Here is a 72,089-nt window from a genome sequence, read left to right on the forward strand (position 1 = left end):
AGTTATCTGTTGATCGTTCATAGTTTTATTTACCTGTTTTGAGGACTTACTTTTTTGTCAGAAGCAGTAATACTTGTCGAGCACAGATCTCTGGCCTTAATCTGAGTCCAACAACAAGGTAAATTCGGAACTTTGTGTACTTTGATTAAATCATTTACTTTTGTGGTGACCCCAGAAGCATTGGGACTTGAAGACCAGCACTCGTTCCCAAAATGGGTCAGAACAAATGTATGTTTCGATATTTCAGTGGGACCCTATCTCATTCAAACAAAAGCAAAACAAGATGTAATCTATCAAACCAGTGCTCAGATTGAGATCGGATTCTCCCATATTAACATCAACCTAGATGAAAACATACATACAGCTGAGATCCCAAAATTGTGCATGTTCTTCAGTTACTTTAAATCTGGAGACTTAAAGAAGTCGCATTCATGCACAGGAGACATTGAGAACTCACCTCCAGGTGGTTCTCAATTGCTTCATTTATTAATTCATCAAATAACTGTTGTGACAGTATGTTTCACCTTGCTCTTCAATTGTTCGCTGAATTTGGACTGAGTCACCATATAAATAAATGCGTTGGTGCAACAATTTAAACTGAGCAGCATAACTGCAACTTCTGCAAAGGTATGCATAGAATCATTGTAATATTCAGGGCTAATTCCGGTAATGACATAATATAAGAAATCTATTACATGCATAAGCCACAGGAGAATGAAGCTGCCAGATATGGTGAAGAGTAGAATCATAGACTTTCTTCTATTCTCCATCTCTGGGTCACTGCAGTTCTGTCCCTTGCTCTGATTCCTCAGTGCTTTCCGGACTTGACTTGTCACTATAATGTACTTGACTGTCAGGGCATTGAGCAACAGAATTAAAGCATATGGGATTAATGGGGTTAAGACCTTATCAAACCAGTCAAATGCCATCCATGCAGGATCAGTGAAGTAGCTTGGCTTTAAACTGCAGAACCAGGGAATATTGTCAATTATCACTTCATGTTCAATTAATAAGTAGAGGGGAATGCTTTTTAAGCAGAGAAGAATGCAGGTAGTTGTCTGAATGAGGGCTGCAATTCTTCCAGTGCAATATTTTGTTTTCAGCTTCTGACAACAAATGGCCACAAATCGATCGAAGGAGAAAGTGACGGTCAGCCAGACAGAACATTCTGAGGATGCAGAAATCAGGACAAAATTAATACTGCACACAGGGGTGATGTTGAGGAATGATTCTGGGGAATAATGTGAATTAATTCTCCTTAGTATAAATGCAGTGATAACGACCAGTAAATCTGCTGCTGCCATGGCTATCAGGTAGCGAGTGGTGCAGGTGGACAGTCCACACTTTCTTCGTGACAAGATCACAATTGCCAGTAGATTAACTGCCAGGAAGACAAAGGAAAACAAACTGTAAATTATTGATCAACCATTCTCTATGTTGAACCTAGGGAGTGAGGACAAATTTCTATTCCAAAAAACAGTAGCTTTGGAAGGATAGAGAATAGATATTTTCGGAAAATAAATGCAAGCATGACTTGAACTTGCCTAAATCAATGTTTAGAGTTTGGAAAAGGGCAGACAAATAACTATGCCTAAAAATTGGATGACAATTTATCATTTGGATAACATATAAAAATCTATGAGTTTACCTGAACTATATCATTTATTCTGTCTGTCATTGTTTTCCATGTTTCATCACAAATCCCAGACAAAGATACCAGGGATTATCAACTGGAAATGACTCCTGAAGCACCCTAGAAGCAGACACTCAGAAACTGGATCATGTATCAAATCGAATAATCTATTTTTGGACATTGTGGGGTTGTAGGGGAACAATTGGGTGTTAGACAGGAGATATATGCAGCTCATTGCTCAGGAGTGTAGGTTAAGAAATGATACAAAGGACAAATGACAGACACTTAAATCATTTAATCAAGTTAAAAGATAAAGATGATCTACAAATTCAAATGATTAAACTAAACAAAATAAAACATTCAATAAACAGACATAAAAATGTAGCAGTGTAGTAGAAATAGTTAATGGTGGATCGGCAGTTAATGACAGAGAGGTGACAAACATAATAAATAATTGTTTGTTTGATCTTATTCTGTACCAGACTACTGAAGAAACATGGTCATGTTAAACAAAAAAAAAGCAAAATGAGCAATGAGGTAAGGATATTTTGAATAAAAATATCATGTTTGAGAATGTGCACCAGAGTGGATGAATGAGTATAATGAGGGAAAACGGAAGTAGGGGACAAGTGGCAGAATGAATTTTCGTCTAGCATGGAGACAGAAAACAGAGCGTCTAGTCAAGAATAATTATTCCAAAGGTGAGAAGCTGTGTTTGTGAGGATCGGGGATGGCATCACATCTTTTCACAAATCGCATTAATTGTAGGGTAGAGGAGTCCAAAAATAAGAGGGCATAGGTTTAACGTGAGCAGATAAAGATGTAAAAGGGACCTAAGAGGCAACGTTTCCACACAGAGGGTGTATGTGTATGGAATGAGCTGCCAGAGGAATTGGTAGAGGCTGGTACAATTACAACATTTAAAAGGTATCTGGATAGACACATGGATAAGGAGTGAAAACTGGCAAATGGCACTAAGTTTAATTTAAGATATCCAGCCAGCATGGATGAGTTAAACCAAATGGCCTGTTTCCACCCCATACAACTCTATGTCTTTATGACTCCAGTGATTTTGAGGCTGGAATCAAGAATCAGGTTGCAAATTTGCAGCTATCAAACAGCTAAGGAGAAGTTAGGGATAAACAAATGAAGGAGGACAGATTCAATCACCGTAACAGTGAACTTGATGAGAAAGAAATTAAGGGCCACTGGATGAAGAAAAGATATTGTCATTGTCTGCTTGGAACAAATTGCCACCTTTCCTGTGTTGTCTACCTGATGTTATCACTATTTACATTGAAAGCATTTTTAACAGCAAAATGCTCACTCTTTGTCATTGATTATGTCTGAAAACAACGGAGGCAAACTTCTTGAGAAAATATTGCAGAATGACATTTTATAACAAAAGGAAAAAGAAATCCTTTTCCACTCCAGGGACTTACCCACATTCAGTATTATGCTACAGTGACCAACACTTCCTATACCTTCTCCCTCAGAGTCGCCTGTACTGATCACTGACTCTGCAGTACATTGTGCATCGCTAATGGAAATAACTGGTTCAAAATCAATAAGACTGAGAGTTACAAACATGCTTATTGTCTTTCTAAGCAATTTAACAAAACTACAAATCTATTTCATGAAATTTGACAGATAAATTAACATATCACTGATCAGGATCTGGGTATAGATCACTGTTGGATGAATGGCATAATTATCTAATAAGACTAAAATGAAAGAATGATTTCTTATGAATTATTTACACATTTCAACACTCAAAAAAATTCAGAAACTGTAATTAAAAATGATAAAAAAAGCTATTATTTTTCATTCCAGGAACCGACCCACATTCAGTATAATGTAAACACTTACCAGGAATGCCAATGACTGCAAGAATTGTATAATATGCTTTCTTGATAGTGAGAAGCGTTTCCATATTTTTCTCTGTGAAGTGGTCTGCCCCTTGGTGCTGCTGACAATCTCTGTAAATTCGACTCTGAGGCAATATACTCACAGAGCCTCATATTTGTACTTCGTGGCATTTCCACTAGGGAATTGACATTGCACAATTGTTCAATGTAGCTTCTTTAGAGACAAGGTGAACCTAACTGCGGTAAACAATTTAACTCATTATTATGAGGGAATATATATATCATTGAGATTGAATAGGACATTCGGAAAAAAAAGAGCAATTTTCATCCCATTAATTTGCTAACTCAAATTGCAAACTGCAGTCTGACAGCAATAGTTTTAATCAGCACTTCACACTGCACAAGAGGCCAGAATTCATGAAAACCTGATAATTTAGAAAGATCTGGGACTCAAGATGGTGGGTGTACGAGGTTTTAAATTCTAGATGAAAATACGTCTGAAGAGCTAAGCTGAAGTTTAACCATAAGAGGACAGGGTGGAAGAAACAAAGAAAGAAACAAAATTGAGAGACCACAGAGAGAGAGAGAAAAATACTTGGGGGAATATTAGATCTATCCAAACCTCCCAGAAGAACAAGAGACCTGCTTGTGACCTTAACTAACCACAGTTATAAAATCGAGTGACAGATGAAATGAAAATAACAGAAATCTTTCACAGGATATGAACATAACTAGCCAGGCCAAGATTTATTGCCCATCCCTCAAAGCCCAGAGGTACTTGAGGGCCAGCCAAATTACTGTGGCTCTAGAATCACATGGAGGCCAGATTGGTGAAAACAACCAACTTCCGAAATGTACTAACTTTTTAGATCTAAAGGATATTTATGAACCAGCAAGGTTTGCCCAAAAACCAACAATGGTTTCATGGTTAGTGATAATGGGAACTGCAGATGCTGGAGAATCCAAGATGACAAACTGTGTGGCTGGATGGACACAGCAGGCCAAGCAGCATCTCAGGAGCACAAAAGCTGACGTTTCGGGCCTAGACCGTTCATGAAGGGCCTAGGCCCAAAACGTCAGCTTTTGTGCTCCTGAGGTGCTGCTTGGCCTGCTGTGTTCATCTAGCTCCACACTTTGATATCTTATAATGGTTTCATGATTATTGTTCAACTGTTTTAAAAAATTGAATTTAAATTCCACCATCTGCTCTATCAGCATTTGTGCCCAGGCCCTCACAGAATTATCAGGGTCTTTTGACTAATAGTGTAGTGATAATGCCACTAGGCAAGGACTCTGAGACACAACAGCAGCTGAATGCAAGGGCAACAACATAACAATGCAAGACAAAGCATCAAAGAGCAGATAAAAATATTTTCTGTATTGTTAAGGCCGTATTGTATTTAACTGCTTAATTAACTCTTTTTAATGTGGAGAAATGTTTGATGTAGCTATACAGATGATAGTATACATGGACTTAGGCCTCCAACAGTTATTTAATAAAACACCACACACCAGATCTGGGTGAAATATTGCAGTGCAGGGAATAAGAACAGTGGAAACATAGGTATAACAATGACAGAGATAATAATCAGAGCAGTGATGAATGTTTGGTTTTCGGACTGTGGAAGGTTTATATTAAGATTTTACAGATATTGTTGTCAGGAACCTTTGTTCTTTTAGCCTTTATTGGCCAGTGCATCGAGTGAAGGAATTGTCATGTTGCAGCTGTACAGGCCATTAGTGAAGCCGTTCTTGGAATACTGCTATGCGAAAGGTGTGGTTAAATTTGAAAAGGTGCAGGAAACAAATACAACAATCTTTCTGGGATTGGACGGTTTAAGCTGTACGGTGAGACTGAATAGACTGGAACTATTTTCCCGAGAGCATTGGAGGCTGTTCTGAGAGAGGTTTATGAATTCATCAGGGGCACAGATATGGTAAATAGCCAGGGCCTTTTTCCCAGGGTAGAGTTGTCCAAAACCAGAGGATATAGGTTTAAGTTTAGATAGGAAAAATATAAAAGGGACATAATCAGCAACTTTTTCACGCAAATGGTAGTGTGTATATGGAATCAGCTGCCAAATGAAGTTGTAGATGCTTGTATCATGACAACATTTAAAAGACATCTGTGCAGGTACATGAAAAGAGGAAGTTTAAAGGGATATTGGCCAAATGGTGCCAAATGGGATGATATTAATTTACGATGTCTGGTCAGCATGGACGAGTTGGAATGAAGGGTCTATTTGCATGTTTCTCACGTCTATGACTCGACAAGTTAATGACAAAGACTCTTGTGTCTCGAGCAGAATTTCAAAATTGTGGATGCTGCAATATATTTATATTGGTTTTATACTACAATATTTATCCCTCTATCAATATATCAATGAAACTTGGGTGTGTTGTGAACTGTGAGGAGAATACTGTTGCATTCATCTTTAAAATGACATTGACAAATTGGTGGAATAGACAGTCAAGTGTTAGATGAAATATAATGCAAGAAAATATGAAGTGAGTAATTTTGGTAGAACGAACATGGAGACACCAAATGAAATTAAAAGGGATGAGTTTATTCCTCAGCCATACAGGGTGCTGCTGTGATTATATCTCAAGTACTGTGCACAGCATTGGTCATCTTCTTTAAAGAATGTTTCATTAGACTAATGCCTGGAATAAGAAGAATGTCTGATGAGGGAAGGTTAGCTAGATTTCGAGCCACTGGAGAGAAGAAGAGCAAGAGGTAATTTGATTGAAATTTATTGTCCTGAATTGTGTTTCAACTTGCAAAGAAATTGATTTTCAGACTCTAAAATATAACCCTTTACATCGTGGAGACTGCTGCATATTCCTTTGTCTCTTTAATGTTTTTATCTAGCTTTCCCTCTTCCTCTTAAATGCATCCTATTTTAAATACCAATTTGCGAATTCAAAGAGACAACATCCTTGCTTCTGTGATGATTCCAATGCATTATATAAACATAGTTGATGTGAAGCTGTCTCACAACTAATGTAGACCAAAATATGTTTTATAAGAATGTGGGATTGATCAGAGAATCAGATGACCTTATTTGTTGCTCTGAGATGGTTGGCAGATCAGAAGAATTAGCGACAACTGTCAGTATTCCCTTAGATGGTTGTCTTCTTGATTCTGAGTCACAAGGGCACTACTGAGGGACTGCTGCAGAGTCAAATACTGATGTTCCATGAAGTTTCAAACTGACACCCTATCTCGTTGGTTATGTGAAGGTACAATATCCTATGACACTGTTTCAAAGGAAAGCCACTGAATGTGGCTGTGTACGTGGCCAATATCTATCCCTCTATCATTATCTCAGAACAGTTGGACTGATTGTTATCTCATTTTGCAAACAAATGTGTGAGTGTGCTATATGCATATCGGTGTTATTTTTCCCAATTTACAACAGCGAGTGCACTTCAAAAGTACTTTATTGGCAGTAATGACTTTTAAGATATTAAGTGATTGTGCGATTGTGAAAATGTTTGTGAACAAGCTTTTCTTTAAAAAAAGAACAAAAAGTGGAGTTGGAGAGACTGAGCAATGAAAATAATAGCAAAGAGACAAAAACAACAATTTAAAATGTGTAAATGTAGCCTTGGATTGAAGTTTCTATTGCATTAACAAAACAGAGACACACCATGAATAAGTATGGAAAGTGGTTCATTATTTTCAGCTTTCTTTTCTTTTAGAGTGTTGGTGTGGGTTTGTTTGCAGGAAAATTAGTTAGTGGAAGGAACAAAAAGGAAGAGAATGTTGTGCGGGAATTTCCTTTTTTTTGATGCTGCAGCACTTGACATTTCATTGAATTAAACACTGAAATAAGATTTTGCATCCTCTGGTTGGAAACTACCATCTGACCCAGACAGGGACATGTATCTGCAATGTGATCAGAGCCAGGGAGCTAAATGGCACTTGAGCTTCAGTGGCAAGAATGAACCACACCTACCAGACTGTATTGCTAGCAGTGCCAATCTCTAATGGACTTGTGTGGAGCATGCTATATTAAGGAAGTCAAAAAATGCTTTGTTTTTGGCTGATTGTGGGTTAGAATCCCCACAGTGTGGAAGCAGGCCACGAGACCCATCACGTCCACCCTGACTCTCTCAGTGCTAGTCCAACCAGACCATGAACCTCTCCCTGTAACCCAGCATTTTGCATGCCTCACCCACTCAGTCTGCATATCCCTGGACACCATGGCCGATTTTGCATGGCCAATTCACCTAACCTGCACATCGTTGAACTGTGGGAGGAAAGTGGAGCACCCAGAGGAAGCCCTGGAAGACATGCAGAGAATGTATAAACTCCACACAGACAGTCACCCGAGATTGGAATCAAACCCAAGTTCCTGATGTTATGAGGCAGCAGTGCTCACTGCCAAGCCACTGTGTCACCTATTGGAGCTACATTGTTATTTGGAGCAACTCTCCTCATAATGCCAAGTGTAATCTCTTACAGATTTTTTTTAACAAAACTTGCCCTTATTTGTGTCTGTCACATCAGACTCTCTCCCCATTTTAATACGCACCATTGCTGGAATAGCTCCACTTCTTATATGCTAAAAGACCAGCATATCTGGTACCTGTGCTACCTTGGAAAGACCACTGTGCAGCTGGTAAGCATTAACAATATGAAGCTACTCTGCTTGGTCAAAGACAAATCTGAACATGTCGGAGTTGGGGAAAATAATGTCACAATTCTCCAGCAGGGACTTGGAAGTCCTGGTGGAGGGAATAGTGCTAAAGATGGGTATCAGCTTCCTGAAGAGCTGGTAGAGAAGGCTGCACCACCAGACCCTCAATTCTTGGTCCATGTTTGGCATCAGTGCTGTCTCACAAGTGTGGTGTAACAGACAATAGTACTTTAAAAAGCCTTCTCTATTCCCCCATGTAAATGACACATTATTCTCACTGCTGCTTCACATATTACAAAGCAATAAAGAAGTCTGTGCTGCGCAGAACTCCAGCAGTAATTTCAGTTGAGGGGCAGAAATAAAGTTAAATAACAAAGCACCAAAAGGCCTAGTTCCACTTGCATGGCTCCGATGTTAGATTTGCAAAAGCCAACATTTCCTCTCTGGCTAAAGACTTGAATGTACTGTCTAGTATTCATGGATACATTTCCATGACAAATAGGAAAAACAAAATCCCAGCATTGCACAATGATGCCACCCGAAGGCTGCAGGAGCAGCAACTCATATTCCGCTTGGGAACCCTGCAGCCCAATGGTATAAATGTGGACTTCACCAGCTTCAAAATCTCCCCTTCCCGCACAGCATCCCAAAGCCAGCCCAGTTCGTGCCCTCCCCCCACTGCACCACACAACCAGCCCAGCTCTTCCCCTCCACTCACTGCATCCCAAAACCAGTCCAACCTGTCTCTGCCTCCCTAACCTGTTCTTCCTCTCACCCATCCCTTCCTCCCACCCCAAGCCGCACCTCCATCTCCTACCTACCAACCTCATCCCACCTCCTTGGCCTGCCCGTCTTCCCTGGGCTGACCTATCCCCTCCCTACCTCCCCACCTATACTCTCCTCTCCACCTATCTTCTTTTCTCTCCATCTTCAGTCCGCCTCCCCCTCTCTCCCTATTTATTCCAGAACCCTCACCCCATCCCCCTCTCTGATGAAGGGTCTAGGCTCGAAATGTCAGCTTTTGCGCTCCTGAGATGCTGCTGGGCCTGCTGTGTTCATCCAGCCTCACATTTTATTATCTTGGATTCTCCAGCATCTGCAGTTCCCATTATCATTGTTATACCCTGTCTATTCGAGTTAAAACCCACTTTTAACAGGTGCTTATTAATTTGTCGGTACAATAATGAGCATTTGCAAGTGTGATATGACATTTTAATTGGACTTTCTAAACCTTCACTTCTAATGCATGCACATGTTCCTATCAATGTTTTATGCCGTCTATGTTTCATATGCGTTGTCTTTCTATTTCATTTTCAGCACTTGATCTGCTATTAAATTACCTTACACTCCTCTCATTCCTTGCATTGTATCTGTCCAAATCTGTCCAACGACGAATCAGCTTCTCTGTTCTGCCAAGTCACGGATATTTGATCAAGGTCCATCACTCAGGAAACGTCAATGAGAAAATTTGAAATAATTTTCTGAAAATTGCATCCAACTGTGTTATGTTACACTGAAACAATGGGGGGAATTGAATGTTTTGTGAGCATTGCATTAAAATGGAAATATTTGGTAAGGAGGAATATGGGAGTGGAAATAAGAAATGGGATGAAATACCTGAGAGACAGGTATGGAAAAGGTAAGAGTGGATTCGTGTGGAAAACGAGTGCGCAATGGTGAGTGGGCAATGTGGGAATAGGAGGGAGCATCAGGAAATTGTCAAAGTAAATGAGGAATGGAAAAACACAGATAGATGTTTGGATTATAAAGTAGTAGAATAGGGAACAAGGCAGTGGCAGTATGGAATGAGTGAGTCATTGAAAAAGGAGGAAAAAGAAACAGGAAGATATGAGGGAGAGTTGGAGGGGAGGGGAGGGGTTAAGTTCGGCAGAGAAGGACTATTTATTCATGATCTTTCAAAGGCAATCTACATTGGGTCCTATTATTCCCTCCATGTTATCTCCTCCATCTGCAACTCCATATCTCTCCATAATCATCCTGGCATACACCTCTCCCTATTCTCTACCTCTACATGTCCTAAAACTTAACTATTTCTATCAGGGACAGTCACAGTAATATTTATGTTCTCAATTGTCTCTCACGAGACAAGAAAGAATCCTTATCATCTGTGCCAACTCCTCCAGATTGAAAATGTCTCCAATATTCTGCAACCTGTTTCAGCCATTGAACTTTTCACTGTTTCAGTAATTTCTCACAGTCCACCCAAACCTGTATCATTCAGCCTGCTCTGTGCGAATTGCCACATTTCAGGCATTACACTGGCAGCTACACTGAAGACAAAGATTACATTTTCAGAGCAGGGCAGCATTTGATTTACTGAGGGATCTAGAAGCAAAGGCAGCAGCAATAGTTAATTGGGTCATTGAAGAGGCAGACCAGGCTCTTGTCTGCATCAGTTATGGCAGAGATTTTTGGGAGAAGGAGGGTTTTGTGGGATTTTACAGGTTATTGGTTTTCATCAGCTGAACCACAGTGTACAGTTCTGGTGACCACACAATGGAAAGGATGTGGTTTCACTGAATGGGGGGCAGAAGATATTGCCTGGATTGGAGTATTTCACCTATAACAGAGCCTTAACTTTTGTGCTCCTGAGATGCTGCTTGGCCTGCTCTGTTCATCCAGCCTCACATTTTATTACCCTTAATTAGCTGGTGTTGCTTTCTTTGGAGCAGAGAAGACTAAGTGGGTATCTGATTAACAAAGATAATGTTATGTAGGACATGGACAAGGTGGATGGAAAACATCAGTTCTCACTAGTTGAAGGGCCAATACAAAGACGGCATAATTTCAAAGTGAGAGGCAGGAGATGTAGAGGGGATTTAGGAAAGAAAAATCACGCAGATGTTACGGGTGTCTAGAACACACTGCTTGGAGGGGTATTTGAGGTTGGAAACCTTCAAAAATCAATTAGCGGAGCAGTTGAAATCTCTCTGTCAATCACTAGAAGGTGGAAACAGAGCATTTTTGCTAGAACAGACTTCGTTGAGCCAAAGTACTTTTACAGAACTGTACGATCCCATAATTCAATGTATCTGTACTTCAGTGCAACAACTTGGTGTAAATTATGCAGTATTTTTGAAACATTGTAGATCCATTCAGTTAAAAAAAACATGGATTTATTCAAGTCAAATTTAGTTTCATTAATTTGATTAAATTGATTGATTTGTTCATTTATTTTTATTATGAGCAAGCGAGGAGATAATACAAGGATACTGCAGTTTAGTGTACACCCTCTTCTGAAAACCCACATGTTAAAAAAAATCACTAAATGTGAAATGCTTAAAATAGAAATCATCAAAATCCCATTTGCTGATAACAATAGACAAAATTCATGACATTGGAGGCAGTGTTGGTGCAAATATAGAATTCAAAACAGTACATTGATAGATTCATTGATCTGCAGCAAATCAATTCAAGATCAATAAACATGAATCCATTCATTGCTAAAGAGGGAAAAGTTTTAAAGAGCACACATGAAATGAGGTATTGATAACATGACATTCATAACCATACTGTTTACCCAATCATTCTTTGCCTCTCCAAATGTACGGAAGTCCGATCTTTCAGAATCACGTATAGTTGTAGAATGCAATCAACTTTTATATACACTCGCAAACCACGTCAGACATCAATGTATTTGGTGAAATGTCACATAATTGTGAAACAAATTTATTGCATCACTGAAGAAAATCTGGGTATATCTGGAAACAGAGATGAAATTTACAAACTCAGAGAATTTTTCATTCATCTCAACAGACTCAGACAAAAATCAACTGTTAAAACTGATGATGAAATTCAAACCACAGTAAAGGTTCTGAACTCAAACTTATTACAAAGAACAATGAGGATTACGTAACGTGAATCGTGCAGATACACTATCATCACCACATTAACTGCCAGCAAGGCCTTCATCCCTTGCAACATGACTTACAGGAAATAAACAATGTTCTTCAATTGCTTATTGCAATAGAAAACAGCATTTTGTGGCACTGACAGGAAATGGACTCTACAATTGAAGAAAGTATCTCGCTCACACCATCTCAAGGGCAACCAGGGATGGTAACAACTACTAGAATGGACATTCTGTTGAAAATGAAAACATTGCCCGCACATCTAATGTTATTTGGGAGTAACTGTATGTCAGAGGGTAATAATTTTTGATCATGGTTGAATCACTCAGTGAAACATTTTGAGACAAAGAAGGCAGAGTCTTTGGTTGTCCTAACATGCGTATGCGCATTCAAAATTGGAAACATGATCCTGGGAATTTATGTTTCCCTCAACATTTACTCTTGACCATGGATTCCCATTTGCTTGAAAGTAAGTTGCCAAGATTTGATGACTTTGAATAGCATTGACTTTACGGAAAGGCAATGAGTTAATGTTGTTCACTGAACACTAAACTCAAGCTACTATATTCATATTAAATTGAGAGCCATACGACATGCTGATAAAGAGTAGAAATTGATTTGAGGACCTAATTTTGCATGTTGACATCAGCTTTGCAATTTAACTATTAGTGTTCAGTCATTTTGGAGAACTGACTGCTGTTAAAACAGTGTCAATTCATTCAACTGTGTTGTTTAGTTTCAAAATATTAATTGGCATTTTAACAATTGAAACAGAACTGTGAGAAACATTAACAGAAGGCGCACATGCTAGAACACATTTGCATTATATTATGTGGAAGAAAAGCTTTGAAATGTATGTTTTACAGCAGACACCCATTATTAAGCAATATAATGTTGAAAACTACTTCTTAAATAGGCATATTTTATGATGCTTATAATTTAGACAACTTTGACTCCCAGGTTATTCATAAATCTCATCAAATAATCAATCCACACCTCTTTTATGACAGACATTACACATTTAATGGATATTATTGAAAGGTACATCCGAACTATATGTAATCATTGTCTGTTTGAATCATAATATGGATACATGATTTACATACATTTAGGGATTATCTCATGAAAATCTTCATCAACCAAAAGGATTAATACCATTCTGCTTGTTGTATCTTTTTAATCTGAATACACCAATGTTTTTGTGCTGACAAGGTAGGAAATGTTTGCAAGTTTCCCTTTCAATATCAACTCAGTCTGTTCAATAGCTGAAGAGATTCATTTGTCTCTATACAGTTTGCTGCCATTTTGCTCTCATGTGCAGTTGTTCATTGCTGAATTGTAGAAAGCAAACTATTAAATTAAAGACTTCAGGTGAGTTGAAGCTAAACATCATCTTGCTGCTCATTGAAGTTCCAGCTTGCTGAAGGCCAACTGGAGCCCAAGCTCTTACAAACTTCAAAACCAGAAACAGTGAGGATTCAGTTTTTAATAGAAATGCAGACCACCTATTCCAAAAAATAATTATGAATTAATGGCTAAGCCTATGTCAGATGCAATGAAGATATTGATGAGTGACACGGTTTTGAGTTTCATTGATCAACTATGTCTAGATGAATTGGGTTAAATGGACTCAGTAACATGAGTTCTGGCAGCCTCTGTGAAGAGTTCTGAGTCTATATTGTGAAAGGTTACTTCGGTTCAACCATCAATAGTTTCAGAAAACAACATACTACAAACTGTAAAGTAGCTGGCAAAATGTTTCCACAATGTTTGTTGTCAATCTGTGCAAGTTACATTAACACATTATGACTGAATGTCTGTAATTTCTCAAATATCTGCTCCTGTCCAGAATTGATTGGTAGGGTAGTTTCACCTCCTTTATTCCTTAAGGTTCACAAATCAAGAAGCAAATTGACTTAAACTATGAAAAGATAGATCACATTAGCAAGGACTACAAGAAGAATAGGTGTCCTTCTGTCATCAGTCCCTCATATGATTGGCAAGCAAACTGAAAAACAAGAAGATTTGACCTCATTGGACATGGGAGGTGTTTTTGGACCAGGCATCAGATTGAAGATTGTGGTGAAATATCTTGCATAATGGCATTCCAACCACATCCCTCAGGCAAAATCCCAGACAAGACTGGGCTTTACTCTCATAGAGATGAACACATATGCATGTAGAAAGTTACAGTGCTTTGGAGAAATAGCAGCAAAATGGAATTAACTGTCTAATTCTTCAGTGAGCCTGATTCAGAACTAATGGACGAAGTGGTGCCCTCTGCCCTGTAACATTCGAAGATTTCTCCTTGCTTTTATTTTTTGCATACCACATGGTTCCAGATTTCAGTGCTAATTCGTGAGGCTAAAACTCTGATACACTGCCCATGTAATAAAACTTTGCTACATCGAATATGTTCCTTCATTTCAGCTAGAAACAGATGACTGAGTAGTGCAAGCACATGAGAATGAAATGACTGCTGCTAAATCCAAATGATTTGACAGATTGCGTGATCTCAACAAACTTTCTCTTAGCACAATTGGCAGAAATTCCACAAGCCCATGAATGCCAGGAAGTTATACTGGGGTTGAACTTACACCACGAATTTTTCAAGCAGTGGCAAGTACAGCGGCTTGGCTGCTCACACCTTGGAAGTGGGCAGCCATTTCAGACATTTATGGGTTATTTTACCAAGTTGCTGATATTTTTTACAGTTTCAAAATTGGAACTTGCCCCTTGCCAGGGCATTGGCAGCGAGAAAATGGTCTCCCTGCTTCTTCATGAGGGGACTGACACCTTCAGAGCAGAAGTTTCCATGGCTTGATGAAGGAACTGCAGAGTCAGTATCCATCCAGATCTAAATCATCAGAGGCTGCCAAATTCACCCTGACAAGAATTGAAAGAGCAATCAAATCTGCAATTTTATCAAGGTAGTTTAATATGGAAGTGCAGCAACAACAACCTGCCAACTCAATAATGGCCAGTTCTGTCTCTCTCATTCTCTGTCTGTCAATTAATTACAGAGTAGCCATTGACCACTACATGAATTTATTAATCGGCCCATCCCTCTGGCTGCCCAGCAATGCCTCATGCTGACATTGCACTGAACTGACACCTTGCTCATAGGAGTTGGCAGTGGAGCAAATCTATCGATGGGTACCCTCCTAAATTTTTTTGACTTTCCATCTGAGTGTTTTGCGATGTCTTAGGAACCAGCCCATTATTCATTTGTGTGTTGTGGTCACTCAGAATATTCCCCTGACTTTGACCCCTCTGCCATTCTAGGAAGATCTCACTATATAATTGACAGCATAAGGAGCAGTCTAATGGCTCAACAAGACTTTAAACTGTATCGCTGAGGAGCAGTGAACGCCCATCTGTAATATTCTGCATGTCCCTTCAGCATTTTCTTCTCATCCTTCCTCCCTCATGAATTCAGTTGTTCGCTCTTAAATGCATCTATACCCATTGCCTCAATGATAGATATTCCACAAGTGCACCAAGATATTTACTCTGAATTCATTCTCGGAGGCTTCGGTCACTGCCTTTCATCTCCGACACACCACTATGATTTTCCTAGCAAGTCGACATTTTTTTTCAAGTGAAAGCACTCATGGTGGAATACAGCTGTCACAACTTAGTTCACTTTCCCCTCAGGAGATTTTTAAAGCAAGTTTTCAGCATGTGTGAGACTTAGCCATTGTTTATGTTTAAAGCAGCCATCTTTCCTTCAGGATATTTAACCTTCTGTATTCTGCATTCATTTCTTATCTCGAATATCTTGCAAATTTTGTTTCAAGACTATTCTGTCTTTAAACCGCATTCGGGAACAAAATAGACTGTTGCTCACTTTTTTTTCACGAAAACCCCATTGATACAATAATGTCACGAAAGTTGCACTTTCAGAAATACATTTTGGGATAAACAGGTCAGGGAAATGCATGAAATAGTGCACATTCATTTCATTAGTTTCAAACTAAGTTATGAATTAATAATCCTTTAGTCAGATTTTGCAGGCAGGCTTGCAGGCAAGGAAAGTCAAAAGAATTCTGTGGCTTTATTAACAAAGATTACCTAGGTTCAACCGCCAATGGTTTTAGAAAACAACATACTATATACTGAAAAGTAGTTGGCAAATTTTTTCCACAATGTTTGGTGTAAATCTGTGCAAGTTATGTTATCACATTATGACTGGATCTCTGTCAATTCTCAAATATCTGCTACTGCCCAAAAGGGATGGTAAGGGATATAAAAAAGAAGACAGATGGATCATATGAAGTCAAAGGACTTAAATGGACTCGAAGAACAAGAATTCTGGCAGCCTCTATGAAGAGACAAACATAAAGCTCAGCAGGTCTGGGAGCATCTGTGAAGGGCCAAAAAAACAGACTCAACGTTTCGTGTACGGTGACCCTTCTTAGGTTTATTTCCTTCACAGATGTTACCAGACTTGCTGAGCTTTTCCTGCAACTTTACTTTTGTTCCTGATTTACAGCATCTGCAGTTCTTTTGATTTTTTTAATTGACAAACATAAAGTAGTAAGTATGGTGTGACTCCTTCCAGTCCTGAAGAAGCATCGTATCAAACCCAAAATGTTAGCAATGTTTTGTCTCTGCCAGTACTGTTGGAGCGGCTGAGTTTCTCCAACATTCTCTGATTTTGTTTCAGATCTACAGAATACGCAGTATCTCATTTTTATCAATGCGAGACAGCATCAAAGCCCCTCTTGCAGTATTGAAAATAACATTATTCTCATGCTGTATTGCTTCTTTCATCAATGACCTTAAATCTCCTGTTTCTCATTTGGCAGTTCTTTTGAGACTCCTCAGGGATTTGCATACCATGATCAAATCTCCTGTCAATCTTTACTTCTCCTTGAAAAATAATCTGAAACTTTCTAATCTATCAATTTAACTGAAATTCCTCATCTTGGAAACAGTTGCACACACCTTTCCTGCACCATTGCTCAGCCCCTAAATTATGGTCCAAGCATTTGACACCATGCTCCACTTATGAGTGAAATAATGTGCCATACAAGTCAATGCACCGTCTTGCTTTTCTACTTTCTGCCATTTTACATGAAACATAAAAATTTGCAGGCTTCATTTACCACTTTCTTAACTTTTACTGAATTTGTTGGATATGCAGCAAAGTCCAATTGGTCCTGCAAATTTGATAAACCTACACGTTGTATCTTATTCTGTTTTCCAAAAAGCATGACAAACTTTGCACTTGTCCTCATGAAATTTCAATAACAACTTTTATTCCCATTTCTCCAACATATTTCTGTGTCTGACATGCTCCACACTGTGTACTTCAAGGTTCAAAATTCTTCCTGCTACCCTTTTGAATTCCATGAGTCATATCTTTCATCATGAGTCAGTTGCAGCGCTCTTTACAACATGCCCTTTGAAGCCCTTGTAGCTCACACAAAGCACATCACCCTCATTAATGTCGCATCTTGATCTTAAAACAGTCTTCAGCAATATGATTAAACAGTCTGACCAGTTTTCGCCGGTGGATTTATCTTCACACATGTTTACAAGCAAGGATTCAAAATTTGCAGAGACAGTAGGAGCTGCAGATGCTGGAGAATCTGAGATAACGAAGTGTCGGGCTGGATGAACGCAGCAGGCCAAGCAGCATTAGAGGAGCAGGAAAGCTGATGTTTCAGGCCTGGTCACAATTTGCAATTTTCCAATCACTATGCAATACCTGTGATTCGAAGTAATACTGTAATATTATGGTGAGTCCCTCAACCATTATCGCATGTTGTCAAATGGCTTTACAGGCAGGCTGGCCAATACAATGTCCTTATTGATACCAGATATGTCGACTACTGCAATACCTTCACTTCCATCAATAACTGGGTCACATCTCCTTCCTCAGTAAAGGGAAATTATCATTTGTGTACAAACTACAGCACAAGCAGCTTTTACAAGACTCTTGTTTTGTTCCCAATCATTTATTTTTCCTCTTCCCAACTATGATTTTACTATTTATGTGTTGATAGAATTCTCCATCTCCAACTCAGTCTTGGGAACGCGTCCTTTCCTTCCCATCCCACTCGTTGATGTATTTCTGTTAGTTTCACCTTTTGACCACGAGATGGCACAGGTCTAAAGTGAGAAGATGTAAAAGCGCCCAGAGAAACAATTTTTATTTCACCCAGAGGATGGTGTGTCTGAAACTGGCTGTCAGACGTATTCGTGGATATGACTACAACTTCATCATTTCAGAAGCAGTTGGAATGGATACTTCAGAAGGCAGTGGACCAGATGCAAGCAAATGGGGCTACTTTCGAAATGAAATCTGGCTAGCTGTGGAAAGTTGTGCCGAAGAGCTGTTTCCATGCTGCAGAGCTCTATTAAAGCAGTCTGTAACTTAAAATTAAGATTTTAAATATGCAACAATGCGTATGGATTGCCCATGCGCGAAGAGAAGACATTCATCGCTTAAGTTCCAGCAGTTTTATGTTGAAGTGAAAAGAGCTGAGTGTTACAGCTGGTATTGAAACCGTCTCAATTGCAGTAAAAAGTTGTGAGAAAGGAGCAGCAAATAATTTTTAACATTTTCAAAAAAAAATTTAAATGGTTTAATAAGTAAGACTGGAAAGAAGTACGCTATTATTTCAAGCGATAGCAAACTTATTTTTGGAAGCATGTGCACACCCATTGTAATGTCAAGTCACCGAGAAAGTGAAATTTTTCTGTGAAGTCAGAGTTAACAGAAAATGAACTGGAAGACTGGTACTTAATTCTGAGTGATTGGAGTGAATTTCCTCAACAACTATCCACACTTGTTCTGACAGGTATCACGCATTTGGCCATCAAGTGTACCCAGATGTGTGGTATTTCTGCCAAATAAACTGTGTCTTGTGTCAGACGGTGTATCCAAGCAGTTCTTTTCCGGTTTGGGTAAATAGAATTAGGAGTAGCCTCGAACACAGCAATTTGCTTAAAAATAAATACTTATTAACTGAGAATAATGATTATAATGGCAAAAATAAAGGATAACACTGGTATAATAAATTGGAAAGGGGAAAAGAAAGCAACAATACTCAAGGCCCTCTATAAAAAAACAAGGCTCGTGCTCTGCTGACTGTCGGGGCGCCCTCACTCGATGGCTGGCCGAGAGGCTTCGATTCGTTCTCAGCGCATTTCACGATTCCGAGGCGAAGCGAAGTCCGGCAGCAACAGCTTGGAACGATAATTTCTCTCTTATGCAGTGTGGCAAACAGCCAGCATAAGTAAAGCAGATACAGCAAGACGGATCTGCTGCCTGGTACAGACCACACAAGAGGGGGAAAGACAACGAAAAAAAAACTGCAAATGCTGTAAATCGGGAACAAAACCAGAAGTTGTGAGAAAACTCAGCAGGTCTGGCAGCATCAACAAAGAAAGAAAATCTTTTGAATTAACGTTTCGAGTCGGGCGACCCTTCCTCCGAACGGGGAGAGAAAACACGTGCAGGTGTGATCTTTGGCTGGTACAGGAATATTTGCAGGACTCATTCAGGGTCATGCAGCTTTTTAAGTATTATTATAAACGTTCCCAGCATATCCCCCCATCCTGTCCAATCTATGCTGAATGCATCATTAACATCTGGCCCTTCGGCCCATCCTATGTTCGATATTTGAAGAGACCGCTGTTCTGAAAACGAGCACATCAGCTGACTGAATGGTGCAAACATTCGTATTTCTCTCATTAAAGTCGGAACGAATATGTTGTTGTGTAATAACTAAAACAACATCACATGAGGGGATTAAAATAAAAATTCAGTGACGAGATGTAAAACTGCATTTCTCTTGGCCACAGTGGTTGCAGATTGAGTAACTGCGACATCAATGAATTAGAGATGTTTCTTTTCCTTTTGAGGTATTAGCGGCTTCAGCACCGGCAGCGGATTGAATGGTCACATTCTGCACCCGGTCAGTGTCAGCGGGGGCCGCTTCAGCGTGCTTCCTCTTTGGTGTTGTGGCCTCAGAGACAGCTTTGGTGGCTGTGGAGAGAGATGCATCCCGCAGCTTCTCAGGAAATCAAAAAGCTGTGTATGGGGCAAACAATGGAAATTTGACCTAAAGTTATATAATTTGTTTCCTTCTATAATTTTTGAAATTAAAATGGTGATTTGTACATATTTTACGGCATTTTCATAAATTCATGTGACAATAATTTACTTTTATTATTATCCTGACTGAAGACAGTAAGAAAGGCAGGACAAGATCACTTATAGAAATAATAGCTGAACATTAAGACTCACTAGAACACCGGCAGCAGCAATGAGAGGATTGTAAATCTTTGCTGAATCGGCAGAGAAACGATAAAACATCAACTGATCCATATTGATGAAGTGATCCAATCCTTTTAAGGATGGAAGTTATCCTTCATCTTTATCACATTGCGTGATACAGCATACGATACAATATATGTCGCTGAAAAAATTAAAACTTTCCAGAGATCCAACTCAGTTCTGTGGATTCTGATAAATTATCCTCAGTCAATGAAATATGACCAGGAGGAATTGTGCACTTGAAAGGCCTGAAATGATCCCAAAGTACACATGCCCTGAAACCAAGATAATCCTGTTTGATTGTATTCCACTCTGTGAGGTGATGATTTATTCCTTGCGGTTAACTCTGTTTTAGGAATCTCCTGGTTTGACTGAAATGACAGTCGCTGGCACTTCTGATAAAACTGAGGAATATCGGTCATGTGTAAGGGTACTCAGAGCCGATGGATTAACTGCAATTGGTGATGAAACAATGGGTCTGTAACATTGCAGAAAGTCATTTAGTAGACGCCCTGTGTTTTTATGGAGAGGCTGTGTAGACTGGGGGTTTTTCTCCTTGTAGCAATGGAGGCGAAGGCGAAGAGATTTATGAAATCACGAGGCGCATGGATTGGGTGATTACTCAAGGCTTTTTTTTCCGAGGGTGGAGGAATCCAAACTCGTGGGCATAGGTTTAAGGTAAGAGGGGAAAGAATTAAAAGAGATTCTGAGACGTAACCTTGTCACACAGAGGGTGTTGCGTGTCTGGAAAGAGCTGCCGAATGAAATGGTAGAGGCAGGTACAATTACAACATTCAAAAGGCATCTGGATGGGGATGTGAAAAGGAAGGGTTCAGAGAGATATGAGCCAAATGCTGGCAAAAGGGACGACATCAGATTGAGATGCCTTGAGTTAGACTAAAGGGTCTGTTTCAGTACTGCATGACTCTTCGACTCTATATGAACTGTTAATGCTCAGTCCCGTGACAACATTCAGTCAGTTTTCTCATCCAGGAACATGTTCCCAGGATCCCTCTTCGTTTTGCAGTGTCAATGGGTAATGATGCTTTCAGTTCTGGTTTTCAAAAGAAATACATGTTCACACTTAACTGGTAGAATTAACTGCATGATCAGCCTGGAACGTCAATGGTACCGCAAGTCTTGTTCCTATCCATTTAACATGACGTTAACTTTAATCTTTCTTGATTATGAGCCAATTTAAGGCTCAGGAACTCAATTCAGTTTGCCGTGACAAAAAGGAAATAACTTAGAGGTTCTCATGATAACTACTATGGTAAAATTCAGAGTTTACAGAATACTTCAACAAGATGGAACAAAGTCCATTCAAAACCCTTTATTCTAAATTTCACAATTCTCACTCATTTCAATCTTGAGCCTCATATACCCTTCGCCAAACAGGCTTCCATTATTTTAGAGGACGTTTTGCTTACCTTTGAAAAATAGAATGAGAAAGTCAAATTCAAATTCAACATTTTAAAGACTATTGTATTCTCTGTGCTTCACATTCCAGTTCCTTCGTCTCATGCACTGATTTGTTAAAGGAAAAATCACGTGACTCTTCGAACACTCGATCCAATGATTTAAAAATCAAATTAAGTAACTTCATTGTGTTACATATCTAGATTCATCTGTTTCTTTTTTAAAGCAACGTTTTACACATGCAGTCAATGCACCTGATTATGGAGGACGCCCGGACAGATAAAGTTAGCTACTGCAAACTGACTTCATGCAATTTGAACACGTTACGACGCGACAGCAGAGAACACCGAGTTGTTCTATACTTGCAAATATTGCATTGACCTTCCGGATTGAGAGAATTGAGTTCAATCCATTTGTTTTCAATGCTGAGATGTAACAGAAAACAGCACAGCACAGTTGAACAAATATGCGGCGACCACTTTTAACAAAGGACAAATTCACCTAAATAAATACAGAAGTTGCCGGAGAAGTTCAGCAGATCTGGAAGCACCTGTGAAGAGAAGTCAATGTTAATGTTTCGGGTCGGTGACCCATCCTCAAAACCGAACCTGAAGCGTTCTTTTGGACTTCTCTCCACAGATGCTGCCAGGCCTGCTGAGGTTTTCCAGCTATTTCTGTCTTTTTATTCACAGCATCCGCTGACTTACAGCGTCCGCCGTTCCTTCAGTTTTGATTAAACTCTCCGAGTAGGCAATGCAGTTTCTTCATCACCATGTTAATCTTCGATCGCACGAATTTTCATGTATCATCTTTTAAACTTCAGGATTGACCCATTATTATGTTTTAGTTCGGTACTTCAATTATATATGAATCATTTCGGAACATTTTTGAAACTCATTTCCAATTCTGGTTTCTCCTCTAATCATCTGATCAGCTGAAAGTACTTCTATCCACATTCTCTCTACATGTAACTTCAGCATCATTCTATCCTTGGGATCCAATGTTGAGCAATTTTTGAACCCAGCAATCTTGTTTTGTTTTGTTCTATTGCTACTGAAAATGCGAAAGGGAGACCCTGGTAACTCTATATCAGTGGCCTGAGGGACACGATGTTTGTATCACCGTGCACGCGGGACAGCGGACTGGACTCTGCGAACCTGTGTCACACGTCCTGGTCAGAGAAAATTGATCAATCATTTCCGGCATGATTGATGTCCAGGTTGGGCCGGAGTGCAGTAGTGGAGTGACTGGAAGCAGACAGTGTCCATGATATGAGTATATATAAGATGCTATAAAGACCAATTTATCAATATTGAAGTATCTGATGGTGAAAAGATATACCACATTGAAATCTACACTGGTCCTGACTGAGAATAGATAGACTATACTCTGTCAGTATCATTGGGCCTAAGTGAGAACAGACAAAGCACATTATGTCTGTGTCATTGTCTCTGGAGCAGAGCAGGCTACTTTGTTGTTTCTGCATGGAAGAGGTGGGAAAGCGCACCCAATATCTGCATTATTGAAACTCCAAAATCCTATGGGGTGACAGAGAGTTTGCTGAGAAGAATGACTGCATTTCTTGTACACAATGGTTAAGATATTAAATTAAAATTGATTTCTGATGCCTTGAGTTCATCAATGGCTCTCATCGGAAAATATATCTTGCAATTTGAGAAAAGGGATATTTGACCACACTCTTCAACTGCTCTCTGAATTTAGTTTGGATTATGGCATAAATGCACGTATTTGTGCAGCAACTCAGGAGCTGAAGCATGTTTCCTAATCTGCCAACAAAATGAGGTGCAATTGCAGACACTTAACCTGAATACCATAAATGAGCCCACACTGAAGATACAATATGTACTGCCCACAAAAATATGAAATTTCCTGAAATTGAAAATAATAAAATAATAGATTTCATTCGGTTCTCAATCTCTGTGTCTCTGTAGCTCACTGTTTTGCTCTGAGCCCGGAGTCTACTGCGTGCTTTATTGGAGACCAAAATGTGCCTGACAGTAAAACCATTGAGCAGAAGAATCACAATAAATGGGAGACATGGAGTTACAGTGCTTTGAAGCAACTCGATTATAATCCGCTGCCATATATCAAAAACATCAAATGTTGTTTGACAAAACCAAGGTAAGTTCACAAGTAAATACCGGCCTGTGAATGAAAAGTACCACACCGTGTTTTTTTAAAAAGTTCAACACAGTCACAGTTCCAAGAACCACAGCCACAGTTTTCTCTGTGCAATACTTAGTTTTCAGTCTCTGGTAGCAAATGGCCATAAATCGATCAAACGTGAAAGTGACAGTGAACCACACTGAACAGTCTGTGGCTGCAGAAACAAAACATGCGTGGATATTGCACACAGGTAAGGATTTCAAAAAATTAAAGCGTTTCCAATAAACAATAGGAATCTGCCTCAAGATCAGGTCGGTGATAAGCACGATTAGATCTGCTGCTGCCATGGCCACCAGATAATGACTTACACTTTGGAGAGGCCACACTTTCCCCGTGATAAGATCCCAATCGTCACTGCGTTAACTGAAAGGAAGAGAAAAAAATCAGGTATATTAATCACCTGCTCGATATAATGCTATAAGGCTCTCTGATTAATTATAATATCCATGGAAATATATTAATAAATCTGTCATATTGTTAACTGCTGTAAACGGGACCTGAATTAAGTAAATTCTCAATTATATCGAAGTGTTTATTTATGGGGATAAAACAAAATGGCTGAAAAGCATATTATAGATTCAATAAAATGATTGCAGTTCTGACAAATGTTTCCCTGTATTTGCAAAATAAAGAATATCATTTTCATATATAATATAGTGCAGAAGAGGTAGACTGCAATCTGATGATGCAACATTAAGCTCAATGCTGCCAGCTTAGAGTCGAAGTTAAAATTCATAAAATTCATAAAAAACATAAAATTGCATCAAGAGAAAATATTCTCCTTGAAGTCAGATGGAAGAAGAAAATGGACAAATTTCCTGCAGTTCGAAAAGATGCATTATTGAATCAGCAAAATCTTTTTCATGCATCAAATGTTACGTTCGACTTGCACCGGCTCAGTGGTGGAGGCAGGAGCAGTGCGAACAGGATTAAGGAGAAAGCAGACTTTTATCCAAAATGGATGAATATTCTGCAATGCACAGACAGTAAAGGTAATGATACCAATTTTACTAAATTAACTCATCATAACCTTATGTAAATAATGTCACTGATGGAAAACAGATTTCAAGTCTTTTTTTTCAATGACGTGAGACATCTGAAGTTCTTCTTCCTGTTGACACGCAGCTATGGGTATGTACATGAAGGAGTGCACACAATAAAATACCGAAAAATTACCTACTTCAACAAAATACCATCTTGTATTTTTTTTACAATACGGAGATAAAGTGAACAGCAAATTAGTGCTTCCACGATCTTACGGACTCCCTGACCTGTAAAATATTTTGGCGTCATATTACATCAAATCATTGATTGGAAAGGAGTACACGGAAAGTCGAAAGTAAATACTTTTCAAGGTAAATCACTTTTATTATGATACCACATTATAGACAGTACGAAAAATCGGTGTGATATCAAGATGCTATCGAATGAGCTGACTTCAGAAACATTAGAGTGCGGCTCTCGACACACTCTGCACACGCTTGTCTGATCAGAGAATCAAGTATCTGTTTCTTCAGATGGACATATTAACTGGTGAAACGTTGAAAGTGATGATATGCAATTCATTCCACTCAAAATACTAAAGCAAGTTCCTCCTGAGAATTATTCGCTAGATCTATTGATGTGACATTGTAACAACAGCAACAGAATGGAATACATTATTTAGGAATTCATGTCTGCTTCCAGAAACTTACCAGCAACACCAATAGTACCAAGGAGAGGATAGTAAATCTTTTCTATTTCAAAAATGAAGAAAAATATCTCGTCCATCACACTATAACTCGTTTTTCATCCTTGCACTTTCTGAAAAGCCGTTGATCATTATTCATGCTGGTGACATTGAAACATGGTTTATAAATAGAAGTGGAAATCCCTTTGGTGATTGTGATAAAATCCTTGGAGGCTGGCATTAATTTGCGTTCATGTTGAAAAACAACATGAGACAATTCAAACAAAATAATCACAATGGATTTATGATGATAAAATTTATTAAAAACACAAAAATGTCTGAAAACTAAAACCGTTTCAATTGAGAAGCTAAGGACAGTACGAAGGGAGCACAGACAGGGGTTTGGTGGAAGGACAGACAACGATGTTACTTCTTGTCTATTCACAGAATAACTCCTGTGCTGTGGGATATCTGCAACGACATTCCAATTTCAATGGCTGGCTTACCATCCTGAGAAATCTTTCCAAAGGATGACACTGTCAAGATCACCACCAAAAATGAAAGTCAGCTCAGATCTAATGGTTGGTTATACGGTAAGAATATTGTCTACCGAGGATGATGCAATGGAAAGATGTATTTGATTGGCAGTTATGATCATGAGCCCTGTATTGGGGCAAAAGGAGGCGAACAAAACCTAGAATAATGTCATCCAGCCAAGCCCTATTGAGATGGAACTACTCCATATTCTGTTCCAATTCCATATCTCTCTCCTTCACATCCATTACGTTTCTGTGGCACATCTGAGTAGAATCGAAAAAAGACCCCTTCTGAGCCCAGGTGTTTCAATTCTCAAGCATTCTCCATCTGCTAATTCAGCAATTGCATTGATTGGAATGGGGTGGTGGTATTATCTGGACATTAAATCCTTGTGAAATGCCCTACTAGCAAATAATTGTGCATTAAATGTTGCAAAATAGCTATGGGGCACATTTTCTGGTGAACCACTTCTCACCATCGCCCAGACACAGCAGGATGTCAAAATAAAAACAAAGGTTCCATATTCTAAAATGAACTCCCTTTCTCACCCACCCAACCCCTCACAGGACCAGGAAAATTCCAGAAACAGAATGAGTTCTGTATTGGTGAGTTCCCTTCATCATACAGCACAAACCATCCCCAAACACCCCGCCCAATGTCCATCTCACCAACAACACTACACCCCTTCCCGCACAAAGCACTGACACATGCACACAGCAACATTTGTCTACCTCAAACTCACTCCTCCAACTGTGCATTAGCATTATCGGCTTTGTAGCGTCACTGACTAGTTCCAGCTAAGAAATCTGAGCTTCAGTTGATTCACATCCCAGTAATGTCAAATGTTTGTTATTTGAATGTGAAAGTCTTCAGAGCCACACTAGGCACTCTCATAACAAGGAGTCAACTCTCTGCTTAGTTTTTTGAGGGTCACTTTCATTGTGAACCCAGGACAGGAAATGAGACCACAATCCTGACAAGTCATCCAACCAAACAGCTAACTGGGCTAACCGACACTTAACTCTCCAGTTGGCTGATCCAAAAAAGGTTTCTTTGTTCGTTTTCCAAACCTATCATTAGGAAAAGTTGAAAGTAACTGATTCACTTTGGGACAACATGGTATCGACGTGTCTGTACACAGCAGACCAAGTAGCATCAGAGGAGCAGGAAATCTGACGTTTTGGCTCTTGGCCCTTCTTCAGAAATCGGAGAGGGGAAGGGAATTCTGAAACAAATAGGGATAGAGGGGAAGGTGGATAGAAGATGGATGAAGCAGAAAATTGGTGGAGAGGAGATAGACAGGTCAAAGAGGTTGGGTTGATGCCAGTGAAGGTGAATGTATTAGGGGATTTAGGGAGGGGATAGGTCGGTCTACGGAGGACGGACAGGTCAAGGAGGCAGAATGACGTTTGTGGGTAGAAGATGTGGATGGGGCTTGAGGTGGGAGGAATGGCTAGAGAGGCAGGGAGTAGCTCAGCTGCTTTTGGGATGCAGTAGTAGGAGGGGAAATTTTGAAATATGAGATACTGCTCCTGCAGCTTTCCGGCAGTGTCATTGTGGCACTGAGCATAGCAGTTCCTCCTATCTCTGCAGCAATTTTAATGCCAGTGCAAAGCATCTTCTCAGGATGATTGCAAAACATCTACAGTCAGTTTGCAACAAACAAATACACCTCCCAGTCGGGAACCATTTCAAGTCCCGCTCCCACTCCTTGGACGACATGTCCATCCTGGGCATCCTGCATTGGCACAGTGACACTACCTGAAAGCTGCAGTTTCAGCATCTCAGATTTCGCTTGAGAAACCAACAAATTGATGTATCAATGTAGACTTCACAAGTGTCAAAATCTCCCCGAAACCGACTGTATCCCAAAACAAGCTCCACCCCCGTTTCCTACCTAACTACTCAACTCATCCCGCCTTCTTGAACAGTCTGTACTCTCTGGATCAACAGGACCCCTCCCTAACTCCCCACCTACATTTGCCTTCACTGGCTCCAATCCCGCCTCTTTGACCCGTCTGTCTCCTCTCACCCTAGCTTCTCCTTCATCCATCTTCAATCCGTCTCCCCCTCTATAACTCATTATTTCAGAATCCCCTTCCCCTCCCACATTTCTGAAGAAGGATCGCAACCCAAAACATCAGCTTTCTTCCTCCTCTGTTGCTGCTTGGCCTGCTGCATACATCCAGCTCGATACCTTGTTATCTCAGATTCTCCAGCAGTTCCTATTATCTCTGCCAGTTGTGGATTTGCTGGTGATCTGTCCTCCCCGAGAGATCCAGCTCCAGACCATGCTGCCTCATTTTAGAGAATATCAGACCAAACCTGACAGTCAATCAAATAGGTGGAAGGCAATTGATGGAAAGTTTTCAAGAAGGTGGGCCTCAGGGAAGTGGGCATGCTGCCAACAGGCATCAAACAAATATATTCGTTTTGATTTCCACTCAGCAACCTCACAGGAAGGAAGTCACTGCTGCGTGGAAATCAACCATCAGAGGCCCAGATCCTTGTTCCACTCATTGATACTTCTCAGCAATGGCTGCAGACATTTCATGATGTTAAAGCTGTGGGGAAAGAATGTGGGCAGTCGAGGAAGGTTTATCAACAGGAGAAGGGAGATGTCATCTAATATTTATTTTTCGCCCCCACCACTGACGGAAAGTCACTCATCCTGTCACCAAATGCCTTTTGAATTGTGAAGCCCAGAGAATAGTACCTGAAGTCACACCGGGTTCAATTCTTATATTCCCCACGTCGCTATACAAGTGTAGATGACTGAGGATTCAAACACCTATCACCCACCCAATAAAAACCTCACGCACACCCCCAAACCCTGCCGTTTCTGAACACAACATGGAATGAGGTAGATCAATCTGACCAAGGCCAATTTCTGGGAATTGACATCCCCACACGCTCTGGATTCTGATTCCAGGAGGTGCACTCTATTCATGAGTTCTCAGTTTTGTGTCCCTGATCATTTCTGAGCAGGAGTGTTTGAGCCAGTAGCTTCACAGTCATGTGGGATTTCTCTCTTTTGTTTCGAAGCACAAATAGACAAAACATGTTGATTCCTCAGCTAATGTATTTTACTTGCAACTAACATCAAAGTACACGATGTTCGAATAACAGTTATGTTTCAACTACAAGCCAATATCATCGAAAAGTTTGTATTATCGACATTTATGTTCCTATCTGGATCATAAACGTGTATTTGTTGCCATATCTTTAATACATTCTGCATTTTGTTGCTTTGCTCTCTCCACTGTGAAGCTGTCTTACACTTTAGGTGTAGTGGAGCTGTGTTTTCCTAATCTGAATATTATTTGTTCAGAAGGAACTGCTGTATTCTATGAATCGGGATTCATTCAAATTTTGGTGGGGAAATATCTCTGCTATTGACTTAATCCATCAACTCAACACACAGGGAACAAAAACAAGCTTGATAGCTGGCACAACACAATAAAATGTCAGGAACATGGACGAGCATTTGTCACAGTGTCCAAGTTTCATTCCATACCTTCAGGCTCTTTGTGACAATCAGAGCATTTCCAATATTCCACGGATTCTAACTGCACACATTTTACACAAATATGGTGGATTATTATCAATAACTGAATGCTTAATTCGTTGGTTTTATGTTCTTATTCAAGTGAGGATTATTTTAATGCTAATGAAGATGAGTAATTCATTTGAGGAGCCAAACAGATGCATTGACATCAGGCTAATCCCACATGACTGTGAACAATTAGGAGAGCTCTTCTTTTAATTTCCAAAGACTCTTTCTGAAATAAGGAATTAGCTATTATCAAAATACCTAAAAGACATTTGCTATAAACATTCAAAGAGTGTACGATGATGAGAATGTCATGTCATTTAATGATTTGAAGATAGTGGATCTGTTCTGTGACACTTTAGGAAGGCAGTGATAGCTTGTTAATGAGCACAATATCATCAAATGAAATATTCTCACAGAACAACTTTATGCTGTATTCGATGATGCGTAAATAATAGGTAAGTTTACCATCTCATTCCTTCAAAAATCTACTCGAATAAGTAGCATCAATTTTACCAACAGGAAGCATACGAATCAGTTGTTATGTTTAAAACGTCATTCAGATCTTACATATAAGTGTCAACTTGATACATAATCGGGCACAATTAAACTAAAATCCTGCTGTACATTTGAATATAAATGAAGGAAAATCAAGTCAACGATATTTCTGAAAAGTGCACAAAATTATACTCGTAGCTTTTCTTTCATTTTGTTGTATCGATAATTTTGTACTTGCATGAGAGAAGATTCTTGAAGGTTTTCTTGAAGATGGCATTGCACAGAGCATAACAGACTGGGTTGATGGTGCTGTTGATGTAACAGAGCCAATATCCAATGGTCCACATTGTGTCAGGGATACAAATTGAGCAGAAAGTGCTCAACACCATCATGACATTGTATGGGGTTCCACTAATGATGTATGCAAGGATGATAGCTAGTATGGTTCTGGTTACCTGATGCTCTCGAGATTTAGATACTTTCTTCGATGTATTCCTGTTTATGTTAACTAAATTATGGCCAGTTCTTATCATTGGGACATTCCTTTTATTCCTGTTGATATTTGGGAGTATTCCTGCTGGGTTGCCACAGTCCACATCTTTTTCAAATTTACAAATTCCCTTCATTGAGAAGCAATTGGAGTTGTCAATCCGAAAATAATTTTGTCCCACATAAACGCTTGTTTTGCCTTGGATTGCTTCTTCCTGATTCTCATTCGCAGGCAATGCATTGAGAGAAGTTGAATCATTATTGAGCTCATCTTGATGACTTTGGTCATAGCCATCACCTGTCAATTGATCGGGTATTTTGCCACTTTGCGCTTGATCATGCAGAGGCACAACAGGAATTGTTGGAATTCTGTTATTATTTGTTTTTGCTATTTTTTCTTTCACTGGGCTAGAAGAAACTGTGGAATTACTTGTTTCAGGTGCTGTTTTATCCTGTTTAATTCGGCATTTGCTTGCACGAGATATGAATGTGTACAGAGTCACCATGATTATAGCAGGGAGATAGAAAGAAGCTGTACCGATACTGAGAGTGACAGCAGGATTTGAGAAGAATTGTACATAACACTCACCTTCGTTAACTGTCCGCTCCCCTACGATGTACTGCCAGAAGATAATGGGCGGCGCCCACAGGATAAATGGCAATCCCCAAGCAGCTGCAATCATCATCAAGACCATCTTCGGTCTTTCCTTCACAGGGTAGTGAACCGGCTTTGTCACGCAGAAGTAGCGATCAAGGCTGATCATGAGGAGGTTCAAGGAAGAGGCATAGCTGACAACATAATCTACAGCAAGCCAGAAATCACATGCCACTGGACCCAGCGGCCAGTATCCAACCACAATGTAAACGGTGTATAAGTTCATAGAGAATGCACCAATAATGAAATCCGCACAGGCTAAGCTGAAAATAATGTAGTTATTAATAGTTCGCAAATGTCTGTTGACTTTGATAGATACTAGGATCAGAATGTTTCCAACAATGGTCACCAAACTTAGAGATCCTGCTGCAATAACAATGAAGACCATTCCCACTGTATTACAGGAACTCCCTCCTGCAACATCAAACAATCCATTAGTGCTGCTGTGAGATTCATTTGTCTCCATTACATTGGTCATCCTTTTGTCGTGATGCACAGATATCAAATCCCTAAATGCATGAAAGAAAGGAAAGATTGAAATAAATTGTAACTTCACAGGGCTGTGTTTATGGCTGTTCTGAAATTTCTAACATCAAGAGGACCAAAAGTAGTCTCAACATATTAACTTCATTCTCTTCTCAAAGCAACACACTATTTGGTTTGAAATTGTCTCGGAAATCACTATTTTAAAAATTATCTAACACAGTCAAATACTTTTATTGAACTAAGTGAAGATGTGCTTGGTAACAGAGCAAACGTCTAGCCCAGAACCAGTCTGAAATAACCCCAAGCAGGCAGTGTGCTGTCATCCTGAATTGACATGTACCCAATACACGATGGTGTTCGAGCTCACTGAGACCCAGCTTCTCGGGTGAACAGAACCCCACTCTCCTGTTTATATCCATCATCCAGGGCTCCTGCATCCTGCAAGTTGGTCTCCTGGCCGGGCATTGCGGAGGCTCAGCACCGTGGGGAAGTCTCTCAGCGGCCTTTGGTCCAATGTGGCCTCAGCGTGAACTTCCATCCTCCAGGTGATTACAGAGGAGTCTCCCGGCCTTGTCAGCCTCCAGGTGAATCCCAGCGCAGCCTGGAGTCAAGGCTCAGTGGGGACTGGAAGCTCACTGGGAGTGTGGGCTGGGTTTGAAGGACTCTTTTGCTGAACATTTTTAATTCTCTCTCTTTTTAAAAAAATATTCCTCTGATCTCTAATATTGGATTTTTTATTTCTTTATTTTCCTGCCATGCCACCAACACCCCACCCCCACCCCCGCGACCCCCGAAACTTGTGCTGAAGAATCTGTAACTATTTACCTTTTTACGTCAGATGGCCCTATAAGAGGCGATTTGTAAACTTTTTGCTGTACACTTTTGAGTACATGTTGCAATAAAGCTAAATCTAATTCAAGATTAGACCAGTCCCAAACTGGGATCTGACATTCCATGATATCAACCTCGTTGACTCCATTAAAATCACGACATCCTTCCCACTCTGCCTCCTGGGTTGTGTGATACTTTCGTCCCAGTCCCGGATCCTCTGACTCTGCCTCAGATACGGGCTAGTGTGCACCAGACCATGGACTATGCTTTGCGCTGGGAGCACATCATGAAAATTCATCCTTTTCCTCAAGTGGTGATGGTGTTGAAGCTCTGTCACCTGTTGCGTCCCATCCAGGACTCGGAGGATCCTTATGACGCGAGGTGGAAGGGGGTATCCACGGGCTCTCACAAACTCGCCGGATATTCTGAAAGGGCAGGGATGTTGCTGCCCCGTTTATGAGGTTGCAGCTTTCTTGTGGTCCAAGTTCCAACATCCCCGGAATTGGTCCACCCTCCTCACACCATCTTTTCATCCACAGGTTCATCTTACATGTGGTACTGTTTCTACGCTGACCAGCTTGTTGCTCTGGAAGTAGTCCTGACATAACCACCTTTGAGCGGCTGCATTTCAACTTTCTTCGTAAGTCTCTATAATCTGCTTTCAGTGCCCATCCTTTCGGGTTAACCGGTGTCATTTGCACCAACATGTACCACAACCAGTAGCTGTTCACCCTCCCGACCCAGAATGTCCTGCAACCACTTCAAGACATCCAGGACCCGGCAACAGGGAGGGAACACACCATTCTGGACTTCCATTTCACAAAAACTCCCTTTATAATTGAATCCCCAATTACTTTTGATTTCTGTGCTCAATCTCCCTCCCTCTACAGCAGAGACAAACATGCCCCCATGAAGTTTGCTGCTAGTGTTGTCTCCTGGATGCCATTCCTCTCAACAGTTTCCCAAATGGTATATCTGTTTCGCAGGGGAATAGCCGCAGGAGACGCCTGAACTGCCTGCTTAGCCCTCCTGTCTAGAGTCACACATTCCCCTCCTGCCCGTGGTGTCTGAGTCTACAGTGTTACCACCTCTCTATATGTGCCATTCATAATAATCTCCACCTCACAAATGCCCCACGGTGTCCCCAGGCGCTGGTCCAGGTACAATTGGCGAAATTACGTTTTGGTTCTACAATTAGTCAACAGTTGAAGGAAAGGATATTCACTTCTTTGATTCTTTTATGTTGTTATAACGGTTGCCCGTGACAGAATTCGACTTAAAATGGCCACCAGCGATTTCTTCTGTAAAGCCTTGTCCCTTTAACTTAATTAGTCCTTACAATGTCAAATACATTTAATACTAAATTGTATCTGATCATGCTGTCTGCTCCACTGACAATTTCTTTAAAAGTATCTAACACTCACCAACATAGTTTCCAGAGCTGTTTTACGCCACGTTTCTTTGCTCCCGAAGTTCCTCTCAAATTGTTCTCTCTCCTCTCCTCTGAACTTTGCCTCACTTTTGTTTTGGTAAGCAGAGGAAGGAGGGATAGAAACATTACAGTAACGTAATCTTTGGGGCTGACCGTTGCTCAGCACCATGTTCTCCCACGATGCCTTCCTGACTGCGAAATCCATTCCCAGAATTCAAACACTCGATCTCGCAGCATGCTCTGTTTGGCTGCCTAGATCTTCCTGAAAGCTTCCAAGTATTTCATTAGGATTTCACTCAGTTCACCATTTTTCATCAAAAAAGTGTTGAGTCAATCAGCTTGCATCTCTCTAAAGCTATTTCGTCCTTCAGTTTTTGGGTGTGAGCCTGTTATTTCAATCAGTGCTAACTGAACCAATTGCTTCTCACAAGACAGCAGAACTGATGTTATGGTTAGTTAATTACTAATGGTTGGCGTTCCCCAATACAGGTTCTCAGCCTGGCTGAGGTCCTAAGCAAACTGAAGGTTTGGAGTTCAGAGAGAATTTTGGTAAAGACTGGTTCTGCAGTAACTGATACAATATCAACCTCTATTCGAACCAGGTGATCATTTAATCAGATATTTATTTTGATTGGTTCTGATTTGGATGTTTTGAAGCAGTTTGCCTGTTCCAAACCAGATACTGGTGCATTTTCCAAGGCGTGCAGTCTCCTGGATACTGGCCGATCCATTCTCTCACTAAATTCAGTCCCAGTAGGACTCACTTCTGTCTCATTTCCACAAACAGATAGCAATTAAAATGGCCTGCTGACCTGTATCCTTGAGAAAATGTTAACCATTTGACCGTGCCTTGGTTTTGTTTTGGATCTTTGCTGTGGGGGTTGACCTCGAGTCACTCTGATCAGGATATCTCCTGAGTGAGGCTGTTCAATTGCTCTTACCCAAGTGATGTTTTCCCAGGTCCCTCAGCCTGACAAGGATGTCCACTTGCGTCAGAGTGCTTTGTAACTCAGAAACATCACTTGCTGCATTTTCTAATGACAAAGCCAGTTGTATTGCCTGTTTGAAATCCAGTTGGGCTTCATCCACATGGGAACACATCATAATTCCACAACCAAATGGTCTCTCAGCATCTTACTGAGGGTTAAACCAAAATCACATGCCTGTGACAGCCATCCTAACCATGGCAAAAATCCTGACATAGATTACACTGGATCTCAAACTGCAATGTAAAATCAATAGCATCTCAGAATTAGAGGAGGCTTGGGGTCATAATATTCTTTAACAAATTCTGTCAATTTTTGAAAGATTTATGCATCTGGTGCCTCGAGGAACATTAGGTTTTTAATGCTGAAATAAGCTGCTGGCCCACAAGCTGCATACAGAATTACTCAGTCCTTTTTAGCTGACCCAATGTCATTTGCCTGGAAAAATAAAGCATTCTTTCCACAAACTGGGCCCTGACGTCAATGGCAGGATCAAATGTGTCAAGCTTCTGAAATGGCAATATGACTCCAGAAATGCTAACCTGAACTCAAAAACAACTCTTTCAAATGAATCCCTTCAGGACGGTGTTTCTGCCTCGTCACCACTGAAGTAACTCGACAGAGGCTGGTATCACATCACCAACTCACCTTTTATTCACACATGCATTGTGCCTGAAACTGATCCAGTTGGCTCAGAGCTGGCTCTCAGAACTCTTGATACTTCTGTTTATATCTGTCAGCCAGAGCTCCTGATTGAATGAGGTTAACAACCCCAATCAGGGAGCCTGATAGATAAATAGATTGCTAGGAGTTGATTATCAAGTGAATGTCAGAGGATTGTTTTAGTTAGCCGCTAGTAGTTGCCAAAAGGCAGGTTACACCACTCGTCTATGACATCCACCTGGCTGACCTCTTTCCAATCACTGTACTGTCTTACTTCATTAAGTACATTTGGTGAGACCGTGTTTTGGCTTTGCAAGCATTCAACCACTTAAGGAAAGATTATACTCACTCATTTGATCCTTTCCAGCTAATATAACTGTTGCAGCTGCCAATGAGGAAGTTGACTTCAAGTGACCATTGGCGACATTTTAGCTGGCATAAAATGGCCTGAAAGTTGATGACAATTACGGTTGAGAATATTCAAAGCAAGACTTCAGACATCCATGCACAATCACTAGATAAGATAATGAAAGGCCTCAGTGAGAGAGGAGAGGAGAGTGTAGTTAGTGAGGCATCCTTGATAGGGGAGGCATAGATGAAAACCCTTCTGCAAACTAATATAAACGTTCCACTTCAGATACAGTGGAAGGGGACAATTGACCCATTTGCTTGAAACATTTTCAGGCAGTTTTAAGTTACATAACAAGAGTACACATATGTATGCTGTACAATAATGAAAGTTTTAGTTTTAATATATCAGTGTTTAGGGAATTTAATTTGATTCCTCAACTCCAAGCATACATGCATTGCACATAAAAAAAACCTTGAAACGCCTAAATAAGACACATCTAGCAACAAACAATCTGAAATCTGTAGTTCAGAAAGAACTAAAAGAAAAGCATGTCACCACAATAATCTGGAATCTTTGAATAATTGTCATTACGTTGGAAACATATCCATCTGACTTGTGTGAAATTAAATATGTGAACTTAAAAGCTTCCCTAAAGGAATTTAGTTGAGTTCTTATGAGCAGCCAATCACAGACACTAAAAAGCGACCTCCTCATTCGCAGGAAAGACGGAACAACAGATGGTGTAAACAGACAACTTGTAAGAGAGCAAAAGAGGTTGCAGGACATGGAAAATAAACAAATATAAGTTCACAGCTTCGCACACAGATGCTTGTGAACGTGATTGCATTTCATCCTTATTAATCGGGTTTGAATACTTGTTCTCTGGTAGGAAGACTAGTGTGAAAGCTATTTGATGGAAAAAGAGTGAGTGGTCGAAGAGTTGCTCACCTTGCTTATTAACCAACTCACAGCCGCAATATAGAAATTCTGTGTTGGTTTGATCACCCCAATTTATTAGCCTTGTGATGCGAAATTGGAAGAGTATTTGTGGATTGAGAGGCAGGAACTGGATGATTGTAAAATGCATTGAGAAGGCGGTGGGAACCGGCAATACTCTCTTGAGAGGTGAGAGTTGTTAACTCTGGCGGATCGCCATTAATCCTCCTGTCTTTGTCCAGCAGCCCTCTCCTTTTATAGCCTTGATGACACATCTATTTATTGCAATAGGATGCGTACTATGTGGTCAAAACAATTATGATTTACTTTCTTTTGGTTTAGAAGTGCCTGGTTCAAATTGAGAGGCGGGAACTGGGTGTTTGTAAAATGCAAAAAGTTAGAAATTGGTGTTGTAAAATGCTGGAGGTAAGCAGCATGGGGGTCCCTTTAAATGACGATGTGATTTTGCTATCCTCAGAGGTTCAGAATGGGTGTTCGTGGGCAGCGGCTTGATGGTTTCTGGGTCCACAGAGTGCGCTCAAATTGAAACATTTGTATCAAAAGCTCATACAGTTCGCTGGCCAAGCAGCAGTTCAGTTTTGTGACGAAGACAACCAGTTACTAATTTAGCCAAACAATTTGAACCAGGCACTTAGAAACCAAAAAAAAGTAAATCATAATTGTTTTGACCACATAGTACCCATCCTATTGCAAGAAATAGATGTGTCATCATGGCTATAAAAGGAGAGGGCTGTTGGACAAAGACAGGAGAAGTAATGACCATCTGCCAGAGTGAACAACTCTCCCTCTGAAGAGAGTATTGCTAGCTCCCACTGTCTTCTCAACGCCTTGGAAAAGCACTATCAGAATCAAAGGTACCAATGGCGCAATGAGGTAATATTCCTGACAGAAGAATTGAAGGTGAAGGTACTCCTGACAGAATATTCAATGGAGAAGGCACAGAATGTTCCAGAAAAAACATAATCAGGCTGTAATTCTGAGAGACATTTTGTTTTCTTTCACAACAGTCAGATTTGCATTCATTGGAATAGCATGTCATGAGAATCTTTTTTTATTCGTGAATAGTTAATGGTGAGAAAAGATTTATTCAGTTTGTTAAAAGTTTAGTTCCATTGGTGTTAGATAAATAAATTGTTACTTGTTGATTGTCAAGTGAGTGTGAGAGAATTGTTTTAGTTAACAACTAGAAGTTACTGAAAGGCAGGTTACACCACTTTACACACTCTTCCAGCAGATTAGAGTGAAGGTGATTCTCTTTGGGTGTTTCAGACCCAGTTCTCAAGAGGGGGTTGTCATAACCTCCGCTTCATTACAAATTGGGGGCTCATCTGGTATTTGAATGGATTTTAACAAGTATGAACAAAATTGAACTGAACCGGAATGGATTGGAACAGGTCTGAACATATTGCGACAGATTTGAACACATTTGGGGCATGGAAGATCCCAGCAGATTTAAGCAGACTTGAGGACTAGTGTCCAAGATAACAAAATAAACTTATTGAGAAGTGGAAAATCTGTTTAGTTTTGGTTGCTTGTTGTTGGTTAAATTAAACATGAGCAAATGGATCTTAACATTGTTAAAGAGGTTCTGGGACTGAAAACGCTTCCTGATCTTGCCAAGAAAGTTTAGAAAGACAGAGAAAGGGGACACTTTTAGAATCAACAGACTGGACACAATTTGGCTGAACTAGGGATAAGAAGAAAGCTGAAGTTGGAAAGGAGTTTGCCTCGCATTAGGGTATATTAGAGAAACAGTCAAGTGCAGTGAAGTTGGAAAAAAATAAATTGCAAATTAGACAATTGGAGTTCGAGGACAAAGAAAGGGAAAGTAGATTACGAGCAGAGGAAAAAGAGAGGGAAAGAAGAACCCAAGCTGAAGAGAAAGAAAGGAAAGAAGAGAGAGCAGAAAGGGGAAGAATTTTTGAGGAGTAAAAGATGAAGTTGGAACTTGAAGGAATAAGACTTAAAATGACAGAATGAAAGGACCTGATAGAGGTGATGATGAGCAAACTCACCAGAGCCAAAAGCCTGTTAGAATATCTGCAAAAAAGATCATATGTTATCGAAATGTGATGAAAAACACATTGAAGCTTTATTCATTACTTTCGAGGGTTTGGCTAAACAGATAAACTAACCATAGACTATGTGGGTAACGTTAACTCAGGCCAAGTTGTTAGGCACAGCAAGAGATGTGTTTGCTGCACTGTCAGAGAAGCTGTCAAGTGAATATGAAGAAATAATACAGGCTATTTTGAGTGCCTATGAATTAGTATCAGAAATGTTTTGATCAAGGCTCAGAAATATAAGAAAAGAGCAGTTCAAACTAATATTGAGTTTAAAAGAATTAACAGAGCAACTTCAATAGATGTTTGAGAGTATTAAAGATAGAAAGACATTTCAGGATATTAGAGATATTATTCTGCTTGAGGAGTGTAAAAACTCCTTTCCAGAAAAGATAATAATTCATATTGAGAAACAGAAAGCTAAAACTCCCTCAGGCTTGCTGCAGTGTTCCAGAGAAGCTCAACACAGTTTGAAGGAACAACACATCAGTTTCCATTTGGGGACCATGCAGCTCTCTGGACTCAATACTGAGTTGATTAATTTTAAGGCCTCTACTTTCCCATGTCTGAGCATCGTACCCATTACACCAGGCCTCGTGTACCATTACACAGTACCTATTGTTAGCCACTAACAGCCTACAGGATCAGCTATTCACTGTCCTTGCCAGATCATTATCCATTTCTTTGTCTGTTCAACTGTTGTTCACTGTCTTTGAACTCTCTCCACACCAATCAATTCTCCTTTCCCCCTCCCCCACCCTACCTTCTGCATATAAACCGGCATTTTTCTGGCTACTATCAGTTCGAACGAAGGGTCACCAGGCTCAAATTGTTAACTCAGATTTCTCCTCACAGGCGCTGTCAGACCTGCTGAGATTTTCAGCAACTTCTGCTTTTCTTTCTGATTTACAGAATCCATGGCCGCTTCAGTTTTTAATGACACGCCAAAACCTGTCCACTGTCTACAAGGCTCACATCAGAAACGTGATGCAAATTTCTCAACTTGTATGGATGAGTACAGCTTCAAAAACACTCAGGAACCATCCAGGACAAAGCAGCCCCCTTGATTGGCACCACTTCCACAAACGGTCAGCCCTTCTCCCATTAGTGCTCAATGTCATCAGTGTGTACTATCTGTAAGGTGCAAAGCAGAAATCTATAAAGCACTTTGGATTGCACCTTCCAAACTACTGACCAGTACTATCAATTGGGACAAGAACAAAATATAAACGAGAACGCCATCAGCGATGATTTCATGCTTCCTTCAGTTTCTTTGGGTCAAAGTCCTGGAACACTCCGCCCCCTTCTGAAATTGTGAATCTAAGTACAGTAAATGGTCTGAAGAATTTCAAGAAAGCAGCTTGCCATCACCTCCTCAACTGCGGGTGAGCAATAGCTGCTGGCCGAGCCAATGACACTCATATCACAGAAGTTAAGATAAAATTAAATCTCCTTTCCTGCAGCATAAACGATATTTTCCTTTAATTTTGCTAATTCTGGCGAATTATCATGACTGTAGGACAAAATGTCCTTTGTTTCAGCAATATCCAATGATATATGATTATTGTTCTGTTTTTTACAATATTCTTGATTGTACACTTCTTCATTTTAGCCATCACCGCTGAATGAGTGCACACCTTCAACGATGAGGCGGTAATTTTCTCAAACCATCAAGACAGGAACCCATGATTGTGGAATGGCATTTCCAGGTCTCAGAACGTCTGACTGCTAAACTCGCACGCTATTTGCATTTACAGAAGACAAGTTACTCCCTATTATCAGATTTAACAAAATTGTAGTTGTGAAATAAGGTGTGATGTCTCCAACTGCTATCTTAGTCAGGAATATTCCACTGAAAGTGATTCTGGGACCAAAGAACTTTCCTGAGAGAAACTTGATCAGCAAACAACCAGCACGAACATTGTACATACGCCTACAACTATTTTTTTTCTGACAAGCAGCAAATAGGGAACAATGCATACTGACCTGCAAAAATATCATCCTTATTTACAAGACCAGCATTCATTGCACGTTGCAATCTGGCGCTAAGAAAGACAATTTTATTTTCAAACAAACATATTCAACAAGCTTGTCAAGCAAATAGGCTTTGAATGACGTATATATAAGCATATAAACGAAGTCGGCCCCAATCCCAGGTGGGTATCTCATGCCAAGTGATCACTTGCCGACAGCTTTGACTGCATGCAATTGCCCAATCCTCCCAACATCAATCAAGCAACGTGAAAATATGAGATGGCCATGAATGCAAAATATCAGGACCGCTCAGTGTAAAATTTTGGGGACAGGATGAGACGCGGCTTCACCAGCAGCAAAGCAGACGCAATTAATGTGTATTTAAGGTGTAATAATTCACAGAACCAGATTCTAATGGAATACCTTTCAGTAGATTGGATGGGAAGAGGTAAAACCTCTCTCGGAACTCAAAAACATCCATGACAAAGAGGCTCAATTGATTGGCCCTCGATCTACGGTCTTAGTCAAATCACTCGGTGCGCCACTGATAACACAGTACCAGCAGTGTGCATCATCGAAAAGATGAACAGCAGCAACACGTCAAGGCTGATATTTCAAAATCCGGTCCGCCATTACCTCATAAATGCATGGGAACACATTGATCTCAAAAGTTTTCTCCAAGACTTCACACCCCGATAGCAAATCCTGTCATTGTTCATTCACCGTTCCTGGGTCAAACCTTGGAATTCCTTCCTTAAATCACCATTGACGTGCTACGTCCTTACAACTGCTGAGAATCAAGAAGACAATGGACCACCAACGTCTCTGCAGACACTCGAGATACTCAATAAATGCTCAGACTGATAACACCTGCACTATTTAAGCAAATATTTCGAGAGCAATTAAATTAAATCCGACTATCCCTCAGAAGGAGTACAGCAGAGTGCTTGGGCGCATTGATCTAAAATAAGACAAAAAGTCGTGAGAATATAATTCATGGAAATAATCAACGTACACTTACCAGGAACAGGAATGACAGCGAGGACAGGATAGTAAATCTTTTCAAATTCACTTATGAAATAATATAACAGCCACGGGTCCATCTCTGAGGAATGCAAGCAAAGTCCTCCCGCTGACACTGAGACAGATCGCATTGAAAGGGATCCAATACTAATAGTAAATGGAAATCCTCCAGGGACACAAATTTGTTCGTTGGAGTCTTAAGTCAATTACTGAACAAACAGGTCTGGTGAATTGGTTTACTTGAATAGATTTGGTCACATTAGGTTTTGTCACTATACATAGTCCTGAAAGAAATTGACATCTCTCCAAGGTTGAACTCACACAAAACACCACAAATGTCGTCCTTTCATCAAGGTAACAATTGATTTCACTGATGTTGGTGACAAGGCAAGTCATAGAACATAGAACATAGAAAAATACGGCACAGTGCTGGCCCTTCGGCCCACGATGCTGTGCCGTGTAATAATCCTAACCCAAATAAAATAACCTCACCTACATTCCCCTCAATTCACTGCTGTCCATGTGCATGTGCAGCAGTCGCTTAAATATCACTAATGACTCTGCCTCCTCGACTACCACTGGCAAACCATTCCATGTGCTCACAACTCTCTGAGTGAAGAACCTCCCTCTGATGTCTCCTCTATACCTTCCTCCTAACTCCTTAAAACTATGGTTCTTCGTGGCAGTCAATCCTGCCCTGGGGAAAAGTCTCAGGTTATCGACTCTATCCATGCCTCTCATTACCTGGTACACCTCGATCAGGACACCTCTCTTCCTCCTTCTCTCCAGAGAGAAAGTCCAAGCTCAGTCAACCTCTCCTTGTAAGACAAGCCGTCCAGTCCAGGCAGCATCCTGGTAAACCTCCTTTGCACCCTCCCCAAAGCCTTCACATCTTTCCTATAATCGGGCGACCAGAACTGGACACAATATTCCAAGTGTGGTCTCACCAGGGTTTTGTAGAGCTGCAGCATAACCTCGCGGCTCTTAAACTCGATCCCCCTGTTAATGAAAGCCAAAACACCATTTGCTTTCTTAACAACCTTATCCACCTGGGTGGCAACTTTGAGAGAGCTGTGCACATGAGCACCAAGATCCCACTGTTCCTCCACACTGCCGAGAATCATGCCTCTAATTCTATATTCAGCATTTAAGTTCGGCCTTCCAAAATGCGTCACTTCGCATTTATCCAGGTTGAACTCCATCTGCCATTTCTCAGCCCAGCTCTGCATTCTGTCAATGTCTCGCTGAAGCCTGCAGTAGCCCTCTTTGGGGACTTAATTGTCATCATTCCCATGAATATGGCTGAGCGGCAGTTTGCGCAGAGATTGAGATGGAGTAGGCAGAGATTGACATGGAAAGAAAATGAAGGGGGAAGAGAAGCGACAGACGAATGTGGGAGATGGAATCGGCGAAGTTACATGAGGACTGTAATTTTCTTTGACGTCAGAGGGATTGCCAAGCAAGATGGCCTGAAATAGCGTGAGATGACAATACTGAGGAGTCTTTTTACGTCATGTATAAGTGCAGCATTTTTGCCGGGAGCTCTGCTCTTATGTCAAGGAGAAGTCCAGTCAGGTTTCCAAGTTATTTCGCTTATGTAATCGCGGCTATAGAGATTCATTAACCTAAAATAATGTTTTTGCAAATATTGTCACTGGGGGTCTGGTGTTGCCATCAGTGTCAGGAATGAACTGTAGACCTCATCGCTTAAAGAAAGGTCATCAAATAGTAACAAATTACTTTGCATGAAATCTTGCTTGTGCAAATTGCGGTGAGTTCTTAAACAATCCATCAGCAGAAAGAGTTGAGATAAACCTCAAAATTTCAATCCAAACATATCTTGGCAAAATGCCTGATTCATTATTGTTGTTTCGTATGCCACACAAGATATGCTCGGATTCCCCACAGCGCACTCAATAAATCCTTCAGCGAGAAAGTCAACAATTCCTCCTAAATCCTGTGAAATAAGAAATCACTCCACAAGCCATCAGCTGTTTGCACCCCAGCTGAGATATTTAATGGATAAATTATATCCAAGGCTGAGATCAGGCTTTGATTTGCTTTAGTTTTAGTGATGGGCAGTTACTTTAGTCTCTTCGTTTGGTGGTTTGTTTCTGTTGGATGATGATGCCAACAACATGGATTCAATTCCCACTCTAGCAAGAGGTTTCCTTTAATGAATTCCCTTCTCTTCTGTCCCGTTGCCTAAGGCGTTACTTTTCAATACCAGAGCAGCTCTGTAGTTCCTTTGATGGAGTGATCGTTCTCATCAGGAATTGATGCAGATTTTGTATTGCCAATGAAGCAAGTACATTAATTGTCACATTGCACTGGGGTAGCTCTGGAAACCAAGTGCCACTTTTCATGGACTTTACACAAATGTTAATCACTTTATAAAATATTCCAGAGTTCTCTAGTTTACCTGGTGTGACAAGATTGACTGAAAGTCCAAACCAAGCTTTTGCACTTTACAAGCATCATTATTGTCTGCAAGTTAGTAGGCATTTAGTTACAAATAAACACTTATAAATGGTATCACACCATCAATTTTAATTCTAATCCACCTTGTCACTCGCCTTTTGCATTCATACACAAACGTGGATGGAACAGTAATAAACCATCTACCTTGGGGTCAGGATGAAAACTGGGAAAGTGGTTCAGCAGTTTCCGCATGCAGGATCAATGAAGATAATTAATCTGCTGTTCTGAATGCAATTTCTCAGTTTTCCTCTTCTGCAGATTCTACCAAGTTAAAAAGGTACTGGGTAATCAGCTCTCTTATTAGCCAAAAGTCGCAGCTTATATCTCCTGCTGGCATTGCATACAATGGCTTTTTCCGTGTTTTATGTAACTTTTACTGCAGAGAACAGAGTGACTTGCAGAGTTGGTGCAGATCTGAAGCCATTTCACTACATTGGTCACAGATCCAAGCTGTACAACTACTCGAGAGCCATTCAATTTTCTGGGAGTCAGGTGGTTTTTTTCATTGACAGTCGTCGACAAAGCACATCACTTCTTGTGGGAAATTTGTTATAATTGACCCCAATTACAAGTAGGCACTAAGATTTCTATCTCGCTGAAATTTCCTTACAAATTTGTTCTTCTGGAGCCTTCCTCTTGGTGGCCCGTAGATGCATTGAGTAATGCCAATAGCTTAAATTTTCCTTCCTTACTTTTCTATCATGGAATCCCCACAGTGTAGAAACAGGCCATTTTGCCCAACAAATCTACACCGACCCTTACAGTATCTCACCCAGACCCAACCCCTAACACCCACCTCATCCAAGCATCCCTGAACACCATGGGCAATTTAGCACAGCCAGTCCACCCAGCCTGCACATCTTTGGAATGTGGAACAAAACCGGAGCAAACCCACACAGACATCAGGCGGGTGTACAAACTCTGCACAGATAGTCACCGGAGGGTGGAATTGAAACTAGGTTGCTGGCACTGGAAGGCAGCAGTGCTAACCACTGAGTCACTGTGCCAGCCCTACATAACTGCGGGATATGAACCTGCACAGGGAAACCCCATAAATTTCTCGTCCATTGCTTTAAACACTCGGTCACGACTATAAGGTGTAAAAGAGGGATCTTTGCAGGTACAAAGGATTTGCAGTGAGTCTTGTGATTTGCATGGAAAAAGTGAACACTTCATTTAAAAGCAGACTGAAGAGTGTGGATATTTCTGATTGAAAACCAAAGTATGGGATAGCTCTAAACAAGTCATTTTTGGCTGGAAAGCCCATGGACAGAAAATGTCTCTAGTGAAAAGCAAAATGTCGAAGTGGTGCTGCCTGGCTACATTGCTCTGTTTCATCAATACAATGACTCATTTTCATTTCCTCCCTTCATTCTCTTTGTTGAACCTCTTTTGGCAAGGAGTACTTAAAGGTTGCCTTTCATCGAGCAAAGTCTCAGTTACAGTTCTCGCATCATGTCTCCATGTCGTTGTCAGCACCAGCAACTCACATATCCTGGTTGCAGCACTATTTGCTCACACCTATTCACTGTAACCATCTCCACTAGCTAACAGCTAGGTCAAAAATTACAGGAAATTGCCCAGCAGGTTTATTTGAAAACATTAGCTTTCTCAGCTCTGCTCTTTCCTCAGCTGTTCCAAAACTAATGCTTTCAACTAAATCTGTTGGACAATAACCAGTATCATGTGACTTTTGACTTTGCCCACCTCCAGTCCAACACTGGCATCTCCACATCATGACTACTAAACAGCAAATCAACAGCAGGACAGCACAATTACTGCATTAAATTTTATTGGATATTAAATTATTCCTTCTACACTAGGGGATCTGGTTGAGACATATACGATTATAAAGGGACTGGACACTCTGGTGGCAGGAAGCATGTTTCCACTGATGGGTGAGTCCAGAAGCAGAGGACACAGTTTAAAATAAGGGGTCGGCCATTTAGAACAGAGTTGAGGGAAAACCTCTTCACCCAGAGAGTGGTGGATACATGGAACGCCCTTCCCCAGAAGGCACTGGAGGCCAACTCTCTGGATACTTTCAAGAAAGAGATAGATAGAGCTCTTAAAGATCGTGGAATTTAGGGTTATGGGGATAAGGCAGGAACAGGATACTGATTGTTGCTGATCAGCCATGATCATACTGAATGGTGGTGCTGGCTCACAGGGCTGAATGGCCTACTCCAGTACCTATTGTCTATTGCTTATTGTCATAACATAAGAAGTAAAAGCAGGAGAAGGCCATCTGGGACGTCAAGCATCCTCCTTTATTCATGGCTGATCTTCTTTCTTCATTCAGGGGATGAGGGACGTCAACAGACCAGGCAGCATTTATTGCCCATCCCTAATTGCCCAGAGGGCAGTTCAGAGTCAACGACATTGCTGTGGCTCTGGAGTCACATGTCGGCCAGACCAGGTAAGGATGGCAGTTTCCTTCCCTAAAGGACATTAGTTTTTTTCCTGGCAGTCGACTCTGCATTCATGATCATCATGAGATTCTTAATTCCAGGTATTTATTGAAGTCAAATTTCACCATCTTCCATGGTATTCAAACCTAGGTCCCCAGAACATTCTCTGGGTCTCTGGATTAACAGCCCAGCAATAATGCCACTAGGCAACTGCCTCCATCGTTTCATGGACTCAGTTCCACTTGCACACCTTCTCATCATAACCTCTAATTCTTTTTGGTTCTAAGATAATCTATGTATTGTTGCCTGAAAAGCTTTCCATAAGATAGACTCAACTTTTTTTTAAAAGAAATCCCTGAAAGAACTGTGGATGCTGTAAATCAGAAACAAAAACAGAAATGAGCTCAGAGGAGGGATCAATCAAACCAAACCTGAAATGTTGATTTCTCTCCACAGCTACTGCTCGACCTGCTGAGCTTTTGCAGCAATTTCTGTTTTTGTGCCACAACTGCTTCACTGGGCAGGGAATTCCACATTTCACAACACTTTTCATGATGGAATTCCTCCTCAACTCAGTCTTTAGTCTGCTCCCCTTTATTTTTGAGGCTATGCCCTCGTGTTTTAGTTTTGTCCGCCAGTTAAAACAACCTCCCTGCTTTCACTTTATCTCTCCTTTCTTAATTGCAAATGTTTCCATTCGATACCATTCCCCCATTCTAAGAATTTTCAGTAACTATAGTCCCAGTCTACTCCATCTTTCCTCAAAAGACAACCCTCTCACGTCCAAGATCAGCCTAGTATTTTCTCTGTACTGATGCCAGTACCAGCACATGATATCTCCAGTTCGGAGACCAAAACTGTACACAGTACTCCATGTGTGGCCTCACCAGCTCCCTTACACCTACAGCACAACCTTGCTGGGTTTAAACTCCATCCCTCTAACAATGAAGGGTAATATTATTTTCTGCCATTTTAATTAGCTGCTGCGCTTGCAAACCAACTTTGTATGATCCATGCACAGGGACACCAAGTCCCTATGCACAGCACCATGCTGCAGTTTTCCACCATTTATATCTCTGAGGATAGTTAACTTTCAACTGCAGGTTGCAGTGTTTGCTCCAATGTGCCAGACGTTATAGAAATTATCATCAGAGAACCATTACACTGCAGAAATAGGCCCTTTGACTGGTATAATGACAACATTTTTTAAAAAAATCTGTGTCAGTACATGAAAAGAAGAAGTTTAAATGGATACTGGCCAAATGCTGGCAAATGGGATTAAACTAATTTACAATATCTGGTCAGCATGGACAAGTTGGTATGAAGGGTCCATTTCTATGTTGCTCACTTCGATGACTCAACAAGTTAATGACAAAGACTCTTGTGTCTGGGAAAGAATTTTAAAATTGCGGAGGCTGCAAAGCTTGTTGTGAAGTGTGAGGAGAACACTGTAGCATTCATCTTCAAAATGGCATCGACAAATTGGTGGAATTCTCAGACAAATGTCAGATGAAATTTAATGCAAGAAAATATGAAATGAGTAATTTTGGGAGAAAGAACATGGAGACACCAAATGAAATTAAAAGGGATGAGTTTATTCCTCAGCCAAACAGGGTGCTGCTGTGATTATATCTCAAGTACTGTGCACAGTGTTGGTCATCTTGTTTAAAGAATGTTTCATTAGACTAATGCCTGGAATAAGAAGAATGTCTTATGAGCGGAGGTTAGCTAGATTTCGAGCCACTGGAGAGAAGAAGAGCAAGAGGTAATTTGATTGAAATTTATTGTCCTGAATTGTGTTTCAACTTGCAAAGAAATTGGTTTTCAGACTCAAGAATGGAACACGTTTGCATCCTGGACACTGCTGCAGGTTCCTTTATCTCTTCAATTATTTTATCGAGCTTTCACTCTTCCTCTTAAATGCATCCTATTTTAAATACCAAAATGCTTAGTCAAAGAGCCAACATCCTTGCTTCTGTGATGATTCCAATGTATTATACAAAACATAGTCGATATGAAGCTGTCTCACGATTAATGCAGATCAAAGTGTATCTTAAAAGAATCTGGGATTGATTAGAGAATCAGCTGAGCTTATTTGTTGCACTGAAATGTTTGGCAGATCAGAAGAATTAGAAGAGAGTTGTCAGTATTCCCTTAGTTGGTCATCTTCTTGATTCTGAGTCACAAGGTCACAACTGAGGGGCTGCTGCAGAGTCAAATACTGACATTCCATGAGGTTTCAAACTGACACCCTATCTCATTGGTTATGTGAAGGTACAATATCCTATGACACTGTTTCAAAGGAAAGCCACTGAACGTGGCTGTGCACGTGGCCAATATCTATCCCTCTATCATTATCTCAGAACAGTTGGACTGATCGTTATCTCACTTTGAAAACAAATGTGTGAGTTTGCTATATGCATTTCGGTGTAATTTTTCCCAATTTACAACAGCGAGTGCACTTCAAAAGTAATTCATTGGCAGTAATGACTTTTAAGACATTAAGTGATTGTGCGATTGTGAAAATGTTTATGAACAAGTTTTTCTTGAAAAAAAGGACAAAAAGTGGAGTTGGAGAGACTGACCAGTGAAAATAATAGCAAAGAGACAAAAACAGTCGCTTAAAATGTGTAAATGTAGCCTTGGATTGAGGTTTCTGTAGCATTGACAAGAGAGAGACACACCGTAAATAAGCATGGAAATTTGGTCCTTATTTTCAGGTTTCTTTTCTTTTAGAATGTTAGAATGGGTTTGTTTGCAGGAAAATTAGTTAGTGGAAGGAACAACAAGGAAGGGAATGATGTGCAGGAATTTCCTTTTTTTGATGCTGCAGCACTTGACATTTTGTTGAATTAAACACTGATATAAGATTTTGCATCCTCTGGTTGGAAACTGCCATCTGACCCAGACAGGGACATGTATTTGCAATGTGATCAGAGCCAGGGAGCTAAATGAGACTTGATCTTCAGTGGCAAGAATGAACCACACCTACCAGACTGTAATGCTAGCAGTGCTAGTCTCTAATCTACTCGTGTGGAATGTGTTCTGCTGAAGAAGTCAAAAATTGTTTTGTTTTTGGCTGATTTTTTGTTAGAATCCCCACAGTGTGGAAGAGGGCCACGAGACCCATCAAGTCCACCCTGACTCTCTGAATGCTAGTCCAACCAAACCACTAACCTCTCCCCATAACCCAGCATTTTGCATGACTAACCCACTCAGTCTGCATATCCCTGGACAGCATGGGCAACTTTGCATGGCCAATTCACCTAACCTGCACATCCTTGAACTGTGGGAGGAAACTTGAGCACCCAGTGGAAGCCCTGGAAGACATGTTGTTTAGTTACAAACTCCACACAGACAGTCGCTCAAGGTTGGAATCAAACCCAAGCTGCTGATGTTATGAGGCAGCAGTGCTCACCACCAAGCCACTGTGTCGCCTTGTGGAGCTACATTGTTATTTGGAGCAACTCTCGTCATAATGCCGAGTGATTTCTCTTGCAGTTTTTTGACAGAATTTGCCTATCATGCCCATATGGGCATCTGTCACATCTGACTCTCTCCCCATTTTAAAATGACCCATTCCTGGAATAGCTCCACTACTCACCAGATAAATGCTAAAAGACCAGCATATCTGGTACCTGTGCTATCTTGGAAAGACCACTATGCAGCTGGTAAGCATTGACAATATGAAGCTACCCTGCTTGGTCAAAGACAAATCTGAACATATCAAAGTTGGGGAAATTAATGTCACAATTCTCCAGCAGGGACTTGGAAGTCATTGTGGAGGGAATAGTGCTGTAGTTGGGTGTCATCTTCCTGAAGAACTAGTGGAGAAGGCTGTACTGATATTTGATCAGGATCCATCACTGAAGAAACATCAATGACAAAATTTGAAATAACTTTCTGAAAACTGCATCCAGCAGTGTTAAGTCACACTGGAGCGTTGGTGGGGGGAATGAATGTTTTGTGAATATTGTATTGAAATGGAAATGTTTGGTAAGGAGGAACAGGGGAGTAGAAATGAATAATGGGACAAAATACCTGAGAGACAGGGATGTAAAAGTTAGGGGTAGATTCATGTGGAAAATGAGTGTGCAATGGTGAGTGGGCCATGCGGGAATAGGACGGAGCATAAGGAAATTGTCAAAGTAAATGAGGAATGGGAAAACGTAGAGAGATGTTTGGATTATAAAGTAGCAGAATAGGGAACAAGGCAGAGGCAGTATGGAATGAGTGAGTCATTGAAAAATGAATGGGGAATGGAGGAAAAGGAAACAAGAAGATATCGAGGAGAGGGGAAAGGAGAAGTGTTCAAGTTAGGACGTAATGGGGAGATGGTAATGGGCGAGGCCTAATCACAAAAAGTGGTGTTCGTCTCTCACTACAGTTGATGCTGGAAATAATTTTGAAGCGAACCGTATAGTGAACACATTTTAGGCAGAGAAGTATTATTTAATCATGATCTGTCAAAGGCAATATTCATGGTCACTATTATTCCCTCTATGTTATCTCCTCCATCTACAACTCCATATCTCTCCATAATCATCCTGGCATACACCTCTCCCTATTGTCTACATCAACATGACTTTAACTTAATTATTGCTATCAGGGACAGTCACAGTATATATTTATGTTCTCAATTGTCTCCCAGGAGACCTGAAAGAATCGTTATCATCTTTGCCAACTCCTCCAGATCGAAAATACCTCCAATATTTTGCAACCTGTTTCAGCCGTTGAACTTTTCACTGTTTTAGTAATTTCTCACAGTCCACCCAAACCTGTATCATTCAGCCTGCTCTATATGAGTTGCCACATTTTAGGCATTACACTGAAGACAAAGATTACATTTTCAGAGCAGGGCAGCATTTGATTTACTGAGGGATCCAGATGCAAAGGCAGCAGCAATAGTTAATTGGGTCATTGAAGGGGCAAACCAGGCTCTTGTCTGCATCCGTTATGGCACAGATTTTTGGGAGAAGGAGGGTTTTGTGGGATTTTACAGGTTTTTGGTTATCAACAGCGGAACCACAGTGTACAGTTCTGGTGACCACACAATGGAAAGGATATGGTTTAACTGAATGGGGGAAAGATGATATGGCATGGATTGGAGTACTTCACCTACAAAAGAGCCTGAATTAGCTGGTGTTGCGTTCTTTGGAGCAGAGAAGACTAAGTGGGTATCTGATTAACAAAGATAATGTTCTGTCGGAAATGGACAAGGTATATGGAAAACATCAGTTCTCACTAGTTGACGGGCCAATACAAAGACAGCATAATTTCAAAGTGAGAGGCAGCAGATGTAGAGGGGATTTAGGAAAGAAAGGTCACACAGATGTTACAGGCGTCTGGCACACACTGCTTGGAAGGCTATTTGAGGTGGAAAACCTTCAAAAATCAGTTAGTGGAGCAGTTTAAATCTATCTGTCAATCACTAGAAAGTGGGGACGGAGCATATTTGCGAGAACAGACTTGTTGAGCCAAAGTACTTTTACTGAACTGCACGATCCTATGATTGAATGCATCTGTAATTCAGTATAACAATCTGGTGTAAATTTTGCAGTATTTTTGAAACATTGTAGATACATTTAGAAAAACAAAATGGATTCATTCAAATCAAATTTAGTTTCATTAATTTGATTAAATTGATTGATTTGTTCATTTATTTTTATTATGAGCATGCGAGGAGATAATACAAAGATCCTGCAGTTGAGTGTACACCCTCTTCTGAAAGGCCACATAAAGAGTGATGTTATAAAAGTGTCGCTAAATGTTAAATGCATAAAATAGAAAACAGCCAAACCACATTTGCTGTTAATAATAGACAAAAGTCATGACATTGGAGGCAGTGTTGGTTCAAGTATATAATTCAAAACAAGACATTGATAGATTAATTGATCTGCAGCAAATCAATTCAAGATCAACAAACATGAAGCCATTCATTGCTAAAGAGGGAAAAGTTCCGTTGAAACTGGAAACATTGCCCACACATCTAATGTTATTTGGGAGTAACTGTATGTCAGAGGGTAATAATCTTTGATCATGGTTGAACCACGCAAAGAAACATTTTGAGACAAAGAATGCAGAGTCTTTGGTTGTCCTAACATGCATATGTGCTTTCAAAATTGGAAACATGATTCTGGGATTTTATGTTTCCCTAAACATTTACTCTTCATCATGGATTCCCATTTGCTTGAAACTAAGTTGCCAAGATTTGATGACTTTGAATAGCATTGACTTTATGGAAAGACAATGAGTTAATGTTGTTCACTGAACACTAAGCTCGAGCTATTATATTCATATTAAATTGAGAGCAGTATGAAATGCTGACAAAGAGTAGAAATTGATTTGAGGACCTAATTTTGAATGTTGACATCAGCTTTGCAATTTAACTATTAGTGTTCAGTCATTTTGGAGAACTGACTGCTGTTAAAACAGTGTCAATTCATTCAATTGTGTTGTTTCCTTTCAAATTAATAATTGGCATTTTAACAATTGAAACAGAACTGCGAGAAACATTAACAGAAGGTGCTATTGCGTGAATATATTTACATTATATTATGTGGAAGAAAAGCTTTGAAATGTATATTTTACAGGAGGCATCCATTAAAAAGCAATATAATGTTGAAAACTACTACTTAAATCGGCATATTTAATGATGCTGATAATTTAGAAAACTTTGACTCCCAGGTCATTCATAAATCTCATCAAACAATCAATCCACACCTCTGTTTTGACAGACAGTATACATTTAATGGATATTATTGAAAGATACATCCAAACTATATGTAATCATTTTCTATTTGAATCATAATTTGGAGACATGATTTCCATACATTTATGGATTATCTCACGAAAATCTTCATCAACCAAAAGGATTAAATGTTCAAATCATTCTGCTTGTTGTATCTTTTTAATCTGAATGCACCAATATTTTTGCACTGACAAAGTAGGAAATGTTTGCAAGATTCCCATTCAATATCAACTCAGTCTGTTCAATAACTGAGAAATTCCTTTGTCTCTATTTAGTTTTCTGCCAGCGTGGTCTAATGTGTAGTTGTCCATTGCCAAAACGTAGAAAGCAAACCATTAAATTAAAGACTTCAGGTGAGTTGAAGCTCAACATAACTTGTTGCTCATTGAAGTTCCAGCTAGCCGAAGGCCAACTGGAGCCCAAGCTCTTACAAACTTCAAAAACAGAAACAGTGAGGATTCAGTTTTTAATAGAAATGCAGACCACCTATTACAAAAATAATTATGAATTAATGGCTAAGCCTATGTCAGATGCAATGAAGATATTGATGAGTGACATGGTTTTGAGTTTCATTGATCAACTATATCTGGATGAATTAGTTTCAATAGACTCAATTTTTGAGTTCTGGCAACCTCTGTGAAGAGTTCTGAGTCTATATTGCGAAGGGTTACTTAGGTTCAAAATTCAATAGTTTCAGAAAACAACATACTACAAACTGAAAAGAAGCTGGCAAAATGTTTCCACAATGTTTGTTGTCAATCTGTGCAAGTTACATTAACACATTATGACTGAATGTCTGTAATTTCTCAAATATCTGCTCCTGTCCAGAATTGATTGGTAGGGTAGTTTCACCTCCTTTCTTCCTTAAAGTTTATAAATCAAGAAGCAAACTGACTTCAGCTATGAAAAGTTAGATCACATCAGCAAGAATTACAAGAAAAATAGGTGCTGTTCTGTCATCAGTCCCTCATATGATTGGCAAGCATACTGATAAACAAGAAGATTTGAGCTCATAGGACATGGGAGGTGTTTTTGGACCGGGCACCAGATTGCAGATTGTGGTGAAATATCTTGCACAATGGCATTCCAACCTCATCCCTCAGGCAAAATCCCAGGCAAGATTGGGCTTTATTCTCATAGCGATTCACACATATGCATGTAGAAAGTTACAGTGATATGGAAAAACAGCAGCAAAATGGAATTAACTGTCGAACTCTTCAGAGAGCTGATTCAGACCGAATGGACGAAGTGGTGCCCTCTGCCCTGTAACATTCTAAAGATTTCTCCTTGCCTTTATGTTTTTCCAAACCACATGGCTCCAGATTTCAGTGCTAATTCATGAGGCTAAAACACTGATACACTGCCCATGTAATAACACTTTGCTACATCAAATTCATTTCAGCTAGAAACAGATGACTGAGCAGTGCAAGCACATGAGAATGAAATGACTGCTGCTAAATCAAAATGATTTGACTGATTATGTGATCTCAACAAACTTTCTCTTAGCACAATTGGCAGAAATTCCACAAGCCCATGAATGCCTGGAAGTTATACTGGGTTGAACTTCCACCAGGAATGTTTCAGGCAGTGGTGAGTGCAGCAGCTTGGCTGCTCTCATCTGGGAAGTGGGCAGCCATTTCAGACATTTATGGGTTATTTGACCAAGTTGCTGATATTTTTTACAGTTTCAATTTTGGAACTTGCCCCATGCCAGGGCATTGGCGGTGAGAAAGATGATCTCCCTGCTTCTTCTTGAGGGGTCTGACACCTTCAGAACGGAAGGTTCCATGGCTTGATGAAGGAACTGCCAGTCCCAATGTCCATCCAGACCTAAATCATCAGAGGCTGCCAAATTCACCCTGACAAGAATTGAATGAGCAATCAAATCTGCAATTTTATCAAGGTAGTTTAATATGGAAGTGCAGCAACAAAAACCCACCCATTCAATAATGGCCAGTTCTGTCTCTCTCATTCTCTGTCTGTCGATGATCTACAGAGTAGCCATTGACCACTACATGAAATTATTAATCGGCCCATCCGTCTGACTGCTCAGCAATGCCTCATGCTGACATTGCACTGAACCAACGCCTTGCTCATAGGAGCTGGCAGTGGACCAAATCTATCGATGAGTTACCTCATAAATATTTTTGACTTTTCATCTGAGTGTTTTGCAATGTCTCAGGAACCAGCCCATTACTCATTTGTGTCTTGTGGCGACTCAGAATATTCCCTTGACTTTGGCCCCTCTCCCATTCTAGGAAGATCTCACGATATAACTTACAGCACAAGTAGCAGTCTACTGGCTCATCAAGACTTTAAACTGTATCGCTGAGGAGCAGTGATCCCCCATCTGCAATATTCTGCACGTCCCTTCAACATTTTCTTCTAATCCTTCCTCCCTCATGAGTTCAGTTATTAGCTCTTAAATGCATCTATACCCGGTGCCTCAATGATAGATATTCCACAAGTGCACCAAGATATTTACTCTGAATTCATTCTCGGAGGCTTCAATCACTGCCTTTCATTTCTGACACACCACTATGATTTTCCTTGCAAGTCGATTTTTTTTCAAGCAAAAGGACTCATGGTGGAATACAGCTGTCACAACTTAGTTCACTTTTCCCCTCAGGAGATTTTTAAAGCAAGTTTTCAGCATCTGCTATACTTCGCCATTGTTTATGTTTAATGCAGACATCTTTCCTTCAGGATATTTAACCTTCTGTATTCTGCATTCATTTCTTGTCTTGATTGTCTTGCAAATTTTGTTTCAAGACTCTTCTGTCTTTAAAACTCATTCGGGATCACAATGGACTGTTGCTCACTTTTTTTTTCACGAAAATCCCATTGATACAACAATGTCACTAACGTTGCACTTTCAGAAATACATTTTGAGACAAACAGGTCAGGAAAATGCATGAAATAGTACGCATTCATTTCATTAGTTTCAAACTAAGTTATGAATTAATAATCCCTGAGTCAGATTTTGCAGGCAGGCTTGTAGGCAAGGAAAGTCAAAAGAATTCTGTGGCTTTATAAACAAAGATTACCTAGGTTCAAACACCAATGGTTTGAGAAAACAACACACTACATACTGAAAAGTAGTTGGCAAAATTTTTCCACAATGTTTGGTGTAAATCTGTGAAAGTTATGTCATCAAATTACGACTGGATCTCTGTCAATTCTCAAATATCTGTTACTGCCCAGAAGGGATGGTAAGGGATATAAAGAAGAAGACGGAGGGACCATATGAAGTCAAAGGACTTAAATGGACTCAAAGAATAAGAATTCTGGCAGCCTCTATGAAGAGACAAACATAAAGCTCAGCAGGTCTGGCAGCGTCTGTGAAGGAAAAAAAACAGACTCAACGTTTCATGTCCAGTGACACTTCCTCATGTGTTTTTTTTCCCTTCACAGATGTTGCCGGGCCTGATAGCATTTCCAGCAACTTGAATTTTGTTCCTGATTTACACCATCTGCAGTTCTTTTGGCTTTTTTGACAAACATAAAGTAGTAAGTGTGGTGTAACTCCCCCACCCTGAAGAAGAATCATTTTAGGCGCAAAACATTGGCAATGATTTTGTCAGAACCAATAGTGTCAGAGCAGCTGAGGTTCTCCAACATTTTCTATATTTGTTTCAGATCGACAGAATCCACAGTATCTCGTTGTTATCACATGCGAGACAGAATCAAAATCCCTCTTGCAGTATTGAAAATAAAATTATTCTCATGGTGTATTGCTTCTTTCATTAATGACCTGAAATCTCCTGTTTTTCATTTGGCAGTTTTTCTGAGACTCCTCAGGGATTTGCAAACCCACGTCAAATCTCCTGACAATCTTCACTTTCCCGTGAAGAATAATCTTAAACTCTCCAATCTATCAATTGAACTGACGTTCCTCATCTTGGAAACAGTTGCACAGATCTTTCCTGCACCATTGCTCAGGCCCTAAATTATGGTGCTAGCATTTGACACCATGCTCCACTTATGAGTGAAATAATGTGCCATACAAGTCAATGCACCGTCTTGCTTTTCTACTTTCTGCCATTTTACATGACACACAAAAATTTGCAGGCTTCGCCAACCATTTTGTTAACTTTTGCTGAATTCAGTGGATATGCAACAAAGTCCAACTGGTCCTGCAACTTTGATAAACTCACACGTTGTGTCTAATTCTGTTTTCCAAAAAGCATGACAAACTTTGCACTTCTCATGAAATTTCAATAGCCACTTTTATTCCCATTTCACCAACATATTTCTGTTACTGACATGCTCCACACTGTGTACTTCAAGGTTCAAAATGCTTCCTGCTACCCTTTTGAATTCCACGAGTCATATCTTTCATCATGAGTCAGTTGCAGCGCTCTTTACAACATGCCCTTTGAAGCCCTTGTAGCTCACACAAAGCACATCACCCCCATTAATGGGCACATCTTGATCTTAAAACAATCTTCAGCAATATGTTTCAACAACCTGACCAGTTTTAGACAATGAATCTATTCTCATGCATATTTACAAACAAGAATTCACAATTTGCAGAGATAGTAGGACCTGTAGATGCTGGAAGGTCTGAGATAACGAGGTGTCGAGCTGGATGAACGCAGAAGACCAAGCAGCATCAGAGGAGCAGGAAAGTTGACGTTTTGGGCCTAGCTCCAATTTGCAATTTTCCAATCACTATGCACTACCTGTAATTCGAAGTAATACTCTAATATTATGGTGAGTTCCTCAACCATGATCACATGTTGTCAAATGACTTTACAGGCAGGCTGAAGAATACAACGTCCTTATCGATACCAGATACGGCGACTACTGCAATACCTTCACTTCCACCAATAACTGAGTCACACGTCCTTCCTCAGTAAAGGGAAATTACCATTTGCGTCCAAGCTACAGCACAAGCAGCTTTTACAAGACTCTTGTTTCGTTCCTAATCATTTATTTTTCGACTTACCTGCTATGATTTTACGATTTATGTTTGGATAGAATTCTTGAGAACTTCTTTTCAATGCAGGCTACAAGCTGCTTTTCAAACTGTCTCTTTACCAACATTTCTAATTCAGTCTTGGAAACACAAATTTCTTCTACCCATTGTAACGTCGTCACCGAGAAAGTGAAACGTTTATGTGAAGTCAGAGTTGACAGAAAATGAGCTAAAGGACTGGTACCGGATTCTGAGTTATCACTGAGTTAGAGATTTGAAGAGGCCGGTGTTCTTAAAACCAGCACATCAACTGACAGAATGGTGCAAACATTGGTGTTTCTCTCATTAAGGTCGGAACGAATATGTTGTTGTGTAATAACTAGAACAACATAACATTAGGGGAATAAAAAAATCATTGACGAGATGTAAAACTGCACTCCGCTTGGCCACAGTCGTTGCAGATTGAGTAACTGCACCATCAATGAATTAGAGCTGGTTCTTTTTTTTTGAGGTTTTAGCGGCTTCAGCACCTGGAGTGGATTGAATGGTCACATTCTGCACCCGGTCAGTGTCAGTGTCAGTGTTTCCTTCTATAATGTTTGTAATTAAAATGGTGCTTTGCGCATATTTTACAGTATTTTCATAAATACATGTAACAATAATTTACTTTTATTACTATCACCTGACTGAAAACAATGAGAAAAGCAGGACAATGTCATTTATAGAAATAAGAGCTGAACATGAAGACTCACCAGAACACCGACAGCAGCATTGAGAGGATTGTAAATTTTTCCTGTGTTGGCTGTGAAATGTTAAAACATCAAGTGGTCCATGTTGGTGGAGTGATCCAATCCTTTTAAGAATGGAAATTATCCTTCATCTTTATCACATTAAATGTTACAGCATATGATATAGCATATGTCGCTGAAAAAAGTAAAACTTTCCAGTGATCCACCTCAGTCCTGTTGATTTTGACATTAATTATAGTCAGTGAATGAAGTATGGCCATAAGGAATTGTTCACTTGAAAGGCCTGAAATGATCCCAAAATACACATGCCCTGAAACCAAGGTAATCCTGTTTGATTGTATTCCACTCTGTGAGGTGATGATTTATTCCTTGTGGTTTACTCTGTTTTCGGAATCTCACGGTTTGACTGAAATGACAGTCGCTGGCCCTTCTGATAAAACTGCGGAATGTAGGCCATGTGTAAGGGTACTCAGAGCCACTGGATTAACTACAATTGGTGATGAAACAATGGGTCTGTAACATTGTAGAAAGTCATTTAGTAGACGCCCTGTGTTTTTATGGAGAGACAGCATCGGCTGGGGTTTTTTCTCCTTGTTGCAATGAAGGCGAAGGCGAAGAGATTTATGAAATCACGAGGCGCATGGATTGGGTGATTAACCAAAGTATTTTTTTCCGAGGGTGGGCAAATCCAAACTGGAGGGCATAGGTTTAAGGTAAGAGGGAAAAGAAGTAAAAGAGATTCTGAGTCGTTACTTTGTCACACAGAAGGTATTGCGTGTTTGGAAAGAGCTGCCAAACGAAATGGTAGCGGCAGGTACAATTACAACATTCAAAAGGCATCTGGATGCGTATGTGAAGAGGAAGGGTTCAGAGAGATATGAGCCAAATGCTGGCAAAAGGGACGACATCAGATTGAGATGCCTGGAGTTTCAATACTGCATGACTCTTCAACTCTACATGAAATGTTAATACTCAGTCCCCGGACAACATTCAGTCAGTTGGTTCATCCAAGAAAATGATCCCAGGATCCCTCTCCGTGTTGCATAATTCGTTTTGCAGTGTCAATGGGTAATGATGCTTTTAGTTCTGGTTTTCAAAAGAAATACATGTTCAACACAAAATCGGTGGAATCCTCTGCATTATCAGCCTGGAGCTTCACTGGTATCACAAATATTCTTCCTATCCATTTAACATGACGTTGCTTTTCATCTTTCTTGATTATGAGCCAATTTAAGTTACAGGAAATTAATTCAGTTTGCCGTGACAGAGAAGGAAATAACTTTGACATTCTCATGTGATCTACTTTGGTCAAGTCAAGAGCTAACAGAATACTACGACAAGATGTGGCAAAACCCATCCAGAATTCTTTATTTGAAATTTCACAATTCTCACTCATTTCAATCTTGAGCGTCATATACCCGAAGCCAAACAGGCTTCCATCATTTTAGAGGACGTTTTGCTTACCTTTGAAAAGTAGAATGAGAGAGTCAAATTCAACATTTTAAAGGCTATTGTATTCTCTGTGCTTCACATTCCAGTTCCTTCGTCTCATACACTGATTTGCGAAAGAGAAGCAAAAATCACCTGGCTCTTCGAACACTTGATCCATTGATTAAAAAATCAAATCAAATAACTTCATTGTGTTACATATCTAGATTCATCTGTTTCTTTTTTAAAGCAACGTTTTACACATGCAGTCAATGCTCCTGATTATGGAGGACACCCGGAAAGATAAAGTTCGCAACTGCAAACTGACTTCATGCAATTTGAACACGTTATGACGCGACAGCAGAGAACACCTAGTTGTTCTATACTTTCAAATCTTTGCATTGATCTTCCGGATTGAGAGAATTGAGTTCAATCCATTTGTTTTCAATGCTGAGGTGTAACAGAAAATAGCACAGCACCGTTGAAGAAATATGCGGCGACCACTTTAGGCAAAGGACAAATTCACCTAAAAAAATACGGAAGTTGCTGGAAAAGTTCAGCAGATCTGGCAGCCCCTGTGAAGAGAAATCAATGTTAATGTTTCAGGTCCGATGGCCCATCCTCAAAACCGCACCTGAAGCATTCTTTCTGGTTTCTGGTTGCAGATGCTGTCAGGCCTGCTGAGCATTTCCAGCAATTTTTGTCTTTTTGTTCACAGCATCTGCGGAATTACAGGATCCACAGTTCCTTCGGTATTGCCGAAAATATCCGAGTAGGCAATGCATTTTCTTCATCACTACGTTTATCTTCGATCGCAGAGTTTTCTTGTATCATCTTTTCAACTCCAGGATGGGCCCATTATTATGTATTCATTCGGTACTTCAATTACATATGAATCATTCCTGGACATTTTTGACGCTCATTTCCAATTCTGGTTTCTCCTCTAAACATTTGATCTGCTGAAAGTACTTCTGTCCTCATTCACCCTACATGTAACTTCTACATCATTCTATCCTTGGGATCCAATGCCGAGCAATTTTTGAACCCAGCAATCCTGTTTTTTTTTGTTCTATTGCCACTGAAAATGCGAACGGGCAGCACTGATGACTCTATCAGAGCGGGCCGAGGGACACGAGGTTTGTATCACTGTGCACGCAGGACAGCAGACAGGATTCTGTGAAGCGGTGTCACCAGTCCTAGTCAGAGAAAATTGATTAATCATTGTTCTCATTATTGATGTCAGGTTGGGGCGGACTGCCGGAGTGGAGTGACGGGAAGCAGACGGTGTCCATGATATGAGTCCACATAAGATGCTAAAAAGACCAATTTAGCAATATTGATGTATCTGATGGAGAACAGACATACCACATTGAGATTTACACTTCTATCCTGACTGAGAATAGATAGACTATACTCTGTCAGTATCACTGGGCCTGAGTGAGAACAGACTAAGCACATTGTGTCTATGTCATTGCCTCTGGAGCAGAGCAGGCTACTTTGTTTCTTCTGCATGGAAGAGGTGGGAAAGCGCACCCAATATCTGCATTATTGAAACTCCAAAATCCTATGGGGTGACAGAGAGTTTGCTGAGAAGAATGACAGCATTTCTTGTACACAATGGTTGAGATATTAAATTAAAATTAATATCTGATGCCTTGAGTTCATCAATGGCTCTCATCGGAAAATATATCTTGCAATGTGAGAAAAGGGATATTTGATCGCACTCTTCATCTGCTCTCTGAATTTAGTTTGGATTATGGCATAAATGCATGTATTTGTGCAGCAACTCAGGAGCTGAAGCATGTTTCCTAATCTGCCAACAAAATGATGTGCAATTGCAGACACACAACCTGAAAACCATAAATGAGCCCACACTGAATATACAATATGTATTGCCCACAAAAATATGAAATTTCCTGAAATTGCAAATAGTAAAATAATAGATTTCATTCGGTTCTCTATCTCTGTGCCTCTGAAGCTCACTGTATTGCTCTGAGCCCGGAGTCTACTGCGTGCTTTATTGGAGACCAAAATGTGCCTGACAGTAAAACCATTGAGCAGAAGAATCAGAACAAATGGGAGACATGGAGTTCTCGTGCTTTGAAGCAACTCGATTATTATCCGCTGCCATACATCAAAAACATCAAATCTTGTTTGACAAAACCAAGGTAAGTTCACAAGTAAATACCGGCCTGTGAATGATAAGTACCACAGCGTGTTTTTTTAAAATGCTCAACACAGTCACAGTTCCAATAACCACAGCCACAGTTTTTTCAGTACAATACTTAGTTTTCAGTCTCTGGTAGCAAATTGCCACAAATCGATCAAACGTGAAAGTGACAGTGAACCACACTGAACAGTCTGATGCTGCATAAACAAAACATGCGTGGATATTGCACACACGGAAGGATTTCAAAAAATTAAAGCGTTTCCAATAAACAACAGGAATCTGCCTCAAGATCAGATCAGTGACAAGCACGATTAGATCTGCTGCTGCCATGGCCACCAGATAATGACTTACACCTTTGGAGAGGCCACACTGTCCCCGTGATAAGATCCCAATCATCACTGCGTTAACTGTAAGGAAGAGAAAAAAAAACAGGTATATTAATCATCTGCTGGAATACAAGGCTATAAGCCTGTCGGATCAATTACTTCAACCATGGATACATATTAATAAATCTGTCTTATTGTTAACTGATGTAAATGAGACTGGTATTCAGTAAATTCTTAATTATATGGAAGTGTTTATTTATTGGGCAAAGGCAAAATGACTGAAAAGCATTTTATAGATTCAATAAAATGATTGCAGTTCTGACAATTTTTGCCCTGTATTTGCAAAATAAAGAATATCATTTACATTTACAATATAGTGCAGAAGAGTAAACTGAAATCTGTTGATGTAACATTAAGGTCAAATCTGCCAGCTTAGAGTGGAAATTCAAATTCATAAAATTCATAAAAACATAAAATTCCTTCAAGAGAAAAGATTTTCCTTAAAGTCAGATGGAAGAAGAAAATGCACAACTTTCTTGTAGCTTGAAAAGAAACATTATTGAAACAATCAAAATCTTTTTCATGCATCAAATGTTACGTTCCACATGCACCAGCTGAATGGTGGAGGCAGGAGCAGTGCCAACAGGAGTAAGGATAAATCAGACTTTTATCCAAAATGGATGAATATTCTGCGATGCACAGTCAGCAAAAGTAATGATTTCAATTTTACTAAATTGACTCATCAGAGATTTTTTTTCAATGACAACGAGAGATCTGAAGTTCTTCCTCCTGTCACGAAGCAGCTGTTGGGTATGTACGTGAAGGAGTGCACAGAATAAAATACCTAAAAATTACCTACTTCAACAAAATACCATCTTGTTTTTTTACAATAAGGAGGTAAAGTGAACAGCAAATCAGTGCTTCCACGATCTTATGGACTCCCTGACCTGCAAAAAATGTTGGCGTTATATTACATCAAATCATTGGTTGGAAAGGAGTACACGGAAAGTCGAAAGTAAATACTTTTCAAGGTAAAGCACAGTTGTTATGAAAGAACACTATAGACATTACAAAAAATCGGTGTGATATCAAGAAACATTAGCGTCCGCCTCTCGACACACCCTGCACACGCTTGTCTTGAACAGAGAATCAAGTATCTCTTTCTTTATCAAGCAGAATTATGTTCAAACTTCAGATGGGCATATTAACTGGTGAAATGTTGAAAATTATGACATACAATTCATTCCGCTCAAAATATCAAAGCAAGTTCCACCTGAGAAATATTAGCTAGACCTTTTGCTGTAACCGTGCAACTACAGCAACAGAATGGAATACATTATTTAGGAATTCATGTCTGCTTCCAGGAACTTACCAGCAACACCAATAGTGCCAATGAGAGGATAGTAAATCTTTTCTACTTCAGAAATGAAGAAACGTATCTCGTCCAACATCCCATAACTCCTTTTTCATCCTTGCACTCTCTCTCAAGCCATTGGTCGTTCTGAATGCTGGCAACATTGAAACATGTTTTATAAATAGAAGTTGAAATCTCTTTGGCGATTGCGATAAAATTCTTGGAGGCTGGCATTAATTTGAGTTCATGTTGAAAAGCAACGTTGGACAAGTCAACCTAAATAATCACAATGCATGTAAGATGATGTGCATTTAATTTATTTAAACACAAAACATTCTGAAAATTAAAACTGTTTCAATTGAGAGGCTAAGATCAGTGTGAAGGGTGCATAGACAGGGGTTTGGTGGAAGGACTGATCACAATGTTAATTCTTGTCTCTTCACAGAATAACTCCTTGGCTGTGCGATATCTGCAACGACATTCCAGTTTCAATGGCTGGCTTACTACCCTGAGAAATCTTTGCAGAGGCTGACACTGTCAAGACCACCACAAGAAATGAAATTCAGCGCAGATCAAATGGTGGATTAAACGGTGAGAATGTTGTCGACTGAGGATGATGCAATGGAAAGGTGCATTCCATTGGCAGTTATGATCACGAGCCCTGTATTGGGGAAAAAGGAAGGGAACAAAACCTTGAATAATATCATCCAGCCAAGCCCTATTGACGTGGAACTACTCCACAATCTGTTCAATTGCCACATCACTCTCCTTCGTATCCATGACGCTTCTGTGGCACAGCCCAGGAGAATAGAAAAGAGACACCCGTCTGAGCCCAGGTGTGACTGCAAGCAAGCATTCTCCATCTTCTAATACAGCAATTGCATCAATTGGAATGGGGTGGTGGTATTCTCTGGACATTAAATCCTTGTCAAATGCCCTACCAGCAAATAATTGTGCATTAAAAGTTGCAAAATAGCTATGGGGCACTCTTTCTGGTGAACCACTTCTCACCATCACCCAGACACAGCAGGATGTCAAAACACTATCAAAGATTCCGTATTCTAAATTTAGCTCCCGATCTCAACCACCCAAACCCTCACAGGACCAGGAAAATTCCAGAAACAGAATGAGTCTGTATTACTGAGTTCCCTTCATTATGCAGCACAAACCATCTCCAAACACCCCGCCAAATGTGCATCTCACCAACACTACACCCCTTCCCGCACAAGCACTCACACATGTACACAGCAGCATTTGTCTACCCCAAACTCACTCGTCCAACTGTGCATTAGCATTGTTGACTTTGGAGAGTCACTGACGAATCAGGAAATGCGTTCCAGCCAAGAAATCTGAGCTTTATTTGATTGACATCCCAGTAATGTCAAGTGTTTCTTATTGAAATGTGAAAGTCTTCAGAGCCGCAATGGGCACTCTCATAAGAAGGAGACGACTCTCTGCTGAGTTTCGTTAAGGGTCACCTTCCTTGTGAACCCAGGATGTGAACTGAGCCCACAATCCTGACAAATCATCCGGCCAAACTGCTAACTGGGCTAACCGACACTTAACTCCCTCGTTGGGTGATCCAAAAAGGTTGCCTTGTTTGTTTTTCAAACCTATCACGAGGAAAATTTGCAAGTAACTGATGCACTTTGGGATCTTTTTTTGAACGGTTGTCGCTTGTGGAGATGCTGGTGATCTGGCGTGTAGTCTCGAGATCCAGCTGGAGACCGTGCTCTCTCATTTTAAAGAACATCATACCAAAACTCACATTAAAACTAATAGGCGAGAGGCAGTTGGTGGAAACTTTACAGGAAGGAGGGCTTCGGGGCAGCGGACATGCCGCCAACAGGCATCCAGCGAATATATTCGCCCTGATCTGCACTCACCAACCTCACGGGGAGGAAGTCACTGCTGCGTGGAAATCAACCATCGGACGCCCAGATCCTTGTTCGATTCATTGATACTTCTCAGCAATGACTGCAAACATTTCATGATGTTAAAGCTGTGGGGATAGGACGCAAGCAGTCGAGGAAGATTTATCAACAGGAGAAGGGAGGTGTCATCTTATATTTATTCTTCTCCCCATGCGCGACGGAAAGTCATTCACCCTGTCACCAAATGCCTTTGGAATTGCGAAACCCCGAGAATCGGTGCAGAAGCCACGCCGGGTTCAATTCTCACATTCCCCATGTAGCTATCCAAGTACAGATTTCTGAGGATTCAACCTACGACCACCCACATAAGAAAAACTTCATGTTCACCCCACCCCAGCCCCGCAGTTCTGAACACAACATGGAGTGAGGTAGATCGACCTGACCAAGGCCAATTTCTGGGAGTTTACGTCCCCACACGCTCTGGATTCTGACTCCAGCAGGTGCATTCTATTTATGAGTTATCGGTTTCGAGTCCCTGATTCACGGATTGGTGCGTTAACTGTCGAGCATTTGCAGCACTTTCTATTTCTTTTGTCTGAGACAGTCAGCGTCTACAGTAATTTCCGTATCCTGCGATTTCTGAGCAGGCGTGTTTGAGCCAGTAGCGTCACAGATCTACAGTAAACAGTTCTTTCCACTTTTATTTTTCGAACCAAAAATAGACGAGACGTGTTGATTTCACAGGTGATGTATTTTACTTGCAACAAACATCAAAAGATACGTTGTTCAAATAACAATTTTGTTTGAACTACAAGCCAACATCATCGAAAAGTTTGTATTATCGACATTTATGTTCCCATCTGGATCATAAACATGCGTTTGTTGATGTATTTTAATACATTCTGTATTTTTTTGCTTTGCTCGCTCCACTGTGAAGCTGTCTTACACTTTAGGTGTAGTGGAGCTGTGTTTTGCTATTCTGAATATTATTATATCACAAGCAACTGCTGTATCCTATGATTCGGAATTAGTTATAATTTTTGGGGGAAAATATCTCTTCTATCGACTTAATCAATCAACTCAACACACAAGGAACCAAAACATGCTTGACAGCTGGCACAACACAATAAAATGTCAGGAACATGGACGAGTATTTTGTCACTGTCTTTGAACTCTCCCCACAACAATCAATTCTCCTTTCCCCCTCGCCCACCCTACCTTCTGCATATAAATCGGCATTTTTCTGGCTACCATCAGATCGAACGAAGGGTAACCAGACACAAAATGCTAACTCAGATTTCTCTTCACAGGTGCTGTCAGACCTGCTGAGATTTTCAGCAACTTCTGCTTTTCTTTCTGATTTACACAATCCAATGTCACTTCAGTTTTTAATGACACACCAAATCCTGTCCACTGTCTACAAGGCTCACATCAGGAAAGTGATGCAAGATTCTCAACTTGCATGGATGAGTATAGCTTCAAAAACACTCAGAAACCATCCAGGACAAAGCAGCCCCCTTGATTAGCACCACTTCCACAAACAGTCAGCCCTTCTCCCATTAGTGCTCAATGGCATCAGTGTGTACTATCTGTAAGGTGCAAAGCAGAAATCTGTAAAGCACTTTGGATTGCACCTTCCAAACTAATGGCCAGTACTATCTACTTGGACAAGAAGAACAGATAACCGAGAACGCCATCAGCTACCAGTTCACGCTTCCTTCAGTTTCTTGGGGTCAAAGTCCTGGAACACTTCGCCCCCTTCTGAAATTGCGAATCTAATTACAGCAAATGTACTAAAGAATTTCAAGAAAGCAGCTTGCCATCACCTCCTCAACTGCGGGTGAGCAATAGCTGCTGGCCGAGCCAATGACACTCATATCACAGAAGTTAAGATAAAATTAAATCTCCTTTCCTACAACATAAACGATATATAAGCAATATCCAATGATACATGATTAATGTTCTGTTTTTTACAATCTGCTTGATTGTACACTTCTACATTTTAGCCATCACCGCTGAATGAGTATACACCTTCAACGATGAGGCAGTAAATTTCTCAAACCATCAAGACAGGAACCCATGATTGTTGAATGGCATTTCCAGATCTCAGAACGTCTGACTGCTAAAGACTCACGCTATTTGCATTTACAGAAGACAAGTTCCAAATACTTCAGTGTTTCTGCCCGTCACATGCGCTATTTACTCCCTATTATCAGATTCAACAAAATTGTAGTTGTGTAATAAGGTGTGATGTCTCCAACTGTAATCTTAGTCAGGAATATTCCACTGAAAGTGATTCTGGGACCAATGAACTTTCCTGAGAGAAACTTGCTCAGCAAATAACCAACACGTACTTTGTACATACACCTGCAACTTGTTTTTCTGACAAGCAGCAAATAGGGAACAATGCATACTGACCTGCAAAAATATCATCCTTATTTACAAGTCCAGCATTCATTGCACTTTGTAATCTGGCGCGAAGAAAGACAACTTTATTTTCAAACAAACATATTCCACATGCTTATCAAGCAAATCGACTTTGAAAGACATATATATCAGCATATAAACGAAGTCGGCCCCAATCCCAGGTGGGTATCTCATGCCAAGTGATCACTTGCCGACAGCTTTGACTGCATGCAATTGCCCAATCCTCCCAACATCAATCAAGCAACGTGAAAATATGAGATGGCCATCCATGTCAACTTTCAGGCCATGTCTGTGTCAAATTTTGTGAACAGGATGAGACACGGCTTCACGAGTTGCAAAGCAGACTCAGCTGCGATGTAACACAGCACAAAATAAAAATCAGCAGAGATCATGCTGCAATTTCGTGGATGAAATATTTTCCTTACTGATTCTAACTTCACCTTTCCAAAATCGGCTGTCACCAAGTCAAATGGAACAGATGGTCTCACCTGAAATCAACAAATTTCTGAAGCTGCATTTCAATTATGCCCGACCAAGAGGAAAATGCCCATCTAAAAGCATTGTGGATATTAACGTGTGACCTTATTGTCTGCTGCTGAACACAGTGATTGGCAATCAGTTACACACATTACAAAAATAAAATGAATACGCAGGATGAAGTCACACAGGAGTGAAACCTCTGGTGTGGCAGTTGTGGTGTTACTCTCACTGAAACAGAATTTATGCACTTTGATCTCACATCAGAATTTTCCCTTTTTTGCCGAGTGTAGGTATATTTCCCACATGAATAACCAAGTCACTTTACAGCCTCCTCCTATTCGCAAACGTCAGGCGGCAAGCAATGAGTGCCGGAGAATACTCCTGGACAAGCCATGCTGCGTGCACCAGCGTGAAACTTCTGCAATACTTTGCCAATGAGTGTGGAATAATCATCTGGGTGTCGTGACTCGAACCTCAGAAACGAGAATGGGAGTCAATACAGGCAGACAGTATCGCATAGCAGTTTGTAAATGATGAAAGAAATTGCGGCGGTAGATCTGACTGTTTCATTCACTTCTCAGCGAAAATAAATGGCGATGTGGCAAGGAATCATGCTGGATAGAAACGTTTGGGGAGGGAGAAGCAGGTCTGGTAGTAATGTACTTGTGGAACTTAGTGAGAGATTTCCTAAACTTAAGCAAGCACAGAGAAATTCATTCATTTCAAAGGAAAGATTGGAAAACGGTTCTCAGAAACACATCAACTTATATTTAGGACGCAATTAAAACTTTTGAGAAAAAGCAAATCATCCAGGAAACAAAGCAAAATTCGCTAGAATCAGATATGGCAGAACATGAGCTCGATGGCTGGAGATAAACTCCAAACAATTAGAATAAAATGTCTCGCAGTGTATCTGCGTTCTATTTAGTCACAAATATTTCTTAAATTTTGCATTATTAAAGTTGCCCAAAACCACAAATGTAATCTTTTTTAAAAGCCTTGCAGAAATTCTTAATGTGAAAAAAAGCCAACATTGCCAAAAAGATATGATAAAAGTGAGGATATGTTATTCGTTAATCATCGAATTAATGTGTAATTAAGGTGTAATGATTCACAGAACCAGATTCTAATGGAATACCTTTCAGTAGATTGGATGGGTAGAGGTAAAAACTCTCTCGGAACTCAAAAACATCCATGACAAAGTGATGCATTTGATTGGCCCTCGATCTATGGTCTTAGACAAATCACTCGGTGCGCCAGGGATGCACAGGGGCAGCAGTTTGCATCATCGAAAAGATGAACAGCAGCAACAGAGGGTGGTAGTTGATGGGAAATATTCATCGTGGAGACCAGTTACTAGTGGTGTACTGCAAGGGTCGGTGTTGGGTCCACTGCTGTTTGTCATTTTTATAAATGACCAGGATGAGTGTGTAGAAGGATGGGTTAGTAAATGTGCAGACGACACCAAAGTTGATGGTGTTGTGGATCGTGACGAAGGATGCTGTAGGTTGCAGAGAGACATAGATAAGCTGCAGAACTGGGCTGAGAGGTGGCAAATGGAGTTTAATGTAGACAAGTGTGGGGTGATGCACTTTGGTAGGAGTAACCAGAAGGCAAAGTACTGGGCTAACTGTAAGATTCTTAGTAGTGTAGATGAGCAGAGAGATCTCGGTGTCCACGTACACAGATCCTTGAAAGTTGCCACCCAGGTTGACAGGGCTGTAAAGAATGCAGACAGTGTTTTAGCTTTTATTAATAGAGGGCTCGAGTTCCGGAACCAAGAGGTTATGGTGAAGCTGTACAAAACTCTAGTGCAGCCGCACTTGGAGTATTGTGTCCAGTTCTGGTCACCGCAATATAAGAAGGATGTGAAAGCTTTGGAAAGGGTGCAGAGGAGGTTTACTAGGATGTTGCCTGGTATGGATGGGAGGTCTTATGAGGAAAGGCTGAGGGACTTGAGGCTGTTTTCATCAGAGAGAAGACGGTTGAGAGGTGACTTAATTGAAACATATAAAATAATCAGAGGGTTAGATAGGGTGGATAAGGAGAGCGTTTTTCCTAGGATGGTGATGGCGAGCACGAAGGGGCATCGCTTTAAGTTGAGGGGTGGAAGATATGGGACAGATGCCAGAGGCAGTTTCTTTATCAGAGAGTAGTAAGGGAATGGAACGCTTTGCCTGCAACGGTAGTAGATTCGCCAACTTTAGGTACATTTGAGTTGTCATTAGACAAGCATATGGACGTACATGGAATAGTGTAGGTTAGATGGACTTGAGATCGGTATGACAGGTCGGCACAACATCGAGGGCCGAAGAGCCTGTACTGTGCTGTAATGTTCTATGTTCTATCTTCTATATAACACATCAAGACTGACTTTTCAAAACCCGTCCCGCCATTACCTAATAAATGCATGGGAATGCATTGAACTCAAAAGTTTTGTCGAAGACTTATCACCCCAATAGCAAATCCTGTCATTCTTCATTCACTGTTCTCGGTTCAAACCTTCGAATTCCCTCCTTGAAATCACCATTGACGTGCTACGACCTTCCAACTGCTGAGAATCAAGGAGACAATGCACCACCACCGTCTCTGCAGACACCAGAGATACTCAATAAATGCTCAGACTGACAA

At 40.3% G+C, this 72,089-nt stretch overlaps 2 protein-coding genes across 2 annotated transcripts; both read right to left on the reverse strand.

Annotated features, from left to right (window-relative positions):
• Positions 1–494: 494 nt before the first annotated feature.
• On the reverse strand, positions 495–17,783 carry LOC132206231 (probable G-protein coupled receptor 139). The gene is made up of 3 exons (XM_059639603.1): positions 17,736–17,783; positions 3,503–3,626; positions 495–1,381 (listed from the first exon to the last, which is right to left on the reverse strand). Exons 1-3 carry the CDS (start codon positions 17,781–17,783, stop codon positions 495–497), a joined length of 1,059 nt encoding a protein of 352 aa, XP_059495586.1.
• Positions 17,784–30,381: 12,598 nt separating this feature from the next.
• On the reverse strand, positions 30,382–32,270 carry LOC125446291 (muscarinic acetylcholine receptor M2-like). Its single transcript, XM_048519768.2, has 2 exons — positions 32,173–32,270; positions 30,382–31,828 (listed from the first exon to the last, which is right to left on the reverse strand). The coding sequence occupies exons 1-2, from the start codon at positions 32,268–32,270 to the stop codon at positions 30,382–30,384; spliced, it is 1,545 nt and encodes a 514-aa protein (XP_048375725.2).
• Between the last annotated feature and the right edge of the window lie 39,819 nt (positions 32,271–72,089).

This window comes from Stegostoma tigrinum, chromosome 34 (genome assembly GCF_030684315.1).
Source record: "Stegostoma tigrinum isolate sSteTig4 chromosome 34, sSteTig4.hap1, whole genome shotgun sequence".
NCBI lineage: Eukaryota > Metazoa > Chordata > Chondrichthyes > Orectolobiformes > Stegostomatidae > Stegostoma > Stegostoma tigrinum.

Excerpts from the sequence above, each read along its gene's own strand:
- LOC132206231 (XM_059639603.1), bottom strand. The coding sequence starts at position 17,783 with ATGGTTGAGGGACTCACCATAATATTACAGTATTACTTCGAATCACAG. Across the intron at positions 3,627-17,735 it reads AGTATTACTTCGAATCACAG|AGTCGAATTTACAGAGATTG; the intron begins GTATTGCATAGT and ends ATATTGCCTCAG. Across the intron at positions 1,382-3,502 it reads TGCAGTCATTGGCATTCCTG|TTAATCTACTGGCAATTGTG; the intron begins GTAAGTGTTTAC and ends TCTTCCTGGCAG.
- LOC125446291 (XM_048519768.2), bottom strand. The coding sequence starts at position 32,270 with ATGCCCGGCCAGGAGACCAACTTGCAGGATGCAGGAGCCCTGGATGAT. Across the intron at positions 31,829-32,172 it reads ACCCGAGAAGCTGGGTCTCA|GGATTTGATATCTGTGCATC; the intron begins GTGAGCTCGAAC and ends TCATGCATTTAG.